Source organism: Nycticebus coucang, chromosome 4 (genome assembly GCF_027406575.1).
Source record: "Nycticebus coucang isolate mNycCou1 chromosome 4, mNycCou1.pri, whole genome shotgun sequence".
NCBI lineage: Eukaryota > Metazoa > Chordata > Mammalia > Primates > Lorisidae > Nycticebus > Nycticebus coucang.
Window position 1 is genome coordinate 72,540,970 of NC_069783.1, and position 53,648 is coordinate 72,594,617.

At 41.5% G+C, this 53,648-nt stretch overlaps 1 protein-coding gene across 3 annotated transcripts; it reads left to right on the top strand.

Moving 5' to 3' along the window:
- Positions 1-589: 589 nt before the first annotated feature.
- Positions 590-36,817, top strand: STAMBP (STAM binding protein). Of its 3 annotated transcripts, none has more exons than XM_053588298.1 (11): positions 590-649; positions 1,933-2,127; positions 3,145-3,362; positions 18,235-18,310; positions 18,888-18,983; positions 21,212-21,578; positions 24,785-24,909; positions 25,791-25,928; positions 34,004-34,116; positions 34,686-34,785; positions 36,185-36,817. In XM_053588298.1, exons 3-11 carry the CDS (start codon positions 3,160-3,162, stop codon positions 36,239-36,241), a joined length of 1,275 nt encoding a protein of 424 aa, XP_053444273.1. In that variant the 5' UTR covers positions 590-649; positions 1,933-2,127; positions 3,145-3,159; the 3' UTR covers positions 36,242-36,817. The 3 variants fall into 3 exon arrangements, with proteins under 3 accessions (XP_053444273.1, XP_053444274.1, XP_053444272.1); XM_053588297.1 differs by lacking the exon at positions 590-649 and adding an exon at positions 659-899; XM_053588299.1 differs by lacking the exon at positions 1,933-2,127 and having other exon boundaries at positions 596-649.
- The last annotated feature ends 16,831 nt before the right edge of the window (positions 36,818-53,648 follow it).

The window sequence follows — 53,648 nt, forward strand, 5'->3', positions numbered from 1 at the left end:
GGTGGTGGGTTCAAACCCGGCCCTGGTCAAAAACTGCAAAAAAAAGAATGTGCACATATTTATACATGCACATACATCTACAAACAGAACTGCTTGTATTTGATGTTTATTACTACCTTGTCCTGGTCTCAGGAGCAGGAAATGTGACATACAGTCATTTTCCATAAGTTTTGTAGGTGTTTTGACATTAAAAAATTAGTCTTATGTTATTTTCTAAGCAATAAAACTTATTGCCTAATATCTCCAAGTACCAAATTAGTGCAGAAAGTAACACCAACACACTGAAAAATAAGTTGAAAATTTTTCCTGAACCCCACTATATGTATAGGATCAGCAATTCCTCCTTAAGTGCAGGGTTTATGTAAGTGTGACGGAGGGGCTATTGGCAGAAAACCCCTATCAAAGTAATTTTAAAAACAAATGTTAACTTGGTTATCAGTTACCCCTTGGCCCTGTTCTTTAATCGCTTACCACAGTAGAGCTCTCTCATGGGTCAGATTTTCCCCCGGTGACGATTCTAGCCCCACCCACCAATTCCCCCGCAACGTCCAGGTTCTAGGGGCGTGTAATTGGCAGGCGACCGGGAGTGGGCGGGGCGGGTGCCGGATGTGACGTTACCGGAAGCTCCGAGTGTCAGCTACCGGGAAAGGTGGGGAAGGGTCCCGGGAATGTGGTGGGTTAGGGGGTCTGAGCGTAGTTGGACTGTGAAGGGGAGCGGCCTCCCTGTATGTAGCCCCTGCAGCCTTCTCCTCTCCCCGGGTCCCTGGCCTGACTCGTCGCGTGCGAGGACCCTGATGGCTCCGGTCCCTGCGGGCCGGCGCCTCAGCAGCAGGCCCAACGCTTCCCTGCCTGATGCGTTCGAAAGACCCTAAAATCTTGGATGAAAATACTTACCTGGGGTTGGTAACTTGGGTTTGAGGGCTTTCAAGAAGGATGCCTCCAGTGGAGGCAGTGGAGCTCCCTCTCCACTGTCTACGCCCCCTCTGCTGGATCCTGCTACTTCCTTTCGCCGCCTCCTTGTTTCCCCTCAGTCTTTTACGCCACCCTTCACCCTTATTTGCAGATGCAGCATCTTTTTGGAGTTTTCCAACCCTGTAGTACCGAGTGCCAACTTGCTGGCTTCGGGAAGGGGTTCCTTTCTTGACCGTCAAGTACCTTTCCAGGAGGTACTGACATGGCAGCGAAATCCTCTGCTTAGTTAGCTTTGCTGAACTGTAGAAAGTTTTGCTAATTAGGCATCTTGGGGATGTTTTAGATTTGCTCGAGTATTTTTGAATCCCTGAAGAGGCTTCGTGGAATATGAAATGTTTCTGTATCTCTAAGTAGTGCCCACAGCTTTAGTGCCATTAGCAAGGGTGTTTGAAACTTTTTTGGAGGAAGTGTGACCCGGATATTGAAGAGTCCTAAAGATAGAATGGACCCAGAGAAGAATCTATGAGGGAAAAGTTGTAGTAGAAAACAAAAGCAGTGGATAAACAAATGAAACTGAAATGTGAGGATTGCTGGGCAGATTGGAATCCTGACTGAAGCAAAAGATATCTATTGGAGAGGAGTAAAAATGAGATGGAAAATATAAATTGGGGCCAATTGATAACAGGGCCTTGAATTCCAAGATAAATTTTACTTTAGCTTGTGTAGCATATGAGTTAGGGTGTATTGTAATTCAGTGTGTATCAAATACCCAGATTCCTTTTGGAGATGATGGAGAATGGTGATACATGTTTGTAATTGGGATTTGGAATCTGATACATATTTGGGGGGGGGAGAGGGTAACGATCTCACTTTGTCACCCTGACTAGAGTGCAGTGACATCAGAGCTCACTGCAACCTCTAACTCCTGGGCTCAAGCCATCCTCTTGCCCCATCCTCCCTCATAGCCCAGGCCACAGGTGCATGCCGCCATGCGCAGCTAATTTTTCTATTTTTTTGTAGAAACTGAGTCTCTGTTCTTTCTCAAGCTGGTCTTGAACTTCTGGCCTCAAGCAGTCCTTCCACCTCAGCCTAGAATCTGCTACAATTATAGGTGTGAGCCACAACACCCAGCCTGAAATCTAATTCTAATAGCAACTTTGTCTACAAAGACTGTACAACTACTGAAGTTGGGGCCCAGGGAGGGAAAACTCCCAGGTTAGTTGGTTTGTTTTTGCATTCCAAGTTACCTTTGGGCCCTTTTGTTACTTCGTGAGTGCTTAGCATAAGTAAATTGTTGTTTTCAAAGTCTAAAGTCCTTGCCACAATAATGATGAATGATGTTAATAGACTAACTGGAATAGTGGTTTAGTAAGTTGTGTTGTAATTATGAGTATTCATTTCCAGACCAGCTCCTCAAACTAACTTTGTGCTCAAATATGAAAAAGCATACCACAGGGGGCAAGACATGATTGCAAGAGGGACTTTACCTAACAATTGCAATCAGTGTAACCTGGCTTATTGTACCCTCAATGAATCCCCAACAATAAAAAAAAAAGAAAAAGAAAAAGCGTACCACAGAAAATGTCAGTTACTCTAGGATTAAATAAAAATGATCAAATTTGAAGTCTATTTAAACAATCCTCATGAAAGTCCACTGACATATTGGAGTAGATTTAAGCGGCTGGAAAGGGAAATAATGGAAAGTAACCTCCATAGTTGACCACCTCCCTACATTAATCATCTCCTTAAGTGGACTTAATTTTCATAGACTGGATATGCACCACATGTATATATCAGTACATACAGTAGGCCTACTTCCTTGTATATGTTGGCCAGTTTGTTACAGTCCCTTGGGTGGTCAACTTACAGAGGTTCTACTGTATAGTGTTACTACTCTTACCATGCTGTGGGCAGGGCCACCTAATGACAAGGAATAATTAACTCAAAGGGTAGAACTGAATCCCTATGCACCGTTATCATTATACTACCTAATTATAGTACAGAAATTGTGGGTTTTTGAGTCTGTCAATCCTCTCATCATTGTGATTTGGGCTTCCTTGATGGTATTAGCCTTCTTGTAGGAAAGAGAACTTATTTGATATAATCCATAATTATATTTCTCTTACTTTCTTCTTAAGGTAGAGGTTTGTGAAATAAACACACTGTGGTAGTCTATACTGAGATGATGGAGACAATGATTTTGATGCCATCTGTTTTCTCTTTCTGTCTCAGAACTTCTCGGTCCTGATGCCTGACCATGGAGATGTGAGCCTCCCACCCGAAGATCGGGTGAGGGCTCTCTCCCAGCTGGGTAGTGCAGTGGAAGTGAATGAAGACATTCCACCCCGTCGGTACTTCCGCTCTGGAGTTGAGATTATCCGAATGGCATCCATTTACTCTGAGGAAGGCAACATTGAACATGCCTTCATCCTTTATAACAAGTATATCACGTAAGACACCTACAGTTTCCTTTTTCTTTTCCGGTGACTGATGTCTCACTTATTCTGCTCTAAATTGCTAAAACTAGAGAACTTTACAGTATCATCAGCATTAATCATTTTTGCTGGCAACTCCTACATATTGGCTGTCCTTGCCATTCAAAGACATGAGTACTGAAAGTGTCATTTTCATGACTTAGTAATTTCATGAGTAAGAAATTTAACTCTTTGGCTTATGCCCACATGGCCCAGCTGTTAGACAACAGAGTTAGTAGTTAATCTATAATAAATATGATGAATTTTTGTATGATGAATTTTTTCATGAATATAAGTAGTATTGATGAATGCTTTTACTTTCCTCTTTCCATTAAGGCAGCCAGTGATAGGATTATTGCTGGCATCTAACAGAGCCAAAATTTCTCATTCTAGTTATTTTGTAGCAAATAAAGTAATATAGGGAAAAAGTGTTTCTACTTCTACCCTTTATCATAATTATACAAATCATCAAATGATTAGTGACTGCCTATAGTTTGTTTGGCTTACCACAAGAAGATCTGTCCCTTTAGCTGCTTGTCTTCTTAGGGTAGGCAGCAAAAATAGAAGATTTCAATACTATTAACAGGGAACAACTCCTAATGCCCACAACAATGAAATGGTATGTAATTTAGGAAGGGAATAATGTTTTTGTTTTTTTTTGCAGTTTTTGGCCAGGGCTGGGTTTGAACCCGCCACCTCTGGCATATGGGGCCTGTGCCCTAATCCTTTGAGCCACAGGCGCCACCCTAGGAAGGGAATAATGTTAAAAGGTCTTCTTTATCATTTCTAGTCTTGTTCTTTCATAATATCAAGACCTTTAAAAACAATTACAGCTTATTTTTATGGCTCTTCATAGTTCTGGGTACACTGTGTATGGCACATTATCCTCATTCTACATATGAGGAAAGAAGCTCAGAATTTAGTGATATGCTGAGTGTTCCACAGTTTGGAGCAACAAAACCCAGGTTTTCTAACTCCTAATTCAGGAGTCATTCTACAACATAGGTCCTTTCTTTTTGTTTTCCGTTTAGTAGTATTCTGTGAGTTGAAGGTAGTCTTTCAAGGTCATAGTCATGAGCCACAATGACTATTTATCATCATTATTATTATTACTTATTATTAGAAACTGATCTTGCTCTGTCACCCAGGCTGGAGTGTGGCCTTGAACTCTGGGTTTAAGCGATCCTTCCACTTCACCTTTCCCTGTAGCTGGGACTAAAGACATGCACCACCGTGCCTGGCTAATTTTTAAATTTTTGGTAGAGCCAGAGTCTCACTATATTGCCCAGGCTGATCTTGAACTCCTGGCCTCAAGTGATCCTCCTGCCTCAGTTTCCTAAAGTGCTGGAGCTACAGGCATGAGCATTGTGTCTGGCCCTATTATTGTTTTTTGAATTGATAACATACTTGTACGTATGGTACAGAATTCAGAGGCAAAAAGAGTATGTATAGTTAAAAAGTATGTCTCCCTACCCATTCTTCTTGTCCCCTATATTGTCAGTTCCCTTCCACAGAGACAATGACTCTTATTACTTCCTTTTTTTTTTTTGAGACATAATTTCACTATATTGCCCTAGGTAGAGTGCCATGGTGTCACAGCTCACAGCAATCTCAAATTCTTGGGCTTAAGTGATTCTCTTGCCTCAGCCTTCCAAGTAGCTGGAACTAGAGAGGCACCTGCCACAAGGCCTGGCTATTTTTTTCGTTGGAGTTGTCATTGTTGCTCACCTGGCCCAGGCTAGGTTCAAACCTGCCAGCCTGGGCGCATGTGGCTGGCACCATAACCACTGTGTTACGGGCACTGAGCCTCTTTATTATTTTCTTAAATGTCCTCCCAGAGATGATGTATACATATAATTAATATCACATATTCTTCTAAAGCAGTTTTCTCAACTTTGGCACTTTTAACCTTTTGGACTAAATGCTTCTTTGTTGTGGGGTTGTCCTATGCATTATAGGATATTTAGCCAGCAACCCTAGTTTCTACTAATTAGATGCTATAGTGCCTTCTCCCTGAGTTGTGGAAAACAAAAAATGTCTCCAGACATTAATGTTCTCTGAGGGGCAAAATTGCCCCTGGTTGAGAACCAGTACTCCAAAGAAAAGAATGTAGAAAAGGAGGGTGACTGGGATTTATGTTGTAATTTTAGAATGGAAAAAAGGGGATTTCTGTTGTCTTTTTCTTTTTTCTTTTTTAAGTTTAGAAATACTGTCTGTGTTAAAGTGGTGGGGGGGGACAAAACCTTAGACAAGTTAATTTGGCAGAGTTTAAATGAGCAAAAAAAGGTTTATGAACCAGGTTAACACTGAGGACCAAAGTGATTCAGAATGCTCCACCCCACACTGGAGGCTGTGGAGACTGTGCATGCTATATTTATAGCCAGAGGAAAGGAAATGAGATATGAAAATAGCCTGATTGGCTACAGTTCCATGTTTGCCTTATGTAGTCATATTTTGGCATTCTTCAGCCTCTGATTGGCTGAAGTTCAGCTGCTATGATTGGCTGAAACTCAGCTACTTTTATACTTGTAACCTCCTTATATTAAGTTACAGTTTGTTTCCATAGTAAGGTAGGTTACAATTGACACTGTGTATGTAGGTAGCTTTAGGCCAAACTTAAAGTAATACCTGTTTTATTAAAAATCTTGTATTTCATTAATGCCAGCATGCCCTGTCATGTAGCCTCAATGTTGATAACATTTCATAGAATTAATAACTACATTTCTGCTTCTCTTTGTTGTTATGAGTTTTTTTTAATTCCTAGGCATGAAATTAATTTTCCTGAAAAGTGACTTTAACTACTGTCCTCTTTGTATACCCTACAGCTGGTAGAAATAATATTCTTGTATATTTCTGGTAATTCTATAGATTGTTCTCCCAGAATGAAAACCAGGGCCACAAATTCTATGGTGAATCACTAATTGAGAAAGTTCAGTAGAATCGTGGAATCATTCTACCAGATATTTTCTGAAGGGTCTTCAAAGTCCAATTGTCCCACATGGAAAATGCTTTCAGGGCAAGGACCATCTGCATTCAAGAAATATATATTGATAGCCAGGCATTGTGGCGGGCGCCTGTAGTCCCAGCTACTCGGGAGGCTGAGGCAAGAGAATCGCTTAAGCCCAGGAGTTGGAGGTTGCTGTGAGCTGTGTGATGCCACGGCACTCTACCAAGGGCCATAAAGTGAGACTCTGTCTCTACAAAAAAAAAAAAAAAGAAATATATATTGAGTATACCTGCTATCTACTTGGCACTGCTCTGGGTCCTGGATACACCTTGATGAATAAAATGGCCCCTGTCCTTGTGTCCCTTCTAGGTATGGGAGAAGACAATGAACAGATAAGCAAATAAATAGGTATAGTTGACTCCTTGAACAATGCAGAGGGTAGGGGCACCTACTCCCTGAGTACTGGGAAATCTGTGTATAAAATTTGACTCTTAAGTCAGAAAGACCTCAGCATATATTGGGGATTGAAAGATCACTATGTGTGGAGTATTGCTAGAGAAGAGGGAAAATGACTTCATACACAATTGGAGAGGCAGGCGGGGCTTCATAGGCTGTGGTAAGGAGTATACATCTTATCCTGAGAACGATAGACATTGAGAAGTTTTAAGGGAGGTTCTGGACTGAACTTACTTACATTCTTAAAATAGAAATTTTGGCTATTGTATAGTGAATGATGGAGGGAGTATTAAGAGAAGGCAGAGAGACTAGTTAGGAAACTCTTGCAGGCTGGTGGCTTGATGTAGTGTGCAGCATGAAATGAGGCAGATGGATTTGATATTTTGGATGTAGAGTCGTGGGGTTTATGGATAGTTCAGGGAAGAAGATGATATCCAAGTTGACCTTAGGTTTCTTCTTTGAGCAACTTAGGGTATGGTAATCCATTTACTGAAATGGGAAAAGTAGTGTCAAATAGAGGTTGGGGCTAGGCTCATACCTGTAATCCTAGCACTGGGAGAGGCTAAGGCAAAAGGATCACTTGATGTCAAGAATTGGAGACCAACCTGAGCAAGAGTGAGAATCCATCTCTACCGAAAACAGGCATGGTGTAGTTCCAGCTATTTGGGAAGCTGAGGCAGGAGTTCGAAGTTACAGTGAGCTATGAAGATGTCACTGCACCCTAGCCCAGGTAACAAAATGGGAGAGAGGTTTGGGTGCTGGGGAGACTCAAGAATTCAGGTTTGTAGGTTTTTTTGACATGTTAAGTTTGAGATGCCAGTAAGATATCCAAGTAGAGATGTGAAATAGGAAGTTGAATGTACCAGTGGGAACTCAGGAGAGGTCTGAGCTAGAAATACAAATAAGGGAGTCCTCAGCACAAGATGGTTCTATAGCCATGAGAATAACAGAAATTTGAAGAGGTTCTTAATCTGGGTTCCAGAAACCTCACAGGGATTTGTTGATAGAGTTCAAGAAGTCTATGAGCTTGGATGAGAAAAACTTTTGTTGTTTTTACTAACCACTGACTGAAAGTTAGCATTTTCTTCAATTTTGAATGTAGGCCTCAAACCACAGTAGTTTTAAAAATACTTGTAATTTTGTCTCCAATAGAAATCAAGATATTTTTATATCACATTATAATCATTGCCAACACTCAAAATAGGACATATAATTATTAGGTTATTAAGTACAAAATCTTTGATTTCCTAAGCTAAATGTCACTAAATGTGACAGTTGATACCTCTTGACATTTCACTTCAACGCTTCTTATTTTTTGTGGGTGGGGTTATTGTGATGGTGTAGTCCCATTTTTTCAAACACATGACTTGCGATGCTTTGACTTGTGATTATCCTTCAAAAAACTTTTTAAAGCAATTTTTATGAAACCATGAATAAGTCAAAAATTCATGTTACTTTTCGAATATGAGTTTCATTGTGCAATAAATGCAGCACAGGCAGCTTGAGATATCAATGAAGTGTTTGGGAAGGATGTTGCTAATGAACGCATAGCATGTCAGTGGTTTGAGAAGTTTCCTTCTGGTGATTTGAATCTTGAAAAGAACCACGAGAAGCGACCTGTGTCAAGGTGGATAACCATAACTTGAAAGTTGTTATGGAAGGAAATCCATCTCAACCTCCTTGTGAATTAGCAGCAACCTTTTTACTCCAACAATATTAGACCATTTGAAACAAATCAGCAAGGTAAAGAAACTGGATTTATGGGTTCCACGTGAATTAAACAAGCATCAGAAGAGACGTTGTTTCAAAGCTTGCCCTTTTTTCCTGTCATGACATAAAGGTGAATGACTTCTACTCTGTTGTTGCGTGTGATAAAAAATAGGTTCTTTTGGACAGTCGGAAGTGTTTGATACAGTGGTAGGATAAAGATGAAGTGCCAAAACATAGTCCCATACCGAATATTCATCAAAAACTAATAGTGTCTATTTGGTGGTCCAGCACTGGTACTACTACAGCTCCATAAAACCTGTCACTTGATTATAGTGATGTCTATTGCAACCAATTAGACAAAATGATGAGGATGCTTGTGATTAAGCACATGAGATTGGTGGAGGCTACTCCTCTTATAAGACAGCACTCAACCACAAGTCACACAAACAACACTGCTCAAGCTACAGAAGCTGGACTTCGAAACTGTCTCATTCACCATATTCACCAGACCTTATACCAACTGACTACCATTTCTTCCAGGCTTTGGACCACTTCTTGCAAGGAAAAATACTCAATTCTCAACAAGCTCTCAAAAATGCCTTTTGTGATTTCATAGCCCCTTGCTCTCCAGTCTTCTGCACTGCTGGTGTGAACAAGTTACTGTTAAGATGGTGAAACTGTGTCAACAGATTAGGTACATACTTCGACTAATTTTACTGCTACTTGTTTGAGATATAACAAACTAAACTTACAACTTGAAATTGGACATTTCATATTTAATGACCTAATACGTCAGAATTATAGTACAGAATTATTAGATCTACAACTAGATCTTGGTACTTAATAAAGGACATTATAAAGAGAAACATATCACGATTTTTTTATGTTTTGAAAACTTTCTTAGGTTGGGCACGATGGCTGATGCCTATAATCCTAGCACTGTGAGAGGCTGAGGTAGGTATATTGCCCGAGCTCAGGAGTTCAAGGCCAGCCTGAGCAAAAATGAGTCCCTGTCTCTAAAAATAGATGGGCATTGTGGCAGGGGCCTGTACTCTCAGCTTCTCAGGAGGCTGAGGCAAGAGGATTGCTGGAGCCTAACAGTTTGAGGTTGCTGTGAACTATAATGCCACAGCACTCTACCGAGGTGACAGTAAGACTCAGTCTCAAAAAAAGAAAAAGAAAACTATTTCTTTTGAATTATTTATATTATTCCTTTAAAAATTATTCTGAGAATGGGTGGCATCTGTGGCTCCAATGTGTAGGGCGCTGGCCCCATACACCAAAGGTGGTGGGTTCAAAACTGGCCCCGGCCAAAAAAACAAAAAAATTATTCTGAGAAGGGGTCCATAGGCTTCATCAGATGCCAGAAGGCTCCACGCACATAAAAGGTCAAGAATCCTTGATAAGGCTCAGTGCCTGTAGCTCAGCGGCTAGGGTGCTGGCCATATACACCGGGGCTGGTGGGTTCAGACCCGGCCTGGACCTGCCAAACAATGACAACTACAACAACAAATAGCTGGGCATTATGGCAGGCACCTGTAGTCCCAGCTACTTGGGAGGCTGAGGCAAGAGAATCACTTAAGCCCAAAAGTTTGAGGTTGCTGTGAGCTGTGATGCCATAGCACTCTACTAAGGGCAACATAGTGAGACTCTGTCTTAAAAAAAAAAAAGAATCCTTGATAATGAGACTATAGCGCATGGGAGCTAAAAGAGGTCAGTGTTTGAAAAAGGAAAGGGGCCAACTATGTCAGATGGATGAGGATAGAAAAGTGGCCTTTGGGTTTGGTAATGGGATGTCATTGGTGATCTTGCTAAGCAATTTCACTAGAAATATAAAAGAGATACTAGACTGGAAAGCAGGGAAAGAAGAATAGACAGTAAGAAAGCAGAAGCAGTGTGTATAGACCAGAAGTTGGCAAATTTTTTCTACAGAGGGCCAGATAGTAAATATTTTTGACTTTGCGAGCTTTGTGAGCGGTCATAACCTCTGCTTTGTAGTGTGAAAACAGATAACACATATATGAATGGATGTGGTGTGGCTGCTGCTTCCAATGAAACTTTATTTACAAAAACAGATGACTAGCCTGATTTAGCTCACCAGCTATAGTTTGCCAAGCTCCAATGTAGGCAACTCTTTGGAGAAGTTTGGATAGGGAAAAAAGTAGAAAAATGGGGGGAGTAGTTGAAGGGAAACAAGGAGTGTATATTTTTAGGGCAAATGTATGTGTTTTAAAATGAGAGATTCTAGGGTGGTGCCTGTGGCTCAACAGAGTAGGGCACCGGCCCCATCTGCCAGAGGTGGCGGGTTCAAACCCAGCCCTGGCCAAAAACTGCCAAAAAAAAAAAAAAAGGGAAATTCTAGAGCATGTTTTTTTGTGATGGAAAGGATTGTGTGGAGGAGAGGCTGATGGTCAAGAGGAGAGTTTATAGCAATAAATTCCTAAGAAGGCAAGAGGCACTAGGATTAAGAGTACACAAAATTGGGTGGTGCCTGTGGCTCAAAGGAGTAGGGCACCGGCCCCATATGCCGGACGTGGTGGGTTCAAACTCAGCCCCGGCCAAAAACTGTAAAAAAAAAAAAAAAAAAAAGTACACAAAATTAAGAAATTAATTTTTTAAATGTGGTTTGGTGTTACTTTTGAGTGACATGAATATGTCAGCAAGACTGATATGGGGAACCTGCACCTGTGTAAGGTGCTTCACATATAGGATCATTTAATATGATGAATTAGGCCTGGAGAAGAGTTGAGGGGTGGGGCGAATGGAGTTAGCTGCTCATGTACTTGACTTGTCAGATTTGGGGTTTAATTTGAGATTTTGTTGGGTTGGCTTGACCTGAAGCAATAAATGTAGCTATCTTCATTTTTCTTGAGATACCTTCAAGATCCTGATTCTGATTCTGTGAGCTGACAAGTGTAGCAGTTACAAAGAATTCTAGCTCAGTAAGTCCTGATGTGGTTTTTTCCTACCATGTTTTACTTGGTATATGCCTGTCAATTAAAGTGGCTCACTTTGCCAGTTACTACAAGTGAGGAGAGGGGAGAGGAGAGGAGACATCTCCCTCACCACTCCTGTGCCTTCCCCACTGTTAAGAATCATTGCTCTAGACCTTTTGTGGATACTTTAATTCAGGATTTTAAAAGGCACGTTTGTTCTTTTTCCTGAAGCAGTATAGGCATCTTAATGATCTCAGGCATATTTCCCCCTCATTGGTTTCCCTAATGTAGGAATGCTTTGCCTTTTGCAGACCCCAGTGTAGAAGAAAGATCTTCAGCATATTAAATCAGTACATATTTTCATGATGAGCACAGACAATAAGCCAGGCAGAGATTCTTTCACAGCTTTTTATGGTCAACGACTAGGCTACACAGAAGGGAGTTACAGAGTATTCAGGCAATTCCTATCTGGTATCTGAGCTCTGGTAATGCAAACCGTCTCTCTGAAAATGAATTGTCACCTGTGTTGAAAATATTTACTGGGATTGGGGGTTATAGACTAAAGAAGGTTTCATCAGTGACTATATTTACCTTGCTGATTAACTTTGAAGACTGGAAGAAATAAGATGAGGGTCCTCAATATATCTACATTATAGAATTTCTACTTTTTATATTATTTGTTTTTCATAGAAAGTAAACACTCGTTTATGATTTTAAAAAAATTTTTCAAACATAACAGGGAGATAAAAGTAAACACTTGTTTATGATTTTAAAAAAATTTTTCAAACATAACAGGGAGATATTAAAGTGAAAAGCAAAGTCCCATTTATCAAAGGTGACCACTGGTGTGTTTCTTGTGTGTCTGACGTTGTTTCTGAACGGGCTCCTGTGTGTGTCCTTTTTCCTTAAAGCATCATGAATGGGATCAAATGATGTATTCTGTTCTGTAACAGTAGTGCCTTCCATATCAGAACATACTGAGCCATCTCATTCTGCTTCATGGCTGTTCCATCTGCCTGGAACAGTTTTATCCTAGCTGTCTTCATGCCTCACTCTCTTCCAGTCCTTACCCAAATGTTACCTTCTTAGTGATGCCTTCCTTAACTGCTCCAGCTAAACTTTCAACCCTTCTTTCTTTTTTTAAAACCGAGTCTCAGTTTGTCATCCCTGGGTCGAGTGCTATGGCATCACAGCTCACAGCAACGTTAAACTCTTGGGTGCAAACAATCCTCTTATCTCAGCCTTGGAAGTAGCTGGGACTATAGGCACCCTCCACAACACCTGACTGTTTCAACTCTTCCTTTGACATACTTTTTGCTTTGTTTATTGTCTGTTCCCCCACTGTAATGTATACTTTATGATGGAGAAGAAGTTTGACTGTGCTATTCACTGCCATATCCCCAGCCTTTAGAATAATGCCTGGGACCGGCTACAGTGGCTCACGCCTATAATCCTAGCACTCCAGGAGGCTGAGGTGGGTGAATTGCTTGAGCTCACAAGTTCAAGACCAGCCTGAGCAAGAGTAAGACTCTGTCTCTAAAAAATAGCTGGGTGTTGTGGTGGATGCCTATAGTCCCAGCTACTCAGAAGTTTGAGGTTACTGTGAGCTATGACACCATGGCACTCTATCCAGGGGGATAAAGTGAGACTCTGTCTCAAAAAAAAAAAAAATATGTAGAATAATGCCTGACTCCATAGTAGATGCTCAATAAATACTTGTTGAATGGATGAGTGATTGCATTGTTTTCTCATTTAGGTACACCATAATGTATTATTCTATTAAGTAATCCCCATTGATGGACACTTAGGTTTTTCTTCACTTTTCCCTACTTTTACAAATAATGCTATAAAGAGTAGTCTTATATGTGTATTTTTATACTATTATATGATGATCTCTAGAGTAGATTCCTAGAGGTAGAATGTGAGGTTAAAGGATATTCATATTTTCAGCTTGGTGCCTATAGCTCAAGCGGCTAAGGCCCAGCCACATACACCAGAGCTGGCGGGTTTGAATCCAGCCCAGGCCTGCCAAACAACAATGACAACTACAGCCAAAAAATAGCTGGGTGTTGTGGCAGGCGCTTGTAGTCCCAGCTACTTGGGAAGCTGAGGCAAAAGAATCGTTTAAGCCTAGAAGTTGGAGGTCACTGTGATGCCACGGCACTCTACCCAGGGCGACAGCTTGAGGCTCTGTCTCAAAAAAAAAAAAAAAAAAAAAAAGATATTCATATTTTGAATAATTGCTTCTTAGCTTTTCCCTATCCTGAGGAAAAAAGATTATATCAGTTTACAGTTCTGCTAACAGTATATGAGGACTCCCATTTCCTTGCACTTTTGTCTATACCAGGTATAATCAACCTTTAAACTTTTGCCAATCTGATGGATGAAAATGTTACCTCATCTTAGTTTGAATTTCTTTCATTATGAGTGAAGTTGAGTACCATTTTACATATTTATTTGCCTTGTATATTTACTTTTCTGCTTATCTTTTCTTTTTACATTGTTGTGTTAGGTTATTTTGCTTGTGTTTTAACTAACACATCTTTTTTTGCTTTGGTATATTTCTTCTCTAGGCTGCAACCAGATATAACCCCAGAGAACAGTACACATCTGGGCCACTGGTGTTCTGTGCTTAGAAAGTTTCTACTCCTGGTGATAGCGTCTTCATCTCCTACTTCTTTCGTGTGTGTGTGTGTGTGTGTGTGTATGTGTATGTGTGTGTGTGTGTGTGTGTGTGTGAGAGAGAGAGAGAGAGAGACAGGGTCTCACTCTGTTGCCCAGGCTAGGGTGCAGTGTCATCATCATAGCTCTTTACAACTTCAGTTTCCTGGGCTCAAGTGATCCTTCTGTCTGACCCTCCGGAGTTGCTGGGACTACAGGTACACACCACCACACCTACATAATTTTTTTTTTTTTTTTTTTTTGTAGAGACAGAGTCTCACTGTACCGCCCTGGGGTAGAGTGCCGTGGCGTCACACGGCTCACAGCAACCTCTAACTCTTGGGCTTAAGCGATTCTCTTGCCTCAGCCTCCCGAGCAGCTGGGACTACAGGTGCCCGCCACAACACCCGGCTATTTTTTTGTTGTTGTTGTTGTTGTTGCAGTTTGGCCGGGGCTGGGTTTGAACCCGCCACCCTCGGCATATGGGGCCGGCGCCCTACTCACTGAGCCACAGGCGCCGCCCTAATTTTTTATTTTTTATAGAGAAGGTGTGGTCTTGAACTCCTGGCCTCAAGCACTTCTCCAGCATGAGCCTCTCAAAGTTCTAGGATTACAGGCCTGAGCACTGTGGATGGCATGCTAATATTTTTTGTTTAGCACTTTATTTTTATTAAATATTATCTCTTTGTCACAGCAACGCTATCAGGGAGTACTGGTTTGTCTCCATCTATATAATTTATGGGCTATTAAAAATATATGGAGAAACTGAGGGATGGTGAGATTACATGACTTTTCCAAGGTCACACAGCTAGTAAATGGCAAAGCCAGGGATTTAAGCCCAGGCAGAGTGGCTCTAGGGCCTGCCCTGCTCACCATTGAGCTCTTTACCTCCAGTATGGGTAAGGATTATGTTGCCTGTTTTCAGGAGTCCTTTCTGCCCTTATGTCCCCAATTCAGAAAATTAATTACTATTGCTGAAACAAGGGAAAGCTATTCATGTCTGGGAGTTTTTTCTTTACTCCCATGATCTCATTACATGGTTCAAAATAAAAATAATGTAAAAAGGTATTTGGTAAGAAGTTTCATTCCTACTTTTACCTCATCTACTCTATTTCCCCTGACTTCTACTTTTATTAGTTTGTGTATACTTTCTGTTTTTTAATATACTTATAAGCAAAATAGATAAACACAACAGGTCCTTTTTGTTCAGTGTCATTTCATTGTAACACTGATGAGAAAAAAAATTCAGTTTCCACCCAGGGCCACTGTGTGGAGGGTCTACAGATTCTCCACGTGTCCGTGTGGGTCTTTTGTGGGTACTCCAGCTAATTCTCAGTGTGAGTGAGTCGGGGAGGGGGTGTGAGTACACCTGCCAGGAGATGTGTTCTGCTCAGGGCTGGTTTCCACCTTGCACTCTGATCTGCCAGGATGGGCTCTGGCCACCTGAGACCCTGAATTGGAATGAATGGATAAATAAGGATCTTTCTTGTTTTTATTCATCTTCTTAGATGTATGTCCAGCTCACATTTGCTTCCGTGTTTAGTATTAGTAGTGTATTGGTCTGCATTTAAAAGTTTAGTCTTGTTTTTGTGACCAGAAACATGCCATAGGATCTTAACTCTTGTTTCTGTCAATTGGTAAAATTGGTTTTATTGTATGTCATTTCACTTAAAGGTACAGTTTCCAGGAATCTCTCAACACTGTTGAAGACTTTACTGCATATACTTACATATATATAATGTTCCCCCTTTCTTACACATAAAGTAGCAAGCTATATACCCTTTGTTACATTTCATTTTTTTCTAAGACTATTTCATTCATCAAATACTTACTGAGTGCCTCCTTGTACAAGGCACTGTGCTGCCTTTAGAGGTGTATGAAGGAAGCATTACACCTCAAAATCTCTGGCCCAGGAAGTTTATAGTCTAGTTCTATAATGACAGCATAAGCATAAGTGAACATAAAGTGTGATGTTTATATGACATGGTGCTTTCTTGGCTGATTCAGACCTCAGTACAAAGCATGCTCAGCCTGCTGAAGTTAGTAAATATGCATTTAGAACATAACTATGTATTATTTATCTTAATATCTTCTTGAGTACTTTATAGTTTGAACAAACAAATCTGTACTTGTTTTAAATTTAGACTTCAAGGAATCTGTTTTATATCTTTTTCCTGAACCTAAAGGGAAGATTTTTAGAACCATTTTGATTTTAGAATTCATCCCTGCCTGAGGAGCCTTGTCAAATTGGATCGAAATGAAATTTTCATGTGCCTAATATAGAAATGAAGGAAGAGAGCTTATCTATAGAGTATTTGTTTTGGTGGGAGTCATCGTCTTTTTCTCTTATTGAGGCTTCCTCCTCCATTTACTCCTACCTAATGGGCAGAAAGTGAAAAGGAGTTAGTTTATCCCAGCTACAGTACAGTATTTTAGAACTGTGGGCAAGCTACCCTGAATTTATTTGTTTTGGTTCTCAGTTTCTATGTATTACAATTTAATTCTGTTAAAAGAGATCTTTGTTCAGAACCTCTCCAACAGTTCCAGACATTCCGGGAGCCATGTGGAAACAGCATAGAACAGTTAAGAGAGTAGGCTGTGGAGCTGACCTGCCAGTGTTCACATTCTGAGTCTGTTACTTTCTTGGTATGACAAGTTACTGGACTTCTATTTGTTTTCACTGTCCTTAAGTAGAGATCATAAATGTTAGACATCTATGAATTGATTCAGTTTATTCTCCCTACTGGGATTTGTAGCCAAGGACAAGAACCAAAAGATAAAAGCTAGCATTTTATACTTATTTAAGCACTTTTCATCAGAGATCATAATGCTATACATGTAATGTGCACATAATGACACGCATATAATTAATACATGTACTAAGTATTTCCATGCTTAGTGTGATAGAAAGGAATATTCTTTTTTTTTTTTTTTTTTTTTTTTTTTGAGACAGTCTCACTATGTCACCCTGGGTAGAGTACTCTGGCATCACAGCTCACGGCAACCTCATACTCTTGGGCTTAAGCAATTCTCTCACCTCAGCCTCCCAAGTAGCTAGGACTATAGGCACCCACCATAACGCCTGGCTATTTTTTTTGGTTTATTTGTTTATTTATTTATTTGCAGTTTTTTGGCCAGGGCCGGGTTTGAACTCACCACCTCTGGTATATGGGGCTGGCGCCCTTCTCCTTGAGCCATAGGCACCGCCCATGCCTGGCAATTTTTTGGTTGTAGTTGTTATTGTTGTTTGGCAGGCCCAGCCTGGGCTCAAACCCACCACCTTTGGTGTGGCACCCTAGCCACTGAGCTAGAGGTGCCAAGCCAAAGGAATATTCTTTTTTGAGAAAAGATGAATTCCAAAGAAAAAAAGCCAAAGTTAAAAGTTACATAAGGGTTAGAAGTAGTAACAGAACATGGCTTTCTCTTAGCCTCCTTCCCATAGTTGCCAAAAAATTTTTTTAACCAAACTTTTCTCTAAACAATGTTTTGTGAGTCTGAGTATAGTGGTTCTTGCCTATAATCCTAGCACTCTGGGAAGCTGAGGCAGGTAACTGAGCTCAGGAGTTCAAGACCAGCTTGAACACGAATGATACCCTGTCTTCTGGGCTCGTGTGGTCCCAGCTACTCGGGAGGCTATGGCAGGAGGGTCATTTGAGCCCAAGAGTTTGAGGTTGCTGTGAGCTATGATGCCATGACACTCTACCAAGGGCAACAAAGTGAGACTCTGTCTCAAAGAAAAAACAAAAACATAAAAAGAGAACATTTTGTGACAGAGGTTCTTTCCTTAGAAAGCCTATCATGTAACCACAAGAAAAATATCTGTCTCTTAGGGGAGGGTACATTTTTGGGTACAGGAAAGGCTTTCTGTTTCTCTTGCCATCCTTTTTGTTGTAGGAATCTGATGCTTGCTGCCACAACACCTGGTTTGGGGGAAGAGGAAGGCTCTAGGGTTCTTTACAGGAATAGAGATGGAAAAAAAGGGAACATGACCTGGCAGAGTGTGCCTGTTTTCCCTCCCCTGCATCTCTGGAAACCCTTCATCCTGGTGCTGAATGATAAGGGAGTTTCATTTCTTCAGGGTCTTACAGAGATTTGGACATTTTCTTTGCATCATAATCATTTTAATCTGTTCCCTCAGGCTTTTTATTGAGAAACTACCAAAGCACCGAGATTACAAATCTGCTGTCATTCCTGAAAAGAAAGACACAGTAAAGGTGGGTCTTCACTTTCATTATTGCCCCTCTAAAAGCTTCAAGGCAGCATTTTATCTTTACCTCGAGATAAAACTAGTAAGCCAGGCACAGTGGTTCATGCCTATAATCCTAGCACTCTGAGTGCTGGAGGATCCCTTGAGCTTAGGAGTTCAAGACCAGCCTGAACAAGAGCAAGACCCCCGTCTCTACTAAAAATAGAACAATTAGCCAGGACTACAGTAGTCCCACGTATAGTCCCAGCTACTTGGGAGACTAGGGCAAGAAGATCACTTGAACCCATGAGTTTGAGATAGCTGTGAGTTACACTGATGACACAACACTCTAGTCTGGGCAATGGAATGAGACTCTACCTCAAAAAAAGAAAAGTAGTAGTCTCTGCATCTGAGCATCAAGTCCTGCAATAAAAGATAAGGCCATTTCACTGGAACAGTTATGAAGTTGCACATATGTTACAATAGGGGGTATTTTAAATCATTTTGGGAAACACTGTTGCCATCGCCAACAACTTAAGTCTTTTTTACTTTTCTGCTTACTAATCTGACCTTGTTTCTAATTCTTTTCTCTGTTTTGATCTCAGAAATTAAAGGAGATTGCATTTCCCAAGGCAGAAGAGCTGAAGGCAGAGCTATTAAAACGATACACCAAAGAATATACAGAATATAATGAAGAAAAGGTCAGTCTATGACAGCAAAGAAAAAGGGAAAAAAAAACATTTTGGCTTCTTTGGCTGTGCTCTGGAATTGTAATATATTTCAGCAGGTCCTGTGATTTTAGTGAAAAGCCAGAAACTCAAAAAAGTAGAACACCAGTTGTCAGGTTGGGAATTCTAATACAGATTCAGCCTATTCATCCACGAGGGTAACTTGAGGGACAGAAAATCCATTGCCTGTCTGCTGTATCTAGAGTAAGAACCTTAAGAACAATGAAAATTCTCACTGCAGTGTAAATTTTTAGATTAGAGAATTTGAGGATTTGATTCACATTTGGTTATAATGGAAACTACAATAATTGATTTTTCAGGCTGATTTCAAATGATTCTTAGTAGGACAAGTCACTTAAAGCATGTGGAGAAACTCCCAGCACCAGTGGCCTAATATGAATATATACTGTAAGCACTTCACCTTATTGTACAGCTGTCTGCTGGGCTCTGATTTAGACTCTGATATTGAAAATCAGCAGAGGGGGCCAAGCTCAGCCTATAATCCTAGCACTCTGGGAGACTGAGGTGGGGGGATTGCTTGAGCTCAGGAGTTGGAGACCACCCTGAGCAAAGTGAGATCCTATCTCTACTAAAAATAGAAAAACTAGCTGGATGTTCTGGCAGGTGTCTGTAGTCCCAGCTACTCGGGAGGCTGAGGCAAGAGGGTTACTCTAGGTTGCTGTGAGCTATAACAGTAGGGCACTCTACCCAGGGCACAGAGTGAGACTCTGTCTCAAAAAAAAAAAAAAATCAGCAGAGAGGTGAATAGCTATGAGGAATATATTCCTAAAGCTCTGAGTGAGTGAAAACTTTAATGAAGGAGGTTATTACATAATATTTCTTATTAGTTTAAATATCACTCTGTATTGAAGGGATCGCCAGAAGAATTTTGGAAGTTTCATTGTGGGTTAAAATTAAGTAGAAGAAAAAAAAAATTCAGTAGGAGGCTGAGTTGGGAGGATCACCTGAGGCTAGGAGTTTCAGAACAGCCTGGGCAACACAGTGAGACCTCCTCTCTAAAAAATAAGTAGTTTGGAGGTGGCAGCATCCACCTATAGTCCCAGCTACTTGAGCAGCTGAGATGGGAGGATCCCTTGAGCCCAGGAATTTGATGGTGCAGTGAGCTATGATTGTGCCCCTGCACTCCAGCCTGGGTGACAGAGCAAGACCCCATCTCAAAAAAAAAAAAAAAAATCACTAGTGACTCCCAACATATCAGATATAAACTTATTTATATCTTTGAGACAGAATCTCTCTCTGTCACCCTAGGTACAGTGCCATGGCATCATAGCTCACAGCAACCTCAAATTCTTGCGCTCAAGCAACCCTTTTGCCTCAGCCTCCCAAGTAGCTGGGACTATAGACACCACCATGACACTGGCTAGCTTTATTTTTAGTAGAGATGGAGTCTTAATCTTGCTCAGGTTGATCTCGAACTCTTGAGCTCAAGCAATCTACCTGCCTCGGCCTCCCAGAGTGTTAGGATTACAGGTGTGAGCCACCACACCCAGCCTTCGGTTATAAATTGGGATTTGGTTCTATCTTATAGTCTTACTTGCAATATAGAATATACACATGGCACAATTAGAGAATAAAACTGTGTAATGCAGGTGGTGGAGTACAGATAATAAGTTGCATTGAGATTTCAGTAAAGAAGAAAAGGTACAAAGTAGAGTCATTGAGAGGAAGGATACTGAAAGGATTGGGATTTTAACTATCCTAGAAAATAGGTATACAATGGCCAGATAGGAAGTGGGGAAGGTGAGTATATTCCACGCCTGTAGCTCAAGCGGCTAAGGCGCCAGCCACATACACCTGACCTGGTGGGTTTGAATCCAGTCCGAGCCACCAAACAACAATGACGGCTGCAACCAAAAAATAGCCAGGCGTTGTGGCAGGCACCCGTAGTCCCAGCTACTTGGGAGGTGGAGGCAGGAGAATCTCTTGAGCTCAGGAGTTGGAGGTTGCTGTGAGCTATGATGCTACAGCACTCTACGCAGGAGGACAGCTTGAGGCTCTGTCTCAAAAAAAAAAAATTCCTCTTCCCTACTGAGGGAAGTATGAATTTTGAGTTAGGAAACCATGCCAGAGCAGATATCCATTTTGGAACTCTCCCTGCTAGCTAAAAACCCTTGTTCTCCTGAGGTGTGAAGGCATCTGAGGGGTGAAGTATTAGCCTAAATCCTTTTCTTTCTTTGTAGAAGAAGGAAGCAGAGGAATTTGCCCGGAACATGGCTATCCAGCAGGAGCTGGAGAAGGAAAGACAGAGGATAGCACAACAGAAGCAGCAACAATTAGAACAGGAACAGTTCCATGCCTTTGAAGAAATGATCCGGAACCAGGAGCTAGAAAAAGAACGACTAAAAATTGTGCAGGAGTTTGGGAAAGTGGACCCTGGCCTAGGTGGCCCGCTGGTGCCTGACTTGGAAAAGCCCGCTTTAGATGTGTTCCCCACCTCTCCTATCTCATCCACACAGCCTGCAGACTGTAACACAACTGTAAGGCCAGCTAAGCCTCCTCTGGTGGATAGGTCCTTGAAACCTGGAGCATTGAGCAACTTAGAAAGTAGTGAGTACATTTCATGATATTCTCTTCCATCTCAATTGCAGCCAAATACAGTTTCATTTTGTGGGAGTCAGCCCAAGAGAACCACAATACCGTTAAAAGGCTTTAGACACTGAAATTCATTTGATAAGTGTTGCTATATTGTGTCCTGTCACACTGTTTGTATTTAAAAGTGGTCTTTGCTTAAACCACATAATTTACCTGAGGCCAGGTCAGTTTTCTGAAAAGTTAATACTATCCTTGAAAGTCAGACTTTGAAACTTTTTTGAGACAGAATCTCACTCTGTTGCTCTAAGCTAGAGTGCCATGGTGTCAGCCTAGTTCATGGCAACCTCAAACTCCCAGGTTCAAGCTATCCTTCTGCCTCAGCTTCCTGAGTAGCTGGGACTACAGGTGCCAGCTAGAGACAGGATCTCACTCTTGCTCAGGCTGGTCTTGAACTCCTGAGTTCAAGGGATCCTCCCCCCGTGGCCTCCCAGAGTGCTAGAATCGCAGGTGTAAGCCACCATCCGGCCTAGACTCTCAACTTTTAAGGGTTATACAGAGATTTAAAATGTTCAGTGAATTAGAGAAGCCTTTTGTAAAATTAAATTTAAAATTTATAATACCACTGTGCAATTTAACAGCTAACTTTTTTTTTTGAGACAGAGTTTAACTTTGTCACCCTCAGTGGAGTGCTGTGGAGTCACAGCAACCTCAAATTCTTGGGCTTAAGTGATTTTCTTACCTTAGCCTTCCGAGTAGCTGGGACCATAGGTGACTGCCAGCTATTTTTAGAGACTGGATTTCACTTTTGGGCAGGCTGGTCTCAAACTCCTGAATTCAAGCAATCCACCCACCTCGGCCTCCTAGAATGCTAGGGTTATAGGAGTTTTAAGGCTATTAAAACTCTTAACAATCTTTCTTCCTCTCACCAACAATTGGAGATCTGGGAAAATAACAATAGGGGCAAATGATGAGTATATGTTGATCATTAGAATAAATATTTGAGGTTAGGAGTCAACTTTTAGGTATTTATGTAAAGAAGTCAGCTTTGCAGAAGGATCTGTTTAAAAGCACAATGTAAGGCCAGGCACAGTGGCTAATGACTGTAACACTAGCACTTTGGGAGACCAAGGTGGGAGGATGGCTTTAGGCCAGGAATTCGAGACTAGCCTGAGCAAGAACAAGACCCTGTCTCTACAAAAAAATAGAAAAATTAGCTAGATGTGGTGGCAGGCACTTGCAGTCCCAGCTACCTGGAAGGATGAGCAAGAGGAACACTTGAGACCAGGACTTGGAGGTTGCAGTAAGTTATGATCATGCCACTGCACTCTAGCCCCTGTGACAGAGTGAGACCCTGTCTGGGAAGGTAAAAAGCACAATGTGAGAATAGGTAAGAAGGGCCGGACTCTAAAACCTGGCCTTGGGGCTTCATACATGATCTGTGAATCTGGGCTATAATGTTCACAGAACATGCCTAGACTATCTTACTCTAAGATACTTGTTAACATTTGCCTTCTACCTAGAATCTCTTTTTCTCTGTTTCAGCTTCCCCTGTTTTGTTTTGGTTTTTTTGAACTTTCTCCAGATTTCTCTCCCTTTAATCAAATTGATTCTGTTCTTCTTTCGGACTCTTAGAGCTTTTTCAATTGCTAGTACAATTTAGATCAATCACCTGATAGTGTAGTCATTTGTCCATAACTAGATTTTAACTTCTTGCAGGTTAGGGATTGAGTCCTGTTCATGTTTGTGTTCCCTGCGGGCTGAGTGCAGTGTCACTTGGTATGCGCTTGGTAAATGATTATTGAATTGAAAGGAAAGGACTGTGCCAAACCTAATTCATAATCCTTAGATACTGTCATCAGACTGTCGTGTGACTGCGGTCTGACTTTGTTACCTCTCCAGCTATTCAGATCTTGTTGCTGAATGTGCTGAAGCAGAACATCTCTTTTTACTTTCTTTATTTTAATATGAAAATCTGGCTGTGAAAGATGCTTCCTAACTTTAGCTTGCTGGCTCTCTCACGGGGTTTCTCCATGGTGTGCCAGAACTGGGTCTATTCTTGGCATCCTGAAGTAGAGTTGATGAGCTGCTTCGTTCATGCCTTTTTTGGGGGACTAGACTGTATTTTGTTATTATGTTCTGGCTTGGCATTTTAACTTTCTTCTAAAATTCTAAGTTCAGAAATAAATAACTTCCCAAATTTTCTGTTATGAAAAATATATCTTAGTGTATTTCTTTGAAAGTCATACTCTCTGATGTTCTTATCTGAGATAAGAGATTTAAAATTAAAATAAAAGTTTAGGGGTGGCGCCTGTGGCTCAGTCGGTAGGGCGCCAGCCCCATATACCGAGGGTGACGGGTTTGAACCCGGCCCCGGCCAAACTGCAACCAAAAAAAATAGCCAGGCGTTGTGGCGGGCGCCTGTGGTCCCAGCTACTTGGGAGGCTGAGGCAAGAGAATCGCTGAAGCCCAGGAGTTGGAGGTTGCTGTGAGCTGTGTGAGGCCACGGCACTCTACCGAGGGCCATAAAGTGAGACTCTGTCTCTACAAAAAAAAATAAATAAATAAATAAAATAAAAGTTTAGATGAATGGGGGGTGTCTTTAGTCTACTTTCTGCTACTATAACCGAATATTTGAGTGATTTATAATGAACAGAAATTTATTTGGCTTATGGTTCTAGAGACTGGCAAGTCCAAGATTTAGAGGCCCTTTGATGAAAGCCTTCTTGCTGTGTCATCCTATGGTAGAAGGGCAGATAAGCAAAGAAGAAGAGCCTTCATAACCCAATCACCTTTTAAAGTTCTGCCTCTCCAACACTTTTGCACTAAGGATTAAGTTTCCAACACATGAACTTTAGGGACACATTCAGATCATAGCAGGGAGATTATCTTTTTAATCTCTTATATTAGATTCTGACAGAAAATTCTAGTATATCTCAGGAACTTTGTTAAAGTAGTAGTTTGCCCTTCTTTAACTTGAATGACTAAAGCTTACTCTTCTTTTCTTAAAATAATGTGCTCCCATCAGCTGTAGCCAGAGGTAGGAGAAGAGACTTTACAACCCTTTTTTTTTTTGGTGCCATCAGGATAAGATCTATACTAACTGCCTGAAGTTGAGGGAATCCCGGTGGTTTAGCATGGCTCTCCCAGACCTGCCAGCTGTGAGGTCTGCTTGGGGAAGCTTAGCCCAGAGGCCTCAGACTTTCCCCTTTTCTCCATTACAGTTCCTACCATAGATGGATTGCGCCATGTGGTGGTACCCGGGAGGCTGTGCCCACAGTTTCTCCAGTTAGCCAGTGCCAACACTGCCCGGGGAGTAGAGACATGTGGAATTCTCTGTGGAAAACTGGTAAAGAAAACAAATTCTTCCTTGAGCTGAGACTGTTTCTCCCCCACTTGGCCTACTATAGTTCTGAGAAGATATCCAGGGTCACTTACTCTTTGTGCTGATCCCTCTGCTGAGGGAACCATGGACCACATAATGTAGTGTCACTTTGAATTTGGTGACCCTGTGTTTGATTTTCAGAGTCCCTTGAATTGAACTGATTATCTTAATGCTACTAGTAAGAAATACCTAATTTTAAACTTAGCAGGAAGATCCAGTCATTCTCTATATATCATTTTTTGAGCACCTACTTTGTAGTAGGACCTGGGAACATAAAATATGTAAAACACATAATAATTGTCCCCAAAAGTGCCCAATCACTTTGCAGAGATGGGAGAGATACACCAAAAGATAAATAGCATGCTGAATAGTATGTATAATATGAACACTAGAAATTTTGAGGAAGGAAAGATCACTTAAAAACCTATTACTGACTGCTGAATGAATAAATGAATGAAGTGGAATGGACTTGACCTGAACCTTAGAGGATGAGAAGCACTTAAGGAGACAGGGAAAGAGAAACTACTTTAGGCATGAACAGAGGAAGAGAAATGGTACTCTACTCAGAGCTTCTAAAGAACCATGAATAGCCCTGTTTAGCTACAGCAGGAAATTCCCACAGGGATGTGGTGTTTGCCTGGGTTGTGGAGTTGTGGGGTTGGACCCGCTCCCTTTACAGACAACCCCAGGCAGTGTGCATGAGCAGTCCCTCTGAGATGAGGGACTCCTGCTGGGTGGGAAGGAAGGACCTTCACTTGTATAGAGGTTCAACTTCCCACTGTTGTGACGCACCAGGGTTGCATGAGTACCAGGGAATTGTGACAAGCTGTTTTCTCCTTTGACAGATGAGAAACGAATTTACCATTACCCACGTTCTCATCCCCAAGCAAAGTGCTGGATCTGACTACTGTAACACAGAGAATGAAGAAGAACTTTTCCTCATACAGGATCAGCAGAGTCTCATCACATTGGGCTGGATTCATGTAAGCAATTCTGGGCTCTTTGAGGGTTAGTCTCTTCTTTCATAGTCATGTAAACACTGCTCATTTCTTTCTTTCTATTTATTTTTTGTGTGTGTGAATTTTTCTCTTTTTAGAGATGTGGTCTTGCTCTGTTGCACAAACTAGAATGCAGTAGCATAACCACAGCTCATTGCAACCTTGAATTCTGGACTTAAGCAATCTTCTTGTCTCAGCCTTCCAAGTCACTGGGACTCTAGGTGCATGCCACCACACCCAGCTAATTTTTTTAAACACTTTTTGTGGAGATAGGATCTCGCTATATTGCTCAGGCTGGTCTCAAACTCCTGGCCTCAAGCAATCCTCCTGCTCTGATCTCCCCAGGTGCTGAGATTACAGGTGTGAGCCATTGCACCGGTTTTAAATGAGCCAAGGAAGTTAATTCAGATATTTGGATTTGGTGTTTCTTAAAGCAGTGTATACCTTTATATAAACCTCAGAAGAGCTTCCAATATCCATGACTTTTAGGTGTTTGCATATCTTATATAGTCTTCTGGTAATGTTCAGGTATAATATGATTCCTTCCCTAAAGATAATTTCTTAATTTTTCTTTGTATTCCTTTTTAACACCTCACTATTACAGATGAAGGTACTTTTCATGATGTGTGACAGAGTTTCAAATACATTGGCTTATTCCCAGATTTAGGAAAATTATACATGCTTATATGCCAGAATTTGGGAAATACTGACCTAAGAGTCAATTCCATGTGCCTTCTGTCCTTTCTCTCATTAAATTACATTAATATTGGCTGTTTGACTCATTGTAATAAATAAAGGAGAGAAAAATTATTCTTTATGTGCCAGGGGATACAAATTTGAGTAAGATATGATTTTAGCCTCATAAAGGAGATTAAACAAATATACAGTAACTTCACATGAGGCACAATATGTCAAGGGCCTCAAAAGGAACCAACAGGGCACTATGGAATTCAGAAGAAAGAGGGATCATACCTGCTGTAGTTTAATAGAATTTTTTTTTTTTTATTGTTGGGGATTCATTGAAGATACAGTTCATTAAAATTTTTGACAACCCAGACCAACAGGGAGTTCCATAGGGGAGGGACAGCATGGGGAATAGGCAGACTCTGTTTTTGTAGCTATTAAGTGGTCCAGTTTGCTGAGATTTATGGTTCATACCAGGAAATAGTGGTCTTAATGTGATAGATTGGAGTCATTTTCTGGAAGGTTGGATAGACAGGCAGAATGGTTATGCTTTTTTTTTTTTTTTTTTTTTGAGACAGAATCTTGTGCCATCATAGTGGCTAGAGTGCAGTGGCATCATCATAGTTCACTACAACCTCAAACTCCTGGGCTCAAGCGATCCTACTTCAGCCTCCCCAAGGTCAGGGACTACAGCACATGCTACCACATCTGTGTAGTTTTTTTCTATTTTTGGTAGAGACCGGATCTCACTCTTACTCAGGCTGGTCTCAAACTCCTAACATCAAGTGATTCTCCCACCTTGGCCTCCCAGAGTGCTAGGATAATAGGCATGAGGCACCACACCTAGCTTGGTTATTATGCTTTTTAGTTAAGTGGAGAATTCTTAAAGGTTTCTAAGCAAAGCAATGACGTGATTAAAATCAGACATTAGAAATTTTTTTTTGAAACAGAGTCTCACTATGTCACTCTGAGTAGAGTGCTTTGGCATCACAGTTCACAGCAACCTCAAACTCTTGGGCTTAAGCAATTCTTTTGTCTTAGCCTCCCAAGTAGCTGGGACTACAGGCATCCACCACAATGCCCAGCTATTTTTGGTTGCAGTTGTCATTGCTGGCCTGGGCTGGGTTTGAACCCACCAGCCTCAATGTATGTGGCTGGCACCCTACCCACTGAGCTACAGAGCTACAGAGTGAGCCCATACATGAGCAATTTTAACATAAAGACAGTTTTAAGGCAGGTTGTGGCAGAGAGAGTTTGACACATCAGTCAATATTAATGTAATTTAATGAGAGAAAGGACAGAAGGCACATGGGACTGTCTCTTAGGTCAGTATTTCCCATCATCAGCTATGATGATGCCATTGTACAAACTAATAATAATGATGATGAGCTTGAGTGATGGCACTGTGTTTGGGAAAGAGGAGATGAATGTAGGATTTCAGAGAATTTAGAGAATGAGTAATAGAGAATGGCTAAAAGTCAATGATGACTTAGAGATTAGGGGTCTAGCAGCGATCATCTCAGAAGCAGAAGTAAGCAATCCAGGAGGAAGACTTCTCTGAAAGTGGGGTTCTGTTCTGAGAATGTTGAATTTCAGGTTATGGTGAGACATCACATCATTAGAGGTAGTTATCAGAGAGTTGGAACTGTGAAGCTAGAACTTGGGAGCAAAGTCAAAGCAGGAGATAGGGATCCCGAAGAGAGCTGACCTTGGAAGCCTTAGAAGTGAGGGGAAGTTTGAGAGCAAGAAGAGACTGACAGGCAACGTGGAGGACAGGCTGCCTGGGGAACATGGAAAGCAGTCAATGATGAACCAAAAAATACATGAAAAGGGTGAGGGTAGTAGTCAGGCACAGAAGCCACAGGAGAGGGACTGCTTTAAGAAAGAATTCTAGGATGTTAATGATGTTACATGGTACAGAAAGCTGCAGAATGATTAGGAGTTGGATTTAATGAGGTTATTGAGGACCTTGAGAGAGTGGGTTTTAGGCAGTGGTGGGAGTACGGTGGAAGGGTTTAAGAAGTCATGGGGACTGCGGCTGTGGTGATAGTGAAGTGTACACTGCCGTTCTGAGGAGCTTATAGTGGTGTCTAACCTTTTTGTTTCCTGCTGCACATTAGAAGAGTTGTTTGGGGCCACATATTAAATACACAAACACTAACAAAAACTAATGCGCAAAAAAAGTCCATATGATTTTTTGCGATAATCCAACACCACAGAAAAGCAAAACAGCATATATTTGTGTCTTGCCTCTTTTGCTTAACATTTTCAAGGTTTATCCACATTCTTACTTGTAGTTATCTGTACATATTTCTATGACCAATGAACCAGTGGAAGAGATGTAAATACTTAAGAGAGACAAAGTAATGTAGTGAGAGGGAAATACTGAATCAAAAGTACAAAAAAGAAATTTGTCTTAATATGGACAGAAAAACACCTGTTCCTCTGAGACAGGATGGAAGGAAGTGAGAGGAAGATACAGAGAGATTTTTGAAATGAATTTGAAGAGGCTGAATGAACTCATTTTAGACAATCTTCATTTCAGTAAGGTTGAAGTGTAGATCTGCTGTCAGACAGGAGGGAGACAAAGGTAGATTTAGAAAATAGAAGAGATGGGAGAAAGTTTGAAATAATTACTACTTAGACTTCAAGTAGAACTTAGCCATAAGTGAATAAAAGAATTTCTAGGTTTCAACAGTGGCCCAGCTACGAACAAATTTAAAGCCTAAATTAACAATTGCAATCAGTGTAACCTGGCTTATTGTACCCCCAATGAATCCCCAACAATAAAAAAAAAAAAAAGCCTAAATTGATAGTAGTTTAGCTTTTTGTTCTCCCAATGATATTTCTGCACCAGTCCTTCCTAATTTGGGTTTACAAACAAATAAATAAACAAAAAGGAGACTATGTTAGTTTAAATCTTAAAACTGGCAACAAGAGAATGTAAAAGATCAATTCTTCCATTTTGCACTTTGCCAACTATAAATCAGCTTTCCTGGTCAAAAACTTTGTATAATCATGGATTAGCCACCAAATTTTATCTAACCCCCCATCCAGTATTCAAGCACTCCTCTTCTTGTCTCAACCCCATTTAGACCTTATCACCGTATTATGTGGCCATTCTGCTCCTGCCCAGGTGCGCAGACAGCCTCAGCATTCACTCTTACTCATTCTTGTTCCTTTGACATATTATTTTCTCTTCCTAAAAGCACTTTTCTGTATTCCCTAGCAGAGTGGACACAATGAACATAATTATCCATCAAGAAACTTAACTATGAAGCAGGGCGCAGTGGCTCACACCTGTGATCCTAGCACTCTGGGAGGCCAAGGCAGGTGATTGCTTGAGCTCAGGAGTTCAAGGCCTGCATGAGACCGTGTCTCCACTAAAAATAGAAAAGTAGCCAGGTGTGGTTGTGCGCGCCTATAGCCCCAGCTACTCGGAAAGCTGAGGCAAGAGGATTGCTCAAGCCCAAGTTTAACAGTTGTTTATTGTACCCCTGCTGTGTATCTCTTTATTATCTTTCTACCTACCTAACTTTAGATTGTAGGCCTAGATTGGCTTGTGTAGGCCTTGTGTGCTCCCAGTTATCATACAATACTAGGCTTTCATCATGGGATGAGAGGTGTTGGCACTGACTGTTGCTCTCCAGCAGTCTAAAGGATTATATTATCATCAGGTAGAGGCTTTGTTTCCCCTGATGGTTTTTCCCCTGAAGTTCTTAGATTCCCATGAGGATGCATGTGTGGACTCAGCTAATAAGTTTCTACCCTGAAGACTTTATTCACAGTAAGCTCATCATGGCATTCTATGGAGCGGTGCTTCTCAGATGAAGCAGCACAGAAGAACTGTTTAGTGAGCTTTAAAGAAAAATGTTTCATCTTGTAGGATATTTCCAAGGTGGGGCACAGGAGTCTGGGCTTTTAACAAGCTTCTCAGGAGATTTGTGCTTTTAGACAGCAGGTTTGAAAACACTGGACAATTTCACTTGTTTATTTTGTGTGTTTTTCTGTTAGTGGAGGTCAGTGGTCTTTTTAAGTCACATTGCATCTATCTTTTTCCATTTTTGTTACCTAAGAACATACCTCCTCTAAGATGAACATAAGTCATCTTAGTTCATCTAGTTGTTTGTTTTGTATACAAAACATGTGCTTAAAACATAAATTATTGCAAACACATGAAATAAACAGAAACATTTAAAAAGTGCTTCAACTGACTGCCTTCAAGTTGCAACATCTTACACCACTTCCAAACAGGACAGCCTCCTTTGCAGGAGTTAACCACCCATTGAAATCCAGGTGGTCCCCTACCTCCCATATCTTCTTGGATTATGCTTTAACTACAGAACAACTTTTGCCTATAAAGTCTCAGACTTACACTCATACTTATGCTTGACCTTTTAATACCTCTGCTGGGAAGAAAAATCATTCATCTAATTGTCGTTTATTGAGTCCTTGGCATGTGCCATCTGTTCCAGAACGAGTGACTCGTCATATGGAGGGAGCTCATGTGGAACCAAATAAGTGTTGATGATCATTAGAAATTATGTTTCTTGAGGGTGGCATCTGTGGCTCAGTGGGTACGGTGCTGGCCCCATATACCGAGGGTGGTGGGTTTGAACCCCACCCCGGCCAAACTGCAACAACAACAAAAAAATAGCCAGGCATTGTGGCGGGCGCCTGTAGTCCCAGCTACTCAGGAGGCTGAGGGAAGAGAATCTTCTGAGCCCAGGAGTTGGAGGTTGCTGTAAGTTGTGATGCCACGGCACTCTACCAAGGGCAACATAGTGAGACTCTGTCTCAAAAAAAAAAAAAAAGAAATTATGTCTCTTGAACAACCAAAGCCTGAATCATCCACAGAGATACCGACACTTCTGAAAAGGAAAAATTCCTGTAGGAAGTTGTGAAGGCCATTCTTATGACATTCATTCAGTTGTTGAAGACACCCACCAACTTTATCTACTGACTTCTATTTTGATAACCCCACTAACATCTCTGATTTTGTGGATCTTTGAGTGAATCCAATATTGTAGTCCTTGAGTTTTCCCAATTTGGTTCAAGAACTGGAGAGTCAAAGCAGGAAACATCAGTAAACAGTCTCCTCTCCTGTTTCCAAGTCTGAGAGGCACTGTCTCTACTCCCACTCTACCTGTGATCTCTGCACCATGGAGAGCCAACCACCCCACTCCTCTGACACCCATGACACTGGTCTCCCCTCTTATCTCCAGCTGGAAAGAGCCAGATACACAAGTCTTCCTGCCTACAGCACCCAAGACACAGAGGTGTTCTGATCTCAGACTTGGGGCTCCCATACTGCAATTCCACAGTGAAGTTCTCTTCTCCCATGTCCATACCTCCAGTGCCTGAGACCACCGGGCTTTTCTTCTGTCTCCAGTCCTAAGATGCAGATCCTCACCCATCTCCACACACCCACCATCACTGACACTGATTTCCTCACATGACTCCACTCTCCACACCTGCTAAGCCTGGCTGAATACTATGCACCCGATGCAGGTCCCCACCGTCGCCAGTCCCCATGCACTACAAGACCCACCACACACAGCAACCCCAGGGAAAATTTTGCTTCACACCTGGAACTGGGACCTTGATTTCCTTTTAAGAGGACAAAACTCATTTAACTGGATATGGCACAATGTCAAATTCTTCTGTCTTGTCTACTCAAACCTCAGAATTCAATTTTTCTCCCACCCTGCAGTGATCTTGGAGCTTCAACAGTGTAGATCAGTATCTTTCCCCCATAGGGAAGGTTTGAGCTCTGCCCTCAAGCCTTCTCTATCCCCCACTAGTTTAATGGCCCAATGCCTTGATCCTCCTCTCCCCCAGGCTCTGCAGCCTATAGCCCTCCATCCAGCAAGGAACTCCAGAGCCCATCAGGCACACTAAACTTCACAGACCAGTGGGAACAGAGATCCTATTTTGAATACCACAGATTGAAAGACTGTTCTCTCCCTTGTGTTCACTCCCCTCTTTTTGTCTGCCTGCCCCTCCCATCCCTAGTAAGTGTTCAGACTACCTGGCATCTTCCACTGCCTTCCAACAGGGAAAGCCAAAAAGTATTTCAACACAACCTTGTCCTCTGAGACCGCTGTTCCTGAGAAGGTCGTCTGAGTGAATTAAATGAAATATGCTGGGTTATTTTGTATGTTGTCTGTAACTGTAAGCTTGGATGGCCTGCTCTTGCCTGGGCTTAGCATTGTGTTGCCTTCTGTTAAAGATCACCCTATCCAGCATGCCCTCTAAGGAATCCCAGAATCATGATTCTGTACCACGTGTGTGAGGACGTCTCTAATACATGCAACTGCCTAGGAATTGAAGTAGGGCGGTCTCCCTCGCCCCTCTTGGGACATTTCCACACCACTGCTCTCCAAAACATCTCATCCTATTTAGCTGTCACTCTGCTGGGGCTGCTTTGACCTAAGTTATTCTTTTAGTCACTTTTGTCCCCTTCCTCTCTCTCGTTGTATCCCTGACCACAGAGAATTCTTCGAACTTTCTTTGTTTATTCTCCTCATTTCTGTGAACTCTTTTATTCATTTGATTCCTTATTTTCTAGGGCTTTATAGTGGGAGTATGTATTTTTGCTTTTCTTTTAATTTACAGAAATTGCATGTATGGTATATAGCATAATGTTTTGAAATATGTATGCATTGTGGAATGGCTAAATCAAGCTAATTAGCATAAGTGTGTATTACCTCAAAACTTCCTTTGTGGTGAGAATGCTTAAAATCTACTTAAGCAATTTTCAAGTATGTAATACATTTTTACTAATTACAGTCACTACATTGTACAGTAAATCTTTTGAACTAAAAAAAAGTGAATTATGGATCGCTTCACATAATCATGTCAAACTATACTTATTTTCAATGCTGGAAAGGAACTCTCTTATTATGAGCTTCAGGTGTAACCCTCATAGTTGCAAATGGCTTTGTACTTGAAAAGGAGAGTATAGACAGCTACTGAGAAATATTAATCTTTACCTTTCTTCCTTGGTTGTACAATAGAGTGGTTCCTCCCTTATCCTCGATGGGTACCTTCCCAGACCCCCAGTTGATGCCTGAAACCATGGATAGTACCAAAATCTACATATACTATGTATTGTCCTATACATACATACCTACGTAAAAGTGTAATTTATAAATTAGGGACAGTGAGAGATTCACAGCAATCACAATAATAAAGTAGGATAGTTATAACAACATACTGTAAGAAATTTATGTGAATGTGGTCTCTCACAACATCAATATAATATTTTCAGACTGTGGTTGACACAAGTAACTGAAACCTTGGAAAGGGAAATTGCAGGTAGAGGGGGATGACTGCGATCCTCATTTACAGTTCTCTTTCTTTTCTCTTCTCAGACTCATCCCACACAGACCGCCTTTCTCTCCAGTGTTGACCTACACACTCACTGCTCCTACCAGATGATGTTGCCAGAGTCAATAGCCATTGTTTGCTCTCCTAAGTTCCAGGAGTAAGTATGTAGGACATGGTTCTGGGCGTTACAAGGAGGTAGTAGGAAGAACACTTTGGAGGAAAAGGTCTCTATTATTGAGACCTTGTTCTTTATAAAATACATAGATTGTAATATTAATTAGTTGCTCTAAGGGGCTTCCTTTTAAGCCCTATAACCTGATGAATCTATCATGCTTGTTTAAAAAGATACTAAATATTCAAGAAATGTCTACAAGAAACTTCAAGTGTTTGACTTGAAGCAATAGGAATTTTAGGACTTTGATGTTGGATTGGGAAATTTCAAAATTGGACAGATTATCTCAGTATGTTACTTCTTCATTACAAATCTTGTTATCTATTCTGAGTTCTCTCAGCAAAACCAGTGTGGTGATTATGATGAGTCATTATCTAGCTATGATTGACTCACCAGAGAAGAGACCTGTGAGAAAGCATCGTGCAGAAGATGTCTCAAAATGACCTATGCCTTGCTGTGTGCCTGTGTGTGTCTGTGTATGTGCGCACACACGCACATGTATGCACATGTTAGGGACTTTGCTTGACTTTGACCTATGCCTTTTCTTATTTCAGAACTGGATTCTTTAAACTAACTGACCATGGACTAGAGGAGATATCTTCCTGTCGCCAGAAAGGGTTTCACCCACACAGCAAGGATCCACCTCTGTTCTGTGTACGTATCTATGTAGAAGAAATTGGAGCTGAGGTTCAAGCAGGGAGGACAGTCAGGGATGATGAGGGGAATTGTCCTTTATGGCCTACATAGACCTCCATAATAGGGACATAACACGAGAAGCCTTAATGGGATAGGAAGAGATTTGCATCTGCCACTGTATATTTTTGATTAGGCTGTTTACCCTTCTTGGGCCTCAACTTTCTCATCTGTAAAATGGATATAATAATAATAGTAATGCTTTATAGGGTTATTGAGGGGATTAAATAAAGTAGTGTGTAGAATGTAACTAATGCAGTAGCTGGCTTATTATTAATAAATGTTAGTTTTTTTCTTCATCAATGTCAGTTCCTAAGCCTGTACATTAATAAGAAACTTGAATGCAAAGGAAATAAGCCACTTAAGGGTAGATAAATTAAATACATTTGTCCTGGAATTTTGCTTAGACAATAGAAATCTTATGACCCTCCCAGGAAGTTGGTTATTTTGTAAGTTGTGTTCTGTGAATTAAGTTTAGTTGATGATCAGTGTGTTTCAGTTCATCCTCTGAGAGCTAATGTGATAGTGTTGTATTACTCCATGCTGGCCATGGAGCATTATTTCTTTTGGGTTTAGAGAAAAGTGCCCAATATGCCAAAGGAATTCATAACCTTGTCACATAAAAGGAACTGAGGATGTTTAGAAGTCCCAGGAAGAACCTGGGAGGTGACTTCAAGTGTTAGAAGAGTTGATGCGTATTTCATAGCACTTTTAGCTCTAAAACTAAGACCTCATAGAATGCTAGTTTTCAGCTGAATAAGAAGAAGAACCTTCTGATAAATCTGTTCAAAAATAGATTGTTCTGCCTTGGAATGTAATACATGTTCTAGGTACTAAGATATTGAAACAGAGACCACAAAATCAGGGGGAAAAAGCCTGGAATACCAATGCCCTAGTTTTCACTTATAAAACCCATGATTTATGCCAAAAGTGAGCATTTCCCTCCACCCCATGTGATTATATTATATGGTATAATATCCCATGTGTTTATCATCTGATTGACATGGCCCCAAATTACAATGAACTCAGTAATTCTTTTCAATAAGTGTATATTTTAAGAATGATTCTACAGTATTTGTTCCCAAGATTTAGCAGCAAATGCCAAACCAACCAACCAACAAGAATGACCCTAGGATATACATACATTTGAAAAATTAATGAAGACATATGGGCAGACGTTGATCCACTCTACGCGTAGGAATTGATAGCAGTAATGATTCCTATACCCCTTGCCATAACTATCACTTAATTAGCAACCTGGCTTCCAGACTGGAAACCACTGGCCTAGAATGAGCATTTTAAAAAATAACTTTTCAGGATTGTCTAAGACTTGACTAGTCTTTCTTTTTCTCGCTTGCAGAGCTGCAGCCATGTGAGTGTTGTGGACAGAGCCGTGACCATCACAGACCTTCGATGAGCACTTGAGTCGGGCACCTTCTAAGAACTACAAAATCATATCAGTGTACTGTAGCCCCTTAATTGAAGCTTTCAAGCTTTTTTAGCCAGAATAGAAAGGGGGCATCACTTGGGGAAGAACTGATTTTCTGTTTCTGGTTTGAAAAGAAATAACTGAATGTATTTTTTAGGCAAGTCTAGAAAAGAGCATGATGACACTAAAGCAATTGTAACTCAAAAATTAAGTTAAAGGAATGGTATAATGAACTCCCATACGTCCTTCATTCTAAAGTTGCCAATCGTTAACATTTTTTTTTCTTTTAGCTGTCCTTCAGTTTCTACACCAACCTGCTTATTATTTACCCCTGCACTAAATAAGGGAATCTATGCAGAAATTTGGAAGCCATTTAGATAATATTTGGAGTTTTCCTGTGGTTTATGGTGATATTAATGGGGCTTATTATAAAGATGAAGGATAGCTCACTACATCTGACCAGATGGTGAGGCTTATAAAACCTTGAAGAGTGATTTTGTCAGGAATTATTGTTATTTAAAAAATATTGCAGAATATTTTCCTGTACAATAAAATAAAATTTAACTTATGTTTGTGTGCTCTAGAGTGATCCTTTTGATTAAGCATCGTATACATGGGTTAAATAAAAGGTCTGGTGGGCGGCGCCTGTAGCTCAAGGAGTATACCAGACGTGGCGGGTTCAAACCCGGCCCCGGCCAAAAACTGCAAAAAAAAATAAAAGGTCTGGTTATTTTGGGAAAGGTGAAGGGAAAATGGAATCTGAGATGTATTGACATTAAAAGTGTATCCTAGTTCAGTTTTAATTATTCAATGTTTTTTCTGTGCCTTTTGCCGGCGTGTGAAGGCATCTCTGTTCTTTGGTGCTGTTGCAAGTGGGTCATCCCATTTACTTCCTCCTTATGCCCTACAAGCTTTCTGCTGGGAATAGTAGAGCCTTTGTTTGGAGTATCAGATTACACTCCAAATAAATGATTACATTCCCCAACCACCCCACCCTATTAATTTGATTGCATTAGCCATTCTTTTTTGACTAAGTAAACACCTAAGAAGGTGTTTGAAGCTGTAGTTGATACTACATTTTTCTTTCTATGAGCTAAGCCTGGTATTCTAGGTGGCCTAGAAATAATGATGTTATTTGTGACACTTCAGGTGAGAGCAGGAGAGTAAATACCTTGGATAGGGGAAGAGTGATTTCTTTCTATACCAAATTCTGTACGGGAGAAAAAAATCTGTGAATGTATAAAGTTTTGCTTCATCTTAAAAATTGTATCCGAAATATATTCTTCTTTACTACTTAGGTTAGTGGTCCTTGAATCTTTCCCCTGAAGAGCTAAGTCTCTGTATTCTTTTTTTTTCTCTTGGGTTCTTAACTCCCAAGGTAGTAGAAATTAATTCTTCAGCAGTTTTTGGTATAACTCAGACTGAGGGGCCACGTGAGTTTGGGCAGGGGGAGAAGTGCCTCCTTTCCCTGCCGCAGCCCAGGACAGCCGAGCTGTTCTACCCTGCTGTCACAGTCCTGAGATTACCCAGTCCTGTACTTTCCAAGAAATCCATCCCTTTCTTTATCCGTTTTCCAGGCTACCACTTAGTTTACAGCTTTATTACCTCTTCCTTGGACTATTACAATATGCTTTTTAGCAAGTCTCTTTGTTTTTAGTGTTTCTTCATCCCAGGCTGTTCTGCGCTTTGATCAGAAGAAGCTTCCCACATTACAGCCATCCTCGTGTTTCCTCTCTTTCTCAAAAAAACCCCTGCAATAGCTTTCTATTGTCTAAAACCTAAATTTAGCCTTTATGGCTTTTTTTAATTAATTAATTTTTCAAGACGGAGTTTCACTTTGTCACCCTGGGTAGAGTTGCCATAGCGTCATAGCTCATAGCAACCTCAAACTCATGGAGTCAAGCAATTCACCCACCACCTACCGGCTATTTTTTAGAGATGGGGTCTCCCTCTTGCTCAGGCTGGTCTTGTACTTGTGAGCTCAAGCAATACACTCGCCTCGGCCTCCCAGAGTACTAGGATTACAGGCATGAGCCATGGTGCCCAGCCCCTAAATTTAGTCTTTAGTTAAAACTTTCCACCTATGGCCAGTTAAAAGTTCTTACTGCTGGCTTACACATTCAAATATCTAGGGAGCTTTTTAAAAAATACTGATGTCTGGGTGGTGCCTGTGGCTCAAGGAATAGGGCGCTGGCCCCATAGGTGGTGGGTTCAAACCTGGCCCCAGCCAAAAACTGCAAAAAAAAAAAAAAACAAAACTGATGTCGGTACCCCACTCTACACCATTTAAATTTGAATCTCTGGGGAGGGGCCCAAGACTTTGTTTTGTTTTTGTTTTTGTTTTCATCTTTCAAGCTGCTAGAATTCTCAAGTGGTGCAAAGGTGGAAAACCACTGCACTGGTCATTTATACCTAAGAATTGTGAGCTCTCTTATCGGTCTCTGCACATCATAGACAATCACTAAATGTGTGTTGAACTGAAGTGAACTATGGAGCACACATGGCAGCCATAGCAATCATCACACTGCCATATTTTCTGGCCCCCGGCCCTGTGCACAAGGTTTCTTAGTGGCTAGAGGGTATCGCTGACACCCTCTCTGCACCTGCTCAGGTCTAGCCACCAAAGAAGTGCTCTGCACAGGATCAGTTCAGTGTCTCTGTCTTCACCCCACCTCCTGGGAGAGAAATGGTATCAAGCTGGCTCACAAGGAAGCAGGGAGACTGGGTAGGCTTGGGGAAAGAGGAGGAGCCAGAGTCCTAGGGAAAGGAGGAAAGGATTCTTGTGAATGAAAGAGACTCAGACCACAACATCTGAGGAAAAAAGCTCATATTGAAAGATAATGACTACTCAGCTAAAGAGACTGACTCTTGGCCTCCTGAATCTCAAAAGCCAGGAGACTTAACCATTCTCGCAAGCCATACAAGTACTATGCTTAGTGATCTGGGCTGAGGGTGGAGATGTGGCAATGTCTGGATGCATCCAGTTGGCCTCAGAGGCACAGATCCTCCAAAGCGCCACAGGCCCGATACAGAGAGACTATAGAGGAGCTGCGCTGCAGAGGGCTCTGTGGGTGGGAGGGCACAGCTAGGGGGTTTTCAGGTGATCACGTTCACATACTCCTAGTTAGATGGTACTAACGGGGAAGAAGAAACCCCTAAGTTTTTATAATGCTCTCTGGAGTACCAGGTACCATGAAAGACAGCATGGGAGAAGTATTCCTTAGTGGGACCAGAGTCATGATTAATATTTCTTGCTTGAGAGGTAAGGGTTTCAACTTTCATTTTGGCACCCCGGAATCTAAAATTGTAAGTGCCTATCCCCCTTGACTGTTGATCTCTGAGTTTAAGTTACCCAAATGGAAGGAGAAAATTTTTATATTGGCGTGGAGAGGAATGAAGACTGCTGAGAATAAAAAAGGTTTAATGAGTGAAAGTCCAGTGAATTCTGCGACTTTGATGTGTTTCAGATGGATTCATCATTCCCTGACCTTGTTAGGTATAGAATCTGGCTCTGTGGCCTTGCACAGCCATGGGCTCTTATTTCCTTCTCTGATGATAGACCTGTTTCCCTTGGGGCTTGTTTCAACTCAAACTTTCTTTCTTCCTTTTTTAAAAAAAAATTTTTTTTGACACAGAGTCTTACTATGTCACCCTCGGTAGAGTGCTGTGGTGTCACAGCTCACAGCAACCTCAAACTCTTGGGCTGAAGCGATTCTCTTGCTTTAGTCTCCCAAGTAGCTGGGACTATTTTTTTGTTGTAGTTGTCATTGTTGTTTAGCAGGCCCACGCCAGATTTGAACACACCAGCCCTGGTGTATGTGGCCAGGACCCTAACCACTGGGCTACGAGTGCCGGGCCAACTTAAACTTGGTTTAGCATCTTCTCTCACTGATAAATTCACTCTGAGAGCTTCCTTCCTTAAACTCCAATGGCAATTGTAGCCTGTTTCCCACAATTTGGTGTGTGGCTTTTGCTGTTTTGCAGTGTTTTCTTACTGTCTTTTTGTGTGAGTCATATCTCTGAACTATCCTGTAAAGTTTATTAGGATAGGGACCATGTTTGCGTTAAGCACTGCGATAAGTACCTTTCCGTCATTATAGCACCTCCTTTGGCTTAGCTCTTTCTTAAAATAGTGTGGTTGGCATTCAGTCCTGTGTTAGGAAGCAAGCTGGGCCTGGGTCCCAGCCTGGAGAAGCTCTCCCTTCACCTTGTGGGAAGCTCTCTGAACTCCTGACTCAGCATCACGTCTGGAGCGTGTGTGGCAGCTGAGCTCTCCTGGCAGCTCCAGGAGGAATAGTCCTGCCCAACAGCTCATTTAACGGGTGGTCAGAGAAGATGTGCCTGCAAAGAAGGCTGAAAGGGAGGTAGGAAGAGATCAGTAGATACTTGACACTACCTCTTGTCACAGAAATCAAAGAAGACAACAATATAAAGAAAGGCAGGCCAGTGGTATCATCTGGCTCAGAAGAGGTTTTCTCCACTAAATCCCAGTATGAGCCCACGGGATCTGGCAGGTAACAGAGGCCTTCCCTGACAACCCCTTCTAGAGCACCTTCACCCCATCACTGTCAACACCTTCTGCATCGTCTGTACAGCACAGATAGAATTTATCTGAAATATTTGAAATAACCATTAAAAACTTGAAAGAAGGCCTAGCATGGTAACTTATACCTGTAATCCCAACACTTTGAGATGCTGAAGTGGGAGGATCACTTGTGGCCAGAAATTCAAAATCAGCCTGAGCAACACAGCAAGACACTCATCTCTACAAAAAAAAAAGAAAAAAGCCTGACATGGTCGTTTGTGCCTGTAGTCTCAGCTACTCCAGAGGGTGACGCAGAAGGATCACTTGAGCCCAGGAGTCAGAGGTTGCAGTGAGCTATGATCACGCCACTGCATCCAGCGTGGGCAACAGAATAAGACTGTCCCAGAGAGGGGGAAAAAACTTGAAAGAAGAAGAAGATTGCAGGGAATTTTATTACCAGATAACTCTCATTGTAAACCTGTAAGTTAAAATAATATGGTACTAAATTAGGACTAGATTAAGAATTAGGAAACTTTGTTATTAAAGAAGTAAGACTTAAAAATCCTAGCACTTTGGGGCGGTGCCTGTGGCTCAGGGAGTAGGGTGCTGGTCCCATATACTGAGAGTGGCGGGTTGGAACCGGGCCCCAGCCAAAACTGCAACAACAACAAAAAAAATCCTAGCACTCTGGGAGGCCAAGGCTGGTGGGTTGACTGAGCTCACAAGTTCAACACCAGCCTGAGCCAGTGCAAGACCTCATCTCTAAAAATAGCTGGGTATTGTGGCAGGTACCTGTAGTCCCAACTACTTGGGAGGCTGAGGCAAAAGAATTTCTTGAGCCCAAGAGTTTGAGGTTGCTGTGAGCTATGATGCCACAGCACTCTACCAAGGGCAACAAAGTAAGACTCTGTCTCAAAAAAAAAAAAGAAAGAAAAGAAAAGGGACGTGGGTAGAGGGAGGGGCATTGAAAGGATCACACCTGTGGTGCATCTTACAAGGGTATATGTGAGGCTTGGTAAATGTGGAATGTAAATGTCTTAGCAAAGTAACTAAGAAAATGCCAGGAGAGCTATGTCAACTAATGTTATGAAAATGTGTCAAATGGTCTATGAACCAAGTGTATGGTGCCCCATGATCATATTGATGTACACAGTTATGATTTAATAAAAAAAAAAAAAAGAAAGAAAAGAAAAAAGGCTGGGCACCTATAGCTCAGTGACGAGGGCAACAGCCACATACACCGAAGGTGGCAAATTCAAGCCTGGCCCAGGCCTGCCAAATAACAATGACAACTACAACAACAAAATAGCTGGGCATTGTGGCAGGCACCTATAGTCCCAGTTACTTGGGAGGTTGAGGCAAGAGAATCACTTCAGCCCAAGAGTTTGAGGTTGCTGTGAGCTGTGACGCCATAGCACTCTACTGAGAGTGACATAGTGAGACTGTCTCAAAAAAAGAAAGAAAGAAAGAAAGAAAAAGAAAAGAAAAAAAGAAACTAGGCTGTGTACAGTGGCTCATGCCTGTAATCTTAGCACTCTGGGAGGTTAAGGTGGGTGGATTGCCCTGAATTCATAGGTTCAAGACCAGCCTGAGCAAGAGCAAGACCCTGTCTCTAAAAATAGCCCAGCATTGTGGTGGGCACATGTAGTCCCAGCTGCTTGGGAGGCTGAGGCAAAAGATTGCTTGATTCCAAGAGTTTGAGGTTGCTGTGAGCTATGATGACATAGCACTCTACTGAGGGCGACAAAGTAAGATTGTCTCAAAAAAAAAAAAAAAGTAAGACTTAAAGAGTTGGCCAGGTGAGGTGGCTCATGTCTGTAATCCTAGCATCTGGGAGACCAAGGTGGGTGCACTGCTTGAACTCACGAGTTTGAGACCAGCCTGAGCAAAAAACGAGACCCTATCTCTACTAAAAATAGAGAAACTGAGGCAAGAGTATTGCTTGAGCCCAAGAATTGGAGGTTGCTGTGAGCTATGATGCCATAGCACTCTACCTAAGGTAACAGCTTGAGACTCTGTCTCAAAAAAAAAGGAGTTCAGTTGCCCAAGGGCATAAAGGCCATACGCAGCCAAATGAAAGGTGTCACGCTTCCAAACCCACACTCTGAACCACGCTGCAATACTGCCTTCCTAAAATACACAGAGATGTATATATTCAGAAAAACTACGAGAAAGAAGTGCATTAAAGTATCAGTATTAGTTATTGTAGGCAATGGAATTATAGGATGACTGTTCTTTCTTTTTCCCCCTTTACCCTTTTTTGAATGTTTCAACTGTACTGGAGAGAACATGTACTGCTTTTATAATTGAGCAAAGAGGACAATACCTCCTATTTTCAGAAACCAAAACTCCATTGCCCCTTCAATGTGAGAATCTAGCCAAGACCTTATTCTTGAACAGCATCAGTGAAAGGGCCTTGGGAAAGCTCTTGGGTGTAGCAGCAGAGGCATGTCATATATGGAAACCTTCCATGAGGGTGATCTCACGGCTGGAACCCGTTCAACATAAACCTCACTGCAAGAACTAGCAGAGATCTTTGGACAAAACCTGGTGGGTGGAGAGCTAAGAAAGAACTGACCTAAAGAAGAAAGAAGTGTGGCTTTATGGCCTGAATAAGTCCTGAGTATCCATCCAAGCTTAGCAGATCTCTGTGATCTATTGCTAGGGGAGAACTACTTTTCTCAGCCTCACCTTCCTCTAAAATAGAAATCCCACAATGGCCCAGGGTTATTTCTGTCATTTTTTCTGAGAACATAGGATGTTACTTGTGCTGGAAAAATCGTAATGGGTTATTTGGTGGGTAACAGAAGGGGAGATGAGTAAAGGAAGTAAGATTATTCTTAGATATTCCTCTCTTATTTCCTATAGTTAGCTTCCATATCCCTGGAAGTCTCTTATTTTCACCCAACTTTGCCTTTAAAAAAGCTAACGACATCATACCAAAGCACAATTCCATCAAAATAAGACCCAGGCCATCTATAGCACTGGCCCCTTGCAACCTTGAGCAGCTCATAACACCCTGCTCACTACATTTAAACATCAGCAACTTCTCTCACCCAGCCTTGTATTCTGAATCTTTCCCGTGACTTAAATTATTTTTAATTGAACCATGGTAGACCCATGGTGAGTTCACACAACTATTTTAATTCCCAGTCCTGATGTTGCTCTGTAAGCACAAGGCCTCTGATGACGACTCTTGAGACTTCAGCTGGCCCAGGGAGAGGTCACATAATGAGAACAGAATGCTGCACTGGTTTAAATGCTTTTAATTGCATTCACAGAACATTCAAACTGGTATTCAGGCACAGCTGGATCCAGTGTCCGTTTTCATCAAGACTCATTTTGTACTTACCTCTAGGCCCTCACATACTTAATGTTTGTTCATTTAATTAGGTTTTCCAATAGGGTAGCTTTGGCAGCTATAGGTTTATAGCCTATTCGCTAGGTAAATCCAGCAAGAAAAAGAACCGCCAAGAACATTAGCGGAATTGAGTTATCGGGCTACAGCTTTGGTAATGATTTCATCCTCAGACCAATCACTGTGGCCAGGGGATGGGGCATAGGTCATGTGCCTATTCCTGGTCTGAGCTACATGCATTGAGAGGAGAAAGCATTCATTTTCCAAAAAAAAAAAATCATGGTGACATTAGCAGCAGAAGAAGTACTGTATAGGCAAAGAAAAGAGATGTCCATGACAGGTGCCCAGGAGAAAAAACTGGAGTCTACCATGTCTATGCAGGCTTTAATAAAATACATGGTATAAATGGGAACACAAAGCGCTCTTGGCTTTTGATTTTAACAGCTATCAATCCCAAAAAGGTGGGTCACACATCCAGGCCATGGATCATTCATTTAATTTTCATATATTGAGCACTCACTATGTACGGAGCCCTGTTCAAAGTATACAAAAAGTGGATGCTAAGCTCTCTGTCCTCAAGGAGAGGATGATGGAGGCTTATAAAGGAGCCATGCTCTCAGACATAGTGCAAGAGCAACTTCGTCACGACTAAAGAGTGTGCGTGCAATAATGAGCACCAACTTCACCCGTAAGTATTGTGGGAACGCACATAAGAGAGAAATGAATGTTTTCCTAGACTCCACTTTTAACTCAATAAATGTTTACTATATGTCTAGTAAGTGCCAAGTCCCATAGGACTTGATATAGGTCAACCCTAGATTTCAGACAGACTCCCAGAATATGTAATATATGACAAAGAGAAAATCAACTGAATGGAGGTAAAAAAGAATCCAGAAGTCAGCCCAGCACCTGTTGCACAGTGGTTACGGCGCTGGCCACATGCACTGAAAGTGGTGGGCAACAAAAAAATAGCTGGGCATTGTGGTGGGCCCCTGTAGTTCCAGCTACTTGGGAGGCCGAGGCAAGAGAATCACTAAGCCAAGAGTTTGAGGCTGCTGTGAGCTGTGATGTGACAGCACTCTATAGAGTGCAACATAGTGAGACTCTGTCTCAAAAAAGAAAAAAAGAAAAAAAAAAGAATATAGAAATCAAGTATGCGGCTCAGCGCCTGTTGCTCAAGCGGCTAAGGTGCTAGCCACATGCACCTGAGCTGGCAGGTTCAAATCCAGCCGAGGCCTCCAAACAACAATGACGGCTGCAACCAAAAAAAAAAAAAAAAAGCCAGGTGTTGCGACAGGCACCTGTAGTCCCAGCTACTTGGGAGGCAGAGGCAGGAGAATCGCTTGAGCCCCGGAGTTGGAGGTTGCTGTGACCTGTGATGCCATGGCATTTTACCCAGGGCAACAGCTTAAGGCTCTGTCTCAAAAAAAAGAAAGAAAAGAAAAGAAATCAAGTATGCAACAAAGTGAATTCAGCAATAAAGTGAAAAATTTAAAGCATGATGTTCCCACCATGGATGGGCTATGTGATATGTGATCGCATAAATAATTCGTATAATAAACCCAAACATCAAGTAGATGAGTTCTGGTTTTCCATAAAAATAATGGAATTGTGCTAAAGCGCAATATATAGTAAAAGTAATTCAACTAGATCTCTGATGGGTGCAGGGGCAGGAGCGGTATAGACCAGCTGAAACACCTAGTTGTCTGCTAACCTGACTTAACCTAGGACCTTATTTCGTCATATCTGGGAGCTCGGATGGACTGCATGGGTTTTAAACAACTCAAACTTTCTGTTTGATGATATTTTAATAAATATTTAGTGACAGTGAGCTTAGAATTGTAATCTTTGGCAAGTGCCTGAGGTCCAGCTGCCATTCTTTTTTGGTAGCTGAGTAAGATCCAAGGCTCTCAACTTGCAAATCGTTTTTGTATTATTTTAACACATCTCACCAAGGTGAAGCAACAGAGTCCATGACCCACTTACCCCATCAAGTCCCACTTTACTACAGAAAAGGAACGTTTAGTAACCACAAAGGGTTTCTGTATAAGCAAACTTGGGGAATCAAATTTTGAACAGAATGGTTGTCTCTTTATGAACTTGAGAATAGCATGGAAATGAATACCTACCAAGGTAATAACTTCAGCATCAGAGGTTTTAATCTGTAGCCCTTCTTTCTGTCCATAATTAGCAAGTAGGTTCTTTTATATATACATACCATTCCGTATCCAAGAAAACAAAGCCATATCATCAAAGTAAAAAAGAATATCTTCTTTCTTTCTTTCTCTCTCCCCACTCCCACTTTTTTTTTTTTTTTTTTGGAGAGAGAGTCTCACTCTGTTGCCCTGGATAGAGTGCTGTGGTGTCATAGCTCACAGCAACCTCACACTCTTGGGCTTGAGCAATCCTCTTGCCTCAGCCTCTCAAGCAGCTAGTTTTTCTATTTGTAGTAGACATGGGGTCTTACTCTTGCTCAAGCTGGTCTTGAACTCCTGAGCTCAGAGAATTCATCTGCCTCAGCCTCCCAGAGTACTGGGGTTACAGGCATGAGCTACCACACCCCATCTCTCTTTTTCTTTTTTTAAATGCAAGGGGATATGCAACCAGCTCATCCAAAGACAGGACAAAATTTATTTTTTTAATGAGTGAGAAATTACTGGTTGTCAGAGCCCAGCCTGAACAGCCCTCAGGCAAGTTGTCCCCACCGCTCTGACTCGTGAAGCAGAACAGTGCCTGATCAATTCACCCATGGCCCAGAAATGAGGAAAGGTCAATAAAAGTTGTACATGGTTTGATATGATTCTTACCACCACAAGGCAAAAATTATGATAACAATAACCTGTGTTGCAATTGTTTGAATCTCATCTCTTCCTGTGTCAAATGCTGGCCTGAGAATCCCCATTTACACAACTTGTTAAGGAATTGGCATAGAATTTGGGTAGAATGGCCAATAAACACATAGACTTTTCACTTGAGTTAGAAGAGACAGCGATTGCCCTTATTCATGGCAAGGTAAACAGGACTCTGCGTCTAACCAAACAGAGCCAAGTCCATAGAGCAAAAAGAATAAGTTATAAACACAATAAATAAATAAAAGTGAGGATTGGTGCCAACAACTCAAGACCATTAATAACTCCAGAGGAGTTGGGGGTGAGGTAGGGGAGGGGCTCTTGCCTGTAATCCTAGCACTCTGTGAGGGTGAGGTGGGAAGATCCCTGGATCTCAGGAGTTCAAGACCAGTCTGAGCAAGAGCAAGATCCTGTCTCTACTAAAAATAGAAAAATTAGCCCAGCATTGTGGCAGGTGCCAGTAGTCGCAGCTACTTGTGAGGCTGAGGCAGGAGGATCACTTGAATTGCTGTGAACTAGGCTGAAGCCATGTGAGAGCTGGACAAAGTGAACATCTTAGGTGTTATTTAGCATTTTGCCCCTCACAAACCACTTTTTTTTTTTTTTTGAGACAGTCTCACTAGGTCACCTTCAGTAGAGTGTGGTAGCATCACTTTAAAAAATTTTTGTATTATTTTACAAATTTAGGATTATGTTATTACATAGGGGTTTGTTGTTTTTTTTTTTTGAGACAGAGTCTCACTATGTCACCCTCAGTAGAGTACTGTGGCATCACAGCTCACAGCAACTTCAAACTCTTGGGCTTAAGCGATTCTCTTGCTTCAGCCTCCCAAGTAGCTGGGACTATAGGGACTCACCACAGTGCCTGGCTTTTTTTTTGTTATAGTTTTCATTGTTGTTTAGCAGGCCTGGGCCAGGTTTGAACCTGCCAGCCGCGGTGTATGTGGCCAGCGCCCTAACCACTAAGCTACAGGAGCAAAGCCCCCAAACACTTTCCAGGGTAGATCAAAAAATCCTGCCAGAGTCTACCCTTGTTGCCAAATATATTAGCCAGATTAATTCCTCAACACAAAATGGGGGGGAGTAAAAAAAAAAAAAAAGTAAAAAAAAATTTTTTTGAGACAGAGTCTCACTTTGTCACCCTCCTTAGAGTGCCATAACATCAGAGCTCACAGCAACCTCAAACTCTTGGACTCAAGAGACCCTTTTGCCTTGGCCTCCTGAGTATCTGGGACTACAGGTGCCTGCCATGACATCTGGCTATTTTTAGAGACAGGGGTCTCACTCTTGCTCAGGCTGGTCTCGAACTCATCAGCTCAAGCAATCCACCCACCTCGGCCTCCCAGAATGCTGAGATTATAGGCATGAGCCATCAAGCCTGGCCTTTTTAAGAGACAGAATCTCACTTTGTCACCCTCAGTAGGGTGCCATGGCGTCACAGCTCACAGCAATCTCAAACTCTTGGGCTTAAGGGATTCTCTTGCCTCGGTCTCCCAAGTAGCTGGTAGTACAGGTACCCGCCACAACTCCCAGCTATTTTTTGGTTGTGTCATTGTTGTTTGGTGGGTCCAGGCTGGATTCAAATCCTCCATCTCTGGTGTATGTGGCTGGCACCCTAGCTGCTTGAGCTACAGGGGCCGAGCCTCCTGTCTCTGTTTTTTAAGGTCAAACTCCAGCTCTTGGGCTTAGGCAATTCTCTTGCATCAGCCTCCAGAGTAGCTGGGATTACAGGATCCCGCCACAATGCCCAGCTATTTTTTTGTTTTGTTTCACTTTGGCCGGGGTCAGATTGGAACCCGCCACCCTTGGGATATGGGGCCGGCACCCTACTCACTGAGCCACAGGTGCTACCCGAAGAAAAATATTTTTAAGACAGGGGAAAAAAATGTATGATAAGCTTTAACTTTTATGAGGTCCTGCGTGGCCTCTTCCTATTTTGGTTTTTCATAGTTTCCTCACTTGACACGTTTAAGTTTATTTTGTTTACCAAAGAGTTCTCCTTAAACCAAGAGTAGAGAAATAGGACCTGCATTTGTAGTAAGATTTTAAAAATAAAACTGATTCTATTTTTTTTTTTTTTTTTGTAGAGACAGAGTTTCTACACACCACGGTAGAGTGCCGTGGCGTCACACAGCTCACAGCAACCTCCAACTCCTGGGCTTAGGCGATTCTCCTGCCTCAGCCTCCCGAGTAGCTGGGACTACAGGCGCCCACCGCAACGCCTGGCTATTTTTTTGTTGCAGTTCAGCCGGGGCTGGGTTTGAACCTGCCACCCTCGGTATATGGGGCTGGTGCCCTGCTCACTGAGCCACAGGCGCCACCCATAAAACTGATTCTAAATTATTTGCATTATGTTGTTATGTGAGAACTTCACCTTCAGAATGCTACAAATGTTGATTCCAGTAATTCTCAGCTACCACCAAATCGCAAATATAATTTTCCCCCAGCACTACGGGAGGCATAATGCTGCGGTTACAATAAATCAATAAGGAGTGAGACTGAGCTGGGGTAGATTCCTGGCTTCCTCACTTGCTGGCTGTGTGACTTTAATAAGGAACTTAACTTCCCTAGCCTTAAAGTCTTCGATGCTTTAAAATATAAATAACACTACGATTAAATGAGATAATGCTAATACAGGGCTTAGTGCCACTTGTAGCAGACACAACCATCAGGTGGCAGCTGGGGATACTAACAGTAATAGTAATAATATCAAGGTGTAAGTCTAGGAATCTGCTCCAAATCATCCTCTGGTGACTCTGTCTTTCAGAGAAACATCCTTGCCTTACCTAAAGATATGGGTGGAGTGTCCTAAGAGCTGGGTTCAGCTGAGTCCTTAGCTTTTAAAGCCTTTTCACAAGGAAACCACAGTGCTTAATAACAAAATAAGGAGAAGGTACTTAATAGTAATATGAACCCAACAGAAAAACAACTACACACACACACACACACAAGAGAAAAACACAGTATATTCAAGTGAGAGGGAGGAGGGAAGGAAGGGGGAGGGAGGAGGGAGGGAGATTGGTGAGCTCTCACCTACTGTGCACTACATAGGGTATGCAGCATACCCCCTGGATGAGGGGCTCTACCACAACTTGAACTTTACCTTAGAGAGGTGAACAATGTATCCTTATCATTTGTACCTTCATATTACTCTGATTTTTTGTTGTTGTTGTTAAATATGGAGAAAAGTCCTGCTTTCAATTAAAAGCCCTCCTCCTGGGAAGGCAGGCCTGAGTGTCAGGTAAAGTGCTTCGCATCTAAAAGAACCATCCAAAGGTTTTCAATTTGCTTTGCCCAAATCCATCAGAAGACCCACATTTCAGAAGGCTGTAAAATATATTTCTTAAGTAATAAGACTCAAAAGTTGAAATTACTCCTTGTTCCTTTGATGTTATCTTAGAAGACATAAAAAATAACATAAATTTAGGGCAGCGCCTGTGCCTCAAGGAGTAGGGCACTGGCCCCATATACCAGAAGTGGTGGGTTCAAACCCAGCCTTGGCCAAAAACAGCAAAAAAATAAATAAATAAATAACACGAATTTCCTTGTATGTATATCTCCATCAGAGCTTGTGGGTGACTAGATGTATTGTCAATGAACAGTGGCATTTTGAAAGGAATCTTTTTTCCTGAATGTTAGGTCTCAAAAGTGGGCTTAAAATAAACCGTGCTATAAACAGAGGTGCTGTCATCCAGGCTTCCTGATTCTATTCACACAGCACAAGTAGGGTAGCTTTAGCATAATTCTTAAGGGCACAAAATTTTCAGAATAGTAAATGAGCATTGGCTTCAACTTAAAAGTCATCAGCTATATTATATTAGCCCCTAGTAAGAGAGTCAGCCTGTCCTTTGAACTTTGATGTCAGGCATTGACTTCTTTCTAGCTATGAAAATTCTGAATGGCATCTTCTTTGAAAAGAAGGCTGTTTCATCTACATTGAACATCTGTTGTATAGTGTAGCCACCTTCAACAGTTATCTCAGCTAGATCTTCTGGGTAACTTGCTTCAGCTTCTCCATCAGCACCTGCTTCTTCACCTTGCACTTTTATATTATGAGATGGTTTGTTCCTTAAACCTCATGAAACAACCTGTACTAGCCTCAAACTTTTCTTCTGTGACTTTCTTATCTCTCTCAGCCTCCATAGAATTGAAGAGCTAGAGTCTTGGTCTGGATTAGGCTTTGGCTTAAGGAAATGTTGTGTGTGGGTTGATCTATCCAGATCACTTAAACTTTCTCTGTATCAGCAATAAGGCCATTTGCTTTCTTATCACTTGTGTGTTCACTGTAATATCACTTTCAGTTTCCTTTAAGAACTTTTCCTTTGCATTCAAACTTGCCATACTGTTTGGCAGAAGAGAACTCGTTTCAGCCTATCCCAGCTTTGAATATGCCTTCCTCACTAAGCTTTATCATTTCCAGCTTTTGACTGAAAGTGAGAGATGTTGGACTCTTATTTTCACTTAAACTCTTAGAGGCCATTGTAAGGTTATTAATTGACCTAATTTCAATATTGCTGTGTCTCAGGGCATAAGAAGGCCCAAGGAGAAGGACATGAGAATTACTGGTCCATGGAGCAATCAGAACACACACATTTATCTGCTAAGTTCTTCGTCTTAAATGGCACCATGGATGGCACCCCAAAACAATTGTAATAGTAACATCAAAGATCACCGATCACAGTTCACCATGATGGATATAGTAATAATAATGAAAAAGTTTGATGTCTGTCTTGGACAGACTGGGAGCAGTTATTGTCTGCGGCTAAAGTTTCCACTACAGACGCAAGAAAAAAGCGTCCTCTTGCTTTTTGTCTGTCTGATTGTGGCCGCCAAGATCAAATAATACAGAGGAGAGAAGAAAAAAGTTTGCAATTTGCAAGAATTACCAAAATATGACACAGAAACATGAAGTAAGCACATGCTGTTGGGAAAATGGCACCAATTTTAGTTCCCACCACATATTCTGGTTCCACTGTAATGAGCCTCGAAAGACTTTCTTTCTAATTACCCTCTTTGGGATACAGAAGACTTCTTCAGTCTATAACTTAGTCTTTCGTCAGTTTTGGAAATGTCTTGGCCATTATCCTTCAAACATCCTTTCTGTCCCGTTCCCTCTCTCTCTTTTTTCTTCTGAGATTGCAATTACACATATGTTAGACTTTTCTATAATATTCCAAGTTTCACTTTTTTCTCTTTTTTGTACATTTCATCTTTTTATTCCCTCTGTGCCTCTGGATATTTATTCCCTTGTGGTATGGATATTTTCTGTTGATCTACCTTCTAGTTTATTCTCACTTCAGCTGTGTCTAACAGGCTATCAAACTCACCTTCTGTGTTCTTAATTTCAGCTATTAAACATTTTCAATTCTATAATTCCCATTTGGTTTGTTCTGGATTTCAATTCTCTGCTCAAAATATCCATTTCGTCATCTATTCCCTTGACTATATAATCAAGGTTATTTCAAGCTAAGTTATTGGAAAGTATGTGTCTGATTATTTTAAAATACAGATCCTCTGTGGTCTTTTTCTATTTTTCCTTTTCCATTTCTTGGTATTTATAATAATTTTTTATTGAATGTCAGATTATTATAGGCAAAAATTTGTAGAACTATTGATAATATTATCTTCCTATAGAGAGGATTTACTCTGGATTTTGGCAGGCAGGCAAAGTTCACCTTATTCCAATATGGGATTGAATTTATTTAAATCTGAATTCAGTTCTTTATAATGCCTGGTTTATTTCTGTTTTACCCTTACTCCTAGAGGATAGTTTTGTCAAGGATTCTGTATTAGTCAGGTTTGACCAGAGAAATAGAACCATGAGGATATATGTGGGAATATACATAAATATGTGTATCTGTGAGTGTGTATATACTGTATATATATGAGGTCAGACAATTAAGTTCATGACAACAACAACAAAAAAATGGCTGGGCATTATGGCGGGCACCTGTGGTCCCAGTTGCCAGGGAGGCTGAGGCAAGAGAATCGCCTGGGCCCAGAAGTTGGGAGTTGCTGTGAACTGTGACGCCACCACCCTCTACCAAAGGTGACAAAGTGAGACTGTCTCTAAAAAATAAAAAATAAGGGGCAGCGCCTGTGGCTCAGGCGCTGGCCCCATATGCCAAGGGTGGCGGGTTCAGGTCCGGCCCCAGCTGAACTGCAACCAAAAAAAAAAAAAAATAGCTGGGCGTTGTGGCGGGCACCTGTAGTCCCAGCTACTAAAAAAAAAAAGAAAAAATAAATAAATTAATTAATTAATTAAAAAAAATTAAAATTAAAATTAAAAAAAAGAAGAGAACAGAAACTATATTTGATCTTAGCCAACAGGTTGAGAAGTGCTGAAAACTGAGATGTTGGCTCGGTACTCATAGCTCAGTGATTAGGGCACCGGCCACATACACCAGGGCTGGCAGATTCGAACCTGGACCGGGGCCTGCCAAACAACAATGACAACTACAACAAAAAAATAGCCAGGCATTGGGGCGGGTGCCTGTAGTCCCAGCTACTTGGGACGCTGAGGCAAAAGTATGTCTTAAGCCCAAGAGTTTGAGATTGCTGTGAGCTGTGATGCCATGACACTCTACCTAGGGCAACAGACTGAGACTCTGTCTCAAAAAATAAAAAAAAAAAATTAAAAAAAACAACTTTGAGATGTTATTG

Excerpts from the sequence above, each read along its gene's own strand:
- STAMBP (XM_053588298.1), top strand. The coding sequence starts at position 3,160 with ATGCCTGACCATGGAGATGTGAGCCTCCCACCCGAAGATCGGGTGAGG. Across the intron at positions 3,363-18,234 it reads CTTTATAACAAGTATATCAC|GCTTTTTATTGAGAAACTAC; the intron begins GTAAGACACCTA and ends CTGTTCCCTCAG. Across the intron at positions 18,311-18,887 it reads AAAAGAAAGACACAGTAAAG|AAATTAAAGGAGATTGCATT; the intron begins GTGGGTCTTCAC and ends TTTTGATCTCAG.